We start from the raw sequence: 71,269 nt of genomic DNA, 5'->3' as shown, positions 1-71,269 counted from the left end.
AAATATAGTTCCCTGACATATTTAATACTAATACTAATACTAATGTATTCAACCATGTAACAGGCGTATATGCAGAGTCCACAGATATCCAGTATTATATACATATGTATATATGTACATATGTTTTGAAATATGTGCCCGATCCTCCATATGTGTCTGTATGCCCATATATTAAACGTCCCTTTCTAGTTAAATATTTAAAGATAATACAAGAATATATTGCCTGTTGATTCCATAGAAACAAAGCCACATTTAAAGCCATCTCAGTCTCTAAAATACGGAGCCCCGCTGGTGACATCCTACATAAATAAAAATAATGCCACTTAGTAAGGCGTGGGAATGAGATGGTTAAGTCGTGGCCATGGCTTAGTAGTGGCCACGCATTAGGGTTTCATTCCCGTGCTTCACTAAGTCGTGGCCATGAATTAATAATCTCATTCCCGCACCTTACTAAATCGTGGCCACGCATTATTTTTGTTTATACAGGATGTCACCAGCGGGGCCCCGAGCTAAAACCATTTGCAGCGTCGTCAATTCGAGGCATCCATTTCCGCGAGGTAAAGTAGGGGGACTTTTAACTTGTTAACTCTTCCACCGGAAAAAAGGCGTCGTATTTGGCAGAAAACCACATGTGGTGCAACACCGCAGCGCGTCCCTTTAGGGGTGAAGTGGAAATGGTTTTGAGTTCCTGGAACCTTTTATTTCCAACTTGTGGAAATATAAAAGTATTTGGTTCGATTATTTTATACGAACGTAAACGATTCTTAGAAAGTACGACAAAAGATTCGAAGGCTGGGAGAGAGCGAGAGAGAGAGGGGGGGGGAGACAGAGCAGGGGGGGAGAGAGAGAGAGAGAAAGAGAGATTGATCCATAAAGCGCCCTGATTCTGAATCTGAATCTGAAAAACATTAGTAACCTGCCATCCACTGCGAGGCGAGTGGGGGGAGGGGACTTTTAATTTGTCAGTCAAGCCCTCCAAACGGAAGAAGCGACACTTTTTTGCCAGGGGCCCATTTTCAGCGCTACACCCTGCGCCGCGTCTCCTCCGCGCTTCTTCTCAATCTCCGCCATCTTCGGGCTGACTCGGACATGGCCGATTACAGCAGCGTAGCGCCGCCGACATCCAGCAGCGGAGCAGGAATGAACGACGCGTTTAAAGACGCGCTGCAGCGGGCGAGACAAGTGAGCGACTCGGTTTAAACCCAGAACTTGATCGTTTCTAGGCTTTGGCTGCGGTGCCTGCCCTACAGAGCGGTCGGTTAGCGGGGTTAGCTTAGCACAGCTGCGACAAAGGAAAAAAAAGCTGCGAGGCTGAAGCTTCTTGTTCGAATTCGGCCGTTCCACCTTAAATGGCGCAGCAGCCGCGTTCTGTCACTGGAGGCCTGAGGCGCCAGAATGGAGCTCCCGCGCCATTTAAGGTGGAGCGGCCGAATTCGAAAAAGGGAGCCAACTTGAGCCTCGTGTGAAAGCTAACCGCCTTGACCCCCTTTTCTCGCAGAAAAGCGTAAGTAAGTCGGGGTAATGAAATATTAAACGCTTCCACGTGATTTTGTTCGCTATTTTTTCTCGGCTTAACGTGTGACGGTGGTGTTGGTTGACGTTAATTCACTAACGGAACAGTTCTGAGTTAGCTAGGTGGCTAACGGTAGCTGCGCTCGCTTCGCTGCTGACGAACTTTCGCAACGGCGAGTTTATGTTTCTGGATTCTGTCGTTAAATGAGACGAATATCTTTTATTACCGTCCCAGAAACAGATATAATGATTTATTTCACATTTGCGGTCGGTTATAGTCGATGTGGTACACAAAACTGGTAAACGTCGAAGGGGAGCTCCACCGCTTTTTCAGAATTTCCGAGCAACTCCCGTCCTTGAGGCTTTAACGGTCGTTCAGAGTGGTTTGTTATGAAGTGGTTCGTTTTAGAGACCCATGTCGTTACAAGTGGTGTTGATAGGAACCGGGGGTCACCACGTCCACAACACAGATATAGCCAGTTAATTTATCATCCAAAGCCACCAGTGATCCTACACGGGGCCCCCGAGTTGTTCTGTGTGATGTTGGTGGTAAAAAAGTCATGAGAGGTTTTTTTTTTTTTTTCTGGGTGCCTGTTTTGCCTCACAACACTAAGTACCCCTTGGCCACGGATGGGTTAAAATAAACGGATTAAAGTCCATTTAAGCTAAAACCTCACCAGAAGACGGTGTCTCAGGCGTTAGGCAGTGCATTCATTTAAAACTCATAATTTTAGAGAATAAAAAGAGCTTGCGAGCGTTTTGGTACATAAAGCCATACAAATGTTACGAGCGAGCTGCAGTAAAACACAAACGGTCCTTGGGCAAGACTCCTAACACCGCCTTCACCTACCTGTGTAAAATCATGGATAAGAGCGTCTGCCAAAATGGCGCCAATGTGAAAATGTAATTCATAATGTACACATTTTGTCTGTTTGACTTCCTGTGGGAGCTTTTAGAGGTGGCTGTCTGACGCCTGTCACCACCACGGCGAACCACTCTGACCCTTGAGCATTTCAGACTGAACCACTTTGACCTACGTTCCCTTTTTTTAACCGTGCGTTTTGTCCTATCTGCTCAGCTTGGCGGGTGTAGCTGAAGAAAGTGACCCAGATCTCTCTGTTTTTCAGATAGCAGCGAAAATCGGAGGTGACGGCGTTGCCCCTGCCCCTTCCTCCAATGAGTTCGGATACGGAGGCCAGAAAAGGCCTCTCGAGGACGCTGGTAAGTGTTCAGACTTTCCAAACCCTTTCACGGTCAGTCTGGCCAAACGTTTCTGTTTAGTCTCTGTTGGTAAGTAGAGCTGAGCTTCTGTCTGTGCGAGACTGGGGGCGTCTGCCAGGTGTTTATGTATGATTAAAGCCAGGAAAGCCTGCAGTGGGGTTGTTGAATTCAAAGAAACTTGGGGTACGTTGAGGACAGACATGCTGTGGATGAGATCTCCTCTCGAGCTCTGTTTAGACAGGATTTTAATGAGGAGGGTGGGTAGTGCCCGTTTACCGCAGGACGTCTGTGATGTTTATCGCCCATTCGCAGAGGCTAAGACGTCTCTGTGTACATGACGGAGATGAGTGGCTCAGTTTTTGCGCTGCCTTTAATTGTAAAAAATTAAAATATTTATTTAATTCGTTCTTTCATTTACACAAACGCTGTGAATGCAGTGCGTCTTTAGCTTGGGAAGTCACAAGAGTCAACTTCGTAGCATGAAATCAACCTTTTTTTAACGTTTTGAGTTGTAAATATGAGACAGGACAGTAAAATTACACATCGGCTTGATTTTAGTGGCAGGGAACAAAACTAAATGTTTCTTTGAGTGTGTAAAATCACCAGCGTAAGATTAATATGACCTGAGGTTATTTCTACAGCTCGTTTTATAGAGAGTAAAAAGCATGCAAGTCTTTACCGAAGCGAGAGCTGTCCGTCAGTAAAAATGACCGGCACGGCACATTCGGATGGGACTAAAGTAACGCCGGTACAGTTCAAGTTACTCCACCTCCCCGTGTAAAACGAATCTTGTCTGAATTGGACTCCGGTGTCTTTTACTTCACTCACGGAAAGTTGAGTCTTGTTTTGCAACCGTAGTAAAACTCAGCCGGAAATTCTCCCGAGAAAATGCCCTCGGATTTTTTTCCCGTCATGCTGTCTTACAGATCGCTTAACCCTCGCGTCTGATTGAGCCCCGGTTTTATCTGAGTAATGTTTCTGTGACGTGTAAGATCTCAGCCACTGAAGATGTCTGTTATACCTCAATCTACAGGGTGAGTCAAAAGTCACAGGACATCGTTTTATTTTGTTTTGTTAGATTTTTTTATGCCTCACAAGCCACAAGCCTCCGCGATGCGGTGGTGGAGGTGGTGTTTGTTGCGGATTTTCTCAGCATACCCAATTTGTTTGAGATGACACCAGAGATAAAAGTCGATAATAAAAAAAATAAAAAAAATCTGCTGTGACTTTTGACTCACCCCGTGTGTGTGTGTGTGTGTGTGTGTGTGTGTGTTATGTGTGATGTAGATGTCTTTTTATAGTGTATCAGTTTAGGAAGAGGCCTCATGCTCTTGTTTTGCCTCAGAGCTTATTACTGTTAAATGCTTATCTTAATCTTTTTTTTTTTTTTTCTTCTTTTTCCCGCTCTTACTTTTTAAGAGGGAGCATTTCAGAAAGCAGTGATTCTTTATTAGTACAATATATTTAGGAGCTTCATTTGTTCTGAGACAAAGTTGATTTTTAACTAGGACATTTTTTCCTTTAAGCAAAGTTAACCAGTCATATTGTTGAGAAAGTGTGTTGTGTATTTCAGGTACTATTGGGACGGGATTCGTTTTACATGGGGATGGAGGCGTTCTTTTACCAGAGGAAGTCTGTAAGGGTTATGGATGATTCACATTGGCATAAATGACAGAGATGGGAGCAGCTACAAAACTGCCTTCATTCCAAAAAGTTCCATACACAAAATGTTCGGCTGCTCAAAAGTACAAGCAGTTTAATCATAGTTTTGTTAACCCAACCACCTACCTAGTCATCTTAACTGTGATTAGTATTAGGTTGAGAATTGTCCCTCTACCTTTTTTGGATGTTGGGAATTGTACATTTGAGGTACACAAGTATAGGCTTGATCAGAGAGCACAGCTCAGTGCTTTGAGGTCTTCTGTACTTAAAGCACTCACATATGTGTGTGTGTGTGTATATATGTATGTATGTATGTGTATATATATATATATATATATATATATATATATATATATATATATATATATATATAGTTGGTAGATAGATATGTAGATAGAGAGATATAGATGTATAGATAGATAGAGAGATATAGATGTATAGATAGATAGAGAGATATAGATGTATAGATAGATAGAGAGATATAGATGTATAGATAGATAGAGATATAGATGTATAGATAGATAGAGATATAGATGTATAGATAGATAGAGATATAGATGTATAGATAGATAGAGATATAGATGTATAGATAGATAGAGATATAGATGTATAGATAGAGATATAGATGTATAGATAGAGATAGAGATGTATAGATAGAGATAGAGGTGTATAGAGAGATAGAGGTGTATAGAGAGATAGAGGTGTATAGAGAGATAGAGGTGTATAGAGAGATAGAGGTGTATAGAGAGAGATATAGATGTATAGATATAGATAGATATAGATGCATAGATATATAGATGGATAGATAGATATAGGTGTATAGATATAGGTGTATAGATATAGGTGTATAGATATAGGTGTATAGATATAGGTGTATAGATATAGGTGTAGATGTATAGATGTAGATGTATAGGTAGATATATATAGATATATAGGGATATAGATATATAGTTAGATAGATATAGATATATAGTTAGATAGATATAGATATATAGTTAGATAGATATATTAGAGAGATATAGATAGATATAGATGTAGATGTATAGATGTAGATGTATAGATGTAGATGTATAGATGTAGATGTATAGATGTAGATGTATAGATATATATATATATATATATATATATATATATATATATATATATATATATATATATATAGATAGATATATAGGGATATAGATATATAGTTAGATAGATATAGATATGTAGTTAGATAGATATATAGTTAGATATATTAGAGAGATATAGATAGATATAGATGTATAGATATAGATGTATAGATAGATATAGTTATATAGGTAGATAGATATAGATATATAGGTAGATAGATATAGATATATAGGGATATAGATATATAGTTAGATATATTGGAGATATATATATATATATATATAAAGAGAGAATATGTGTGTGTTTGTATGATGTACCTGAGGTTTGTTTTTATTGGCTGATCTGTTTTGTGCCTCTTTAAGCAGTCCAGGCTGAAACACTCCTCAAAACTCGAGTGTGAGAGGCCGAGGCTAAGCTGCTGTAGGCTGAATAGGGGGATGCATGTAAATGATATTGTTCGCAAAAAAATAAATCAGAAATGGGCTCTTTTGCAGTGTAGTTTCCATATGTGGACTGCATAGCGAATGTTTGAAACTTTATATATTATTTTATAAGTTTATCAGTTGAAGTAAGTTGATTTATATTTGATAAGAATGACTGATGTGACTGATTAGATGACTAAAATGACTGAAGCACAGATAAAACTGACATTACCCACCTCCCCATGTAGAATTAATGCTGTCTAAATAGTGTCGCAGATCAGTCAACCACTAGAAAGCGATTTATTTTTATTCGTTTGTTTAGCGAGTTGAGTCAGAAGTCGTTTGCTGTGCTGGCTCTGCTTACAGAAGCCTAGTGTCTCTAGTGGCCTTTTATTCGCGAACATCTTTTTTGAAAGCTTTGTAGCCGCAGTAGCTCTGCCTTATGCTTGTATAGCATGCGTTGTTATTCTATGCTTCTAAGCATGTGGCCTCTTTAGTGTCATGTTTATAGTGGCTCAGTTTGCAAGAATATCTGATGCCTGAAAGTAGTTTTTTGTGTGTGTGTGCATATAAAAATGATGATAATAATAATAATAATAAATAAAATACATATTTTGTGATGGTCTTGTGTATTTAAACGGTTTGCATTTATATGATCTTAATTTTTTTCTTGCGTTTCACAGACCAGCCAGAAACGAAGAAAGTTGCTCCAAGTGACCGTAAGCCTTTTCTCCATTCATTCATTCATTCATTTATTTATTTATTTATTATGATTGCCTGATTGTCATTATGAACTTGGCTGTTTTGTTTTTTTTTGTCCAGCTTTTGCCGCTGTAAAGGGTGGAATGGGTGGTCTTCCAAGGTATTTGGTTTTGTGTCGAGTATTTTGGTCTAATTGTCCTGTGAAGTTCAGAGACGTTTTAATACACTTCCTTTTTTGGGAACACAAATCTTATGTCCTTTCTTCGTGCAGGCCTACTTCGGAAGAGTTCAAGGTTCCGGATGGCATGGTTGGCTTTAGTAAGTGGATTCTTGACGACTCCAAAAAAATATTTCAGGGCTTGTTCTGCAAAGCTTGACTCCCTTTTTCCTTTCAAATGTCTCCAGTTATCGGTAGAGGAGGAGAGCAGATATCAAGGGTACAGCAAGAATCAGGATGCAAGATACAGATAGCTCCAGGTGAGTGACTGACACCTGCACATTGTGCCCTGTTCACCGTTTTATAAGCTGTTTAAGACTCTAACTAAAACTGTTGTTTTTCTCCACAGATAGCGGTGGTATGCCTGAAAGATCAGTGACGTTAACAGGCTCTCCAGATTCAATCCAGTGAGTCTCTACCCACATTCAGGGCATGGGATGATTGGTTATGTCATGCACCTCAGACTGTGGTGTGCTGACAAGGTTTTTTTTGTGTGTGTGTCTTCGAAAGGACTGCAAAAAGGTTACTGACGGAGATTGTGGAGAAAGGAAGACCCACCCCGTCGTTTCACCATAACGATGGTCCAGGATCGTCAGTTCAGGAAATAATGGTCCCTGCGTCCAAAGCAGGCTTGGTCATTGGCAAGGGAGGAGAAACCATCAAGCAGCTACAGGTGAGACCACAAAAAAGTGTGCATTGTTTTAAGGTCCAGAGTGGATTAAAGTTTTTTCAGTGCAGTCGTTTATAAGATCTGTTGTCTGAATCACAGGAACGTGCTGGGGTCAAGATGGTGATGATTCAAGATGGACCGCAAAACACAGGGGCAGATAAGCCACTCAGGATTTCTGGAGATCCCTTTAAAGTTCAGGTCAGTCCATCGTAGACTGAGCAGGTCATTTACCGGATCAGATGAAAACAGTTTTGACATTGTGAGTCATTTATGTGAGTGAAGTTGGAAAAAAAAATGAACGTCTCTTTCCAGCAAGCCAAAGAGATGGTGATGGAGCTGATCAGAGACCAGGGCTTCAGAGAGCAGAGAGGCGAATATGGATCCAGGATGGGCGGAGGTGATGGCCTGGATGTAAGTCAGAACAGCATAGCTTGAGCTTGTAGCTCTGTTGTCTGATAGAATAACTGTTGTTGAATATTTTATCACTGTTAAGTGTTTAGTCGTTTTATGGTTGCTTGTCTCTTAGGTGCCAGTGCCACGCTTTGCAGTGGGGATTGTGATTGGCAGGAATGGTGAAATGATCAAAAAAATTCAGAACGACACTGGTGTTCGGATTCAGTTCAAACCAGGTGTGTAATAACTGGATTGCAGGTTACAGTTGTCTCCCAGGATGGCAAAAATATCAGACCAGAAAATATTTTTTCCCCCTATTACTCCATTTTCAGCCAAGTCAGAAAGAATTGTATACATGATTTGTCATACTAGAATCTATAATTAATGGTAAAAGTACATGAAAACTTAAATTTGCTGTCTTTACACTTTCTGATTTATTTTTAAAGATGCCTCAAATAATGCATAGTTTTCTATCTGTAATTCTTACCCTGTCTCTGTTTGCCGTCCTGCAATACAGACGATGGCAGCACACCAGAAAGGATAGCTCAGATCATAGGCCCACCTGACCGAGCACAGCACGCAGCTGAGATCATCTCTGACCTGCTGCGGAGTGTTCAAGCCGGAGGTCCTCCAGGACATGGGGGTGGCGGCGGCGGCGGTGGTGGCAGAGGCCGTGGCCGTGGCCAAGGCAACTGGAACATGGGTCCCCCGGGAGGCCTGCAGGAGTTTTCCTTCACAGTCCCCACCATGAAGACAGGCCTCATTATTGGCAAAGGTCAGTTCTGAGATGTTACTGTGGTTGTAAGTCTGTGGAAGTTGCATTTGCCATTGATACTTAATTGCTGTCTGATCTTGTTAGAAGTTTCACTGTGCGCTTAATTAACTTTAACAGGGGGTGAGACAATTAAGGGCATCAGTCAGCAGTCCGGTGCCAGGATAGAGCTACAAAGGAATCCTCCACCCAACGCAGACCCCAATATAAAGATGTTCACGGTTCGTGGAACGCCCCAACAGATCGACTATGCCAGACAGCTGGTTGAGGAGAAGATTGGAGTGAGTGACTCAGTAAAACATTCAGTACACATGATCAACCGTATCATCTTTTGATGAAAATGGTAAAGTTTTCCTTTGTTGGTAATTCTTCAGCTTAAAAATAATAATTTTTGGTTGGTTTTCTGTTTAGGGTCCAGTCAACCCTATGGGTGGACCTCATGGCCCACCTGGTCCCCATGGAGGCCCTTCACCCCATGGCCCTCCTGGTCCACCAGGTCCTCCTGCCCCTATGGGACCCTACAATCCTGGACCTTACAACCAGGGACCTCCTGGACCACAGTAAGAATCCCCCTTTTTCTTTTGGCCCAGCAGTAGGGCTGTACAATACAATATTTATGTTTTATGGAGAATTTTTGAGAGGCCTTCTGTTGTGGAACTGAAAAGCCAAGTCTTTTGACATACATGAGGTAATGCATGGCTTTGGCATTTGCAGTGGTCCTCCTGGGCCTTACCAACCTCAGGGCTGGGGCAACGGGTACCCTCACTGGCAGCAAGGTCAGCCAGATCCCAGTAAGTCCTCCATTCTAATATATATGTGTGTGTAAAATAAAATCAAAATATCATTGTGTTAGTGCCAGTTGTCTTACCGGATCAGCACCCTGCATTGTCATGTTTACACTATGGAAAACTTGACTTTATAGCCTTTTAAAAAAGTATGATGTCTAAAAGTTATTTGGATGGTTTGTTGTATAGATAAAGCAGCAGCTGATGCTAATGCAGCAGCATGGGCAGCCTATTACGCTCAGTATCAACAGCAGCCACAAGCCCCTATGACGCCAACAAATGCCGCTCCAGGCACCACACAGACCAACGGACAAGGTTGGTGTCTCTTAAGTACCATACCTAATGTAGAAGCCTTTTAGACTGAATGTGAGGCGTATTCTGCTCTGTAGCAATAGCCACTCTATAGTTCTTTGCTTTGTGTGCGTGTTCATATTCCTTTCTTCTGCTTTTTTTTTTTTTGAGATTTTTGTTGTCTTTAGACAGGTTTCTCCTTTTCTTTTTTAGTGTTTATGGGGAAAGGGCAGGTTCTGAGACGCCTTAGACCTGTTTGGGTCAAATGCAGACTTTCTGCAGAACGGTTCTCAATCATATTGTACCATTTTTAACAGGTGACCCGCAGGCTCCAGGTCAGACTGGACAGGCAGATTACACCAAGGCCTGGGAGGAATATTACAAGAAATTGGGTATAAATATTTTGCCAAACGTAGCTTCAGATTCTCATCCTTGGGCCCAGCCTAAACAGCAAAAGGGACTTGAATGGCCTCTGAGAGCTGCTCGCCATGCAGAGCCTTGTGTAATTGGCCTTAATTAGTGATGTGCCGTTTGTCAAAGGGGTTTGTTTCGCAGGTTGATTCAAGTCCTGCTGTTTAGACTGTGGAACTGTAGGCAGGTTAGAGTGATGAAGGTAGAAAACAGAGCATATGTGCCAGCACTTCAGTTGAACCTGGCATTTATACATGCTGACAAGCGAGAGATCAGGACGTACATGCTGTAGATTTAGTAGTTAGATCTAAATAGTGTTTTGTCACTTGTATTTCCAGTGCTTTAAAGTGTAAACGAGGTAAAAAAAAGTGTCACAATTCTGTCTCAGGTCAACAAGGACAGCAGCCGCAGGACTACACCAAGGCATGGGAGGAGTACTACAAGAAACAAGGTGGGAGATGTAGAGGCTTTTCTGACTAGACTGTTCTCAGGTAGTGGATGTGGGTGCCCATGTTTGTCTTACGGCCCTCTTTTGTAGAGCTGCTGTAATTATGGCTGCCCTAAAACAAAGCAGTGGGTTTCTGTCCCGCCTCTCGGAGGTAGTGAGGCCGGGGTCGTTCCCCCTCTTACAAACTGTTTTGCAGTAGCGTCTGGTGTTAGGTGTAGTTCAGTCTAGTGCCAAATTATCGGCTTTTTCACAGATAGGTTTCTACTTATGGTCACAAAATAGGTTTGCTTTGGCCCAAGAGTCATTTCAACACTCAGTAGTACTTCCACACCAAACTGCGTGTTCTGAAGCAGGTAAAGCAGTTTGTAACATGCGTGTAGGGGCAGATTGTCTGAAAGCTTGATTAGAGATTATATGGGGTGGCATAGTTCACCTCTGAAAATGTCCGAGTAACAAAGTTGTATAATGACAGGCTCTTCATTTCCCCTGCTGTAAAATATTCATGGTTACCCAGAGACATTATAAAGCATTTTGGCAGAACTTGGAAGAGCAAGGGTTCTCGACTCGCTCTGTGTGATGCTGTAGACAGCATGTGAGACACAGAACAGCGATCAAATAATGTCGTTTCTATTTTTGATTTTAGATGCTCAATCAGACTGCACCCAAATTTAAGGCTAATGTTACTTGTTAATGGGCCGGTGAAATCAAATGTAGGCTGTAGATGTCAAAAGTCAAGAGAATTGCGTCAAGTGATTCCATCCCATTATCCTCAGTCAAAATTGCATGGGGAGGTCCCTTGAGATTCCCAGCATGTGAAGTCTTTCACCTTAGCTGTCAGCATTTTGTACCAGCAAAGGAAAGGAGTGAGCATAAATGTGATTTAATATCGCTTTCATTTTCAGATTAGCGGCTCCGTTTTGGTTTAAAACATGCTTATGATATTTTACGTATGTGTTGCCATTTCTTAACGTCTGCGATGGACATTGCAGGTCAAGCTGCCCCACAGGCGGCCGCGGCAGGTGCCTCTCAGCCCGGAGGCCAGCCGGACTACAGCGCAGCCTGGGCCGAATATTATCGCCAGCAGGCGGCTTACTATGGCCAGAGTGGCTCTCAGCCCATGGGAGCAGCACCGCAGGCCCAGCAGGTATGCTCCCACTGACATTACCCCTCTTTATCTGCCTTATGTTGAGATGTTTTTGAGCCATTCTGAAACTTTTGAGCTTGAACGTCCGAATTTTTTTGTCCTTTCTCCGTAATATTTTCCTCCGCAGCTTCAGCAGGCGTCCAGACAGCAAAGCGACAAGACTTTAACCAAACTCTTCCCTTCCTATACAGGCCTCTTTATCTCTTTATTTTGGGCATGGGGGGTGGTTGGGGGAGCGGAGTCGGTGTTTCTGCTCTTAACATGTTGTGTATTTCTTATGTATTTCTTCTGCACAGGGCCAGTAATGCGAAGTGGACATAAAGTAAATGCTACATTGTCGAAAAAATCCTTTATTAAATGTTTGGATGCAGACGCCTTGATGAAGATCTTAATTTCCTTGGTTTGTGTTTAAACTAGATTGCAAAAAAAAAAAAGAAAAAGAAAAAAAAAAAAAAGAAAAATATGGTTCCGGATTCCAAGATTCCGAGATTTTTTCTATTTTGTTTTCCTCTCTTGTACAAATGAACGGTTTGTTTTTAGTGGGGTAATATTGGTCATTCCAGCTCCTGTATCTCATTATGTAGTTACAGCTAATGTCTATAAATGATAGTCCTCTTTTCCATGTAAATCATCTCAGTTTTAAAATGATATGCCTGTTGTGTTTTTGCAATAAAACAAAATGAAACCTCCTGTGTTGGTAAGTGGGGCAGCAAAAGTGGGGAAGAACTTGTGTAAGAGGTTTTTTTTTTAATTTGATTTGTTTGTTTTTCCCCTTGTTTTTTTTTTTTTCAAATATTAAAATTTTGTTTTGTGGGGTGGGTGGAAAGGGGCTCAACGCAAAGTTTAGACCATTTCTCTGTCCGTACTTACAGACTGAAAAATGACACTTGTCTTTGTTCCTCTGCAGCTGTTTAAACGGCTCTTGGTCTCTTTTTATTTTTATTTCGATTCCTGGTCTTGTTTTTAGATCTGGCAGAAACAATCTTTTGACATTTGCTTGCTAGATGAATGGATCTAGTCCTGTTTTTATATTGCATTTTTTTTTTCCTGGCAATTGCTGTGGTCGTAGGAATAGACAGGTGTATCTGAGGGAAGGTGACTTGCTGTTGGCGAGGTATGACTCATTCGCAATGACTCCTTGCTCAGTGCTAAGGTGATGTTATTTGTATTGTTTCCAAGTGTACTGACTTCAGGTAGCGTGCACTGTTTATAATGTGAGAAACTTTCCCCCTCACAGGCGAGTTTAGGACAGCGGTAAGCAAGTACTTTTTTTTTTTTTTTTTTTTTTTTTTTTTTTTTTAAATGTACTTTTTTTTTATATATATATATATTAAAAACCAACAAAAAAATGTTCCTTTGTAATGTGACCTGTAGACATTTTTAGTTGCTATCTCTTTCTCAGTATGCTCTTGTTTTTTTACAGGGCAGGTGAAATGTGCTCAATTAACAATTATGTATTATAAAATTATGTCCCCCCTCCTCCTTTCCCCAACTTTTAAAGAAAAATGCATATAAAAATCTGCAGGCATTTCTTAATCTCTTACGATTAAAAAGCTTAAATGCTAAGGTGCCCTTTTTTTTTCCGCTCTGCCCGTGTTGGCGGCCCTCCAGCATAGGCCTGTAAGTGGCTCTGTAGGGCTGAGGAGTCTGTGCTGTACCACACCAGTGAAATGAGCCTCCGCTGTAAGTACAAAAACAATGGCCCCATGCTGTCAATGCATTATCCTTGACAAACTTGATGTCCTTATATAGTGCATAAGCCTGAAATGTTTATCCTGAAACTGCCTTTTTGTTGTTTTTGGGTAAGTATGTCTGGGCTGCAATTCAATTTGACATGCAAATTGTTGATGTCTCGATGTTGAGCCTTTGACCTTACCCTGTTCATGAAACCGGACTGTCACTTTTGCCTGTGTTGGTAGAATGACACTTAGCAATATGTCCACTGTTTTAGTCCCTGTAGGATTTGCCGACCACTGCTTAACTCACCTAACTGAATTTTAAGTCAGGGCAGCACATGCAATCCAGTCTGCTTTTCTTTTTAATTTTTTTTGTGTGAAACTTGCATTAGAAAATTTTCAGCTCAGTCCTTAAAAGTGCCATCAGACACTGTTGTTTTGCCAAGTTTTCTTCCATTGCATTCTAATGTGAACCTTACTTTACCAAACCAGTGCTTATTTAGGCAGTTCTCTTGCAAAATGTCTTGTTCAGATGTTGGCTGACTTGCTTAGTATCATTTTTCCAGGCTGTCATAGATCTATGAATCGTTTTGCCATTGCTTAAAGACTTCTTGAAGGCTGTCAAATCGATGCAAATGATTCATTTGACAATGTTGATTGGCACAAATGAGCAGTGCATTGTCTGATTTTGCAGCGTCATCCCACACCTTAGGTTCTGCTGCAATAACACAGGTAAGCTTAACCTAAGAAACCAAGTGTTTTGAACCTGTGAATCAGTCTTGACTTGTATTTTGCCTGACTTTTCTACTCAACCCGACATTGGTGCATTTTTTTGTTAGAATTTCTAGGCACATGTCTTTATGAAATGTTGACATTAGTATTGAAAGCCATAGCCCTTTACAGCGAGACGTAGGATGTTCTGTATTTGAATGATGTGCATGTCACTGGCTGACATGCAGCTTAATGTGATTTTTAATTTTTCTTCCATAAATGCAAAGCATCTAGCATTTTTATATGATTTGAAATGCCGTTCTTGTTCATTCGATGCCAATATGTCCAATGCTTATTCATTCTGATGTTAGTCTGTTGGTTAAACCTGTTCTAGGGTGTTTAGGATGGCTCAATGTCACTGTAGATCATTTTCCCTGCCTTATCAATGCTGCATGCAGTTGGAATATATATACTATATATATATATTTAACCAGGGATCTGTCTTGGCAGTTATTTCACTGATACTGAAGTGTACACATGTATGTATGCTCTCATGTCACTGGTTTAAACCCTGTGCTGTTGCTATTGCCCTTCTGTAGTGCTAATACAAATTGCTGCCTTCATTCTCACTCACAGTGTTGAAGATGCTGCAGGCATAGGTCGTAGAATCAGGTCCTGAGCTAGGTTTGTCCCTAAGGAGGAGTCTGAGTCTGTCCCTCCGCTGAACATAGACCGTTCGAGGGCTCCAGTTATAAGGTAAAGAAAATGTATCCTGAGGAATCTGTGATTGCAAAGTGAATGTTATTCGTGCAGGGCAATTGTTTTTGATGCTATTCTGATGAGCTAGCATTGTCTTAAGATGAGTAACAACATGCTTTTTGAATTGTCGGTTGATGAATGGCCTGTTTGATGAACTATGATGATTTCGTACATGCTTTGCCATTTGCTGATATGGGTCAGGAATCAATGCTAGATGGATGGATCATGACCAGGAACTTTTTTTTTTGTTTGTTTTTTGTTTTGCGTAGCAAATTTTCAGACTTTTGATTGCTTTTTGGCAGTTTAATTGGAGAGTTTCTTTGAATTTTGCTGTCCGTTGCTGCATATGTTTTGGTATGCATGCAATATGCTCTTTCCTTCTGAGCAAATTGTTCACAACAGAATTCGTGGGGGTGTAGAAAAGAAGACTTAATCGGAGGCTATCTGAGAAATGGGGAGCATGCCTTAGAGGTAAACACAGTTAGTTTCATGTACTGTTCAAACTCTCAAATGTACATTTTATTTTTGTTTATTTTGCTGAATATTGTTGGTTTTTTGAGTGAGCGTTGTTGACATGTCCATCAATAAAATTGTAATGATTGGAAGTCTGGCCTCAAATATGTTAATGGGCCTCGTCTTTTGAAATTCATTAGTCATGGTGGGGCTTTAGTAAGCAGATCAACATCCAGTGTCGCTGACCCCTGTGTTGGTTACGGGAAATCCGTTTTCCCTGAGCAGGTTCTAGGAAGGGTTTTAAATGGTCCGTTATCTAACTTTTTGTGGTGTCTTCTACCCCCTTTACATACTGAAATAACCAAAAACAACTCGTCACGCTCTTTTAAGAAGCCCAAAATATTTAACTATTAGTCGTTTCACTATTAACGGTGTCTTGTTTCTACTTGCTGATCACAAAAGAGATGAGAGGCGAGTTTCAGACGTCAAATCCCCTTTACCCCTTTATTTTAAGACTCAAAACTAGCTAGCAACTCACCTTTTTCTTTACTGCGTGCCATCAGAAATGGACCAGAAGATTTATAGCTTCATACTTTTATCTGTCAGGTTTTTGTCCTCTGCTTTGAATTAAAATGTAATAGTCTGTCGCTATTGGGCAGTTCACTGTGCTCCCCAGACCTGCGGAGAAACATGGGATGATATCACAGCGGTTAGTCGGTGTTAAAGGTTTTAGACCACATTTTGCATATGTTGTAGGGTTATGATGCACATGCACTTCACACAACTACAGTAGACTTAAAATATTTTTGAATGAACTGTTTTGCATAAACAAACTACTTAATTGGCTTTTAGTGCTTCACCCAAATGTTCTTTTGTAGACGTGGTTGGTAGTCTTTATGCAACTTTTGCAAAAATCACATTCAACCCAATGAGAAATTCAAACCTATCTATTGTATCAAATACCTACAAGATACTTTTGGCAATAGTGTTTTCACCCATCCACATCATTCAATTCAGGTGTTCCAAATCACTTCCGTGGCCACAGGTGTATAAAGCCGAGCCCCTAGGCCTGCAGACTGCTTCTACAGACATTAGTGAAAGAATGGGTCGCTCTCAGGAGCTCAGTGAACTCCAGCATGGTACCGTGATCGGACGCCACCTGTGCAGCAAGTCCAGTCGTGAAATTTCCTCACTACTAAATATTCCACAGTCAGCTGTCAGTGGTATTATAACACAGTGGAAGCGATTGGGAACGACAGCTCATCTGAAGGCAGACGAGCGAATGCTTGTGGTAATGTAGTGTATTTTGGTTTAGGTGTGAAATTTTGAGCTGGGAGGTTAATGTGGCTGCACCACTAGTTAAAAGGTGGTGTACATTGTTTCAATATCAGGAATACATTTCAGGTCATGTATCCCAGGTATTACACCTTACCTACCAGAGTTTAGCAAAAGGGAAATTTCACGTTTGACCATTTGGGCGTTACAAGATGCAAAAGGTACCAAATGATTATTTTTACATTAAAGACGACGACCTTGGATCAAAACAATATACAAATAACTTCGGCAGGGTTTTATACAAATGCTGCAAATTCTCAGATGTCCTCGAAGGCCAAGTTTGTTACCCTGCAACCCAAGGTAAGACCACTGAAGTGCAGGGCTGATTTAAGGAAGCACAAAACTATTAAGTAGATTTCAGTCAAGTTCAGTGCATTTAGAGACAAAAAGACCATTTAATCCATATTCACCAAAGCAGTTGGAGAGAGCGCTGTAATATTTTTGGGGCGTCTGCTTCTTGTGTAATGAAGTGGTTTTATAAACATAGTATAACAGGTGTAATACGTGTGACTGCCAAGCTTTTTTATATTATCTTGTTATTTATTTAAAGCTGCTACAAAAGAGGGGTTTCTGCTTTCGTATGCTCAGTTTTTTGTTGGACACCCACACCAAAGACGCATCATGAGTAGTGTTTCAAATGGTTGAAGTGCCGGCTGCTCTGAGGAAAGCTCAGCATGACTGACTGTGTTAAGAAATCTTTGGATTCCTTGTATCTCCCCAGTACGAGTCCTCAGGTTAGCCAGCCTTTCGGGAGTCTTCCTGACCAAACATGATCCTCGTGTTTTGTTCCAATTTTCTAATTCGCTAAAGCTTTCTGTACTGACTGTCTTCGTACTCGGCACTTCTCCCTGAATGAAAAGCTGTGTGTAGTTAGTAATAAACCTGAACTAAAGATTTAAAACCCTAAACACAAAACCCACGTTTCAAAGGTAAACTAGTTTTAGTGGTTAAAGCTGTGAGCTTACGTTTCCTTCGAGGTCGTAAGGTCACTGGAGACAGCCTGCTCAACTTAAAAGAAAGACTAGTGTTTTGGAACGGAAAGGAGGCGATTTAAATTGGAAGACTATAAAATGCAAGTTTATTTTTTAGGCCAAGAAAAAAGTGGATTTCAGAAGTTAACTACGCTAAATGGACCGGTTTAGTGTCAGGACCTGTGTTGTTCCTCTGAACAATCAGCCTATTTTCTAGGTTCAGATAAATTTTCTGTATTTTACAGAAGTTTCAAATTGTATTCCTAGAGTAAATCATAGATACATAATGAAATAGATTTACTGAAATTGAAGATTCAAAAAGGTGAAACATCTGACCACTATGGGTCAGGAATGTAAACTACAAAGTCTGGTGTGGAACCACTCATTCGGAGTGGCAGCTGGGTGATGGGAACCAGATGTCTGAAGAATTCCTTTCAAAGCTATATACACTCTTAAAGATGGTTATTCAAGGGTTCTTCAGGTAAGAACAGTTCTCTAAAGAACGAAGAACTCTCACCATGATTCAGGGCCACAGCACATTGTCCATCGATCTGAAGAATCATCATGATGCAGTTAACACTAATCATGCCAAGGGTTCTTTTAAATGTAGGTTTTTTGAAAGAACCGTGTTTTTAAAGTGTGATAATTATCTGAAATGGTTATGAACACACTGCCTAGTACCTTTGACGTTGTTTTACAATAAAGTGTTGGCCTGAAACGGTCTCAGCGTTACATGTAAAAGCTTTTAAAGCGTTCTTACTGGTGGTTTTAGGAAGTAAGTCTTGACTGTTTGCGTTGTATTTTATATTTTATTGTGGCCACCAATGTAGAGAGATCTGAGTTTCTCCACAATGGACCAAAATGGTTATCACTGATGTGTCAACGTTTAAATTGTGCGGAAATTTGGGGATAAGACTATTTATTGACGGAAAATTCATTTTACACGCAGCACTGTTGTCTTGAGGAAACCCACAACGACCAGTTTGGGGTGTCAACCTAAAAGTAAAATCCACTGAAATAAAAATAGTTAAAAAGACTTTTCATAAACACACACGATGCACGATCTGCAAGTAAAAGTGTGTGCAGTGGGAAGAAAGTACAGATACAATCATGTGCTGAGGTAACAAGTGCATATGTGCTCTTAGCTACAGTAGAGAAAGGATGGAAAGGTTTTTATTTAGAAGAATCATAGCGTATACAGTGGTTATGTACGTTTATGTTTAAATGTGAGACGAGCTTGTTTAGGAGGACGATGGCCTGAGTAACGAAGCTGTGACAGAGTTTCCCAACAATAAAACTTGTATGAAAAGAAATTTTTTGATGGAACACTTCGCAGTCGGTCACTGAAGGTTCTTTTTTCGTCCATAAGGTGGCAGTAGAATCACTCTGGGCGTTAAATGAGTTCTACCAAAAACTAAATCTGTTCAAACTAGGCAAAGTTCTTAGCCGTCATCTGGATGTTCTTAGCAGGCCAGACACATCCAGTGAATGTGCACATCAGAAACACCTAAGAACAAACTTTGATTAAAATATAAGGCTCAAGAGCTAGTGAAATCTCAAACAACTCCACTGGAGATGTAAACGACTCTCTACCAATGAAAATTGTGTTCATTACGAACACTGATCAATATTTGAGAGTATCTGAGGCAGTTAATGGTGATGCAGTATGTTTATGTAGCAGGTTTAGCCTCAAGCACTAATAAAACATCACGATGAGGGACAACACCAGCGGAGGAGTGAAAGACTCTTACCAATGGAAATTATTAATCAAAATATGAAGGGTTGGATTAAAATTTAACAAGGAATTTTCTAATAGAAATACTCCAGGAAAAATAACCGGCCATGGATGGTTGTGGCATCACCAGGGATTGTACATGCAAAAGCCAGATGGTACGGCCAATGCTTAGAATGTCAATATGTGCAAGTCCTCTGTACTTTTATTCGCATATACTGATGCTGCTGTAATGTTTTTCCTACTCTGATGTTTTCCACTGTATTAAATATGGACATGTGAAAAGGGGCTATTGAGTGTCGAACAGCACCTCCTGTGAATGTTGGGTGTAACAATGGGCGTCAGCCCGTCAGTCATGTCACCTTTAAAGCTTTCATCTTTGAGAAAGAGAAGAAATCAAGCATCACTTTTGCTTCACATCTGAAAAAAATCCACAGGTGTTTCTGTCAGAAGCAAAAAATACAACCTCTAAGTTCTAAGACTGCACTGGACACATGAAATACTCTCTCGTAATTTTTATATCACTGTTGTTGCAACAGAACCTTGTATCTCCAAAATAGTAACTGTACAGGAAAAAGAAAAAACTTACTTCCAATAGGAAAAAATGGAGACAGCAGCTGCGGAATGAATTATCCTACTGTAAAGCTACGGCCCTCATAGATGTACTGGGGTAAAAGGAAGAGTTCATTTGAAAATACTCATATAAATGCATCAAAATAGCCACATTTACATGCAGCCTGATAATCAGTTAATAATCTATTAGAATAGAATTAGAATATGAATGAATGGGGAGGAAAAGAATACGTCCATGTAAACACCTCAATTGCAATAGTCTAGTCCGATTGAGGCCATTCGGAATACAATTTCTATGCGAATGCATGAGGCGGGTAATCCTGTAAATAGTCCCTTAAATAGAAGAATAATATCCGAGTAAACGCCTGTATCCGATTACATTCCCTATCGGAAAGTTTAAGTCCGTTCTGCATGTGCGTCGCGTCACAGTGAGAGTTTATAACGTTCAACACGGCGGAGCAGAAACTGGTCTGCAGAGGAGACGAAGTTCATGCTTTGAGCCTTAAAAGACGGCAGTGGGACGGACGTCCAGCTTATGCGTCTCAGAGCACGACGTCTTCCTCTCTGCCTTCTTTAATAAGGACATGTGAAGGACGTTTCCTGAGTCTGACATGAATTTAAAGTAAAAACCCAAGCACCGCTCACTGCTGCTCATCTCACTCTGACTGGATTCGTGATGCTCGCTGTCATGGTAACGTCTACACTAAGTGGTTCTTTACGCATGCGCATTGTTTTGGATTGGATTACTTGTGAGCATGTAGACAGAGGTTTGAGTAGAGTGAGCATAAACACCTCAGTCTTCATCTGTAACCAGAATGTGTTTAGTTGGATCTTTGCATGTAAACACAGCCAGTGTAACTTGACCACATGTACCTGAAAGCTGGAGCTCATTACTGCTCAGCTCCGAGCAGCACACTCCTTTCAAACTAATATTCGGTATCATTAAAAATTAAGATGGGAACCATACATTCAATGAGTGTGGATTTTGTTTACGAGTTACCTGGCAACCTTAGACTGCTGTACCGCAGGATCACAGGTTCTTCCAGAGGTCCATCACACATGACGAGGACCCAGGAGTCATCGTTGGACAGATAGACGAGCTGAAATTGGTTGGAACGGATCTGATTTGGTTCAAACGTTGATATGGATGCTGGAGATGAACGGAACTAGTTTGCTAGCACCATCTGCTGAACATCTTTGACTGCAGTCCTGTAAGTAGCCCAGTAGTGGAAGACTGAAGTGTGGGCTGATCTGTTTGAGTTGGCCGTCGAAGAACACACATGGAAATCCATCAGTCAGCTGAACTAGACTGTTATAGGGTTTTAAGATGTCGGTTCTCTTTCTGTAAGCCGTGCGAGTGGCTGCTGTGGTGCTTTTCAAGCTGTAGCTAAGTGAAACCAAACGCTCCCTGTTGAAGGTGAGACAAAACATTAATAATTCATCTAACACTGGACAGTAGCCAAGAGCACGAGAGGCATTTTGTTCATTGTGAGAATTTCAGTGCTGTTTCACACCATCAGCCCCCTAACGTATTTATTCGATATCCCACTTTTTCTTTTGCTTTTCTTCCTAAAAAAAAGAGACATGGACGTTTTGTATGGAGTCTAATATTAAATGTGTTTATATTTTACAGCGTTTGAATTCAGAAGGAATCAAATGTATACACAAGGTAAGGCCACAACATCCTCATATAGTCCAAATAACTACATTCTTCAATGCTTTGAAGAGATGAGGCTTATAGATATCCGCCATCATTTTCATATCCGGTGCTCAGGGGAAGTATAAGCTCTGTCTAAATCAGGATATATAGCGCATAGTGACCTCTGTAGGTGTGAACGTCTACAGACTGAATTACTCTAAATCAAATCGAATCAAATTTATTTGTATAGCGCTGATGTCGTCACAAAGCAGCTTCACAGAATTCCAGTAAAGACAAAGTTTTAACATGAAGGTAAAACCCCCAGGTGAGCAAGCCAGGGGTGACGGTGGCAAGGAAAAACTCTCAGAGCTGAGGAAGAAACCTTGGGAGGAACCAAGGTTCACAAAGGGGGACCCATCCTCCTGGTCAAACTACCTACAAAAGTTATTATACTACTTATATTAATAGTAGTATTAGTGGTAGTAATAGCCAGGAGTCCATGAAAATGTCAGTGTAGGGTGGGCAGCTAGTCCAAGGCAGGTGGCGGGAGCTGGCATGGGCAGCTGGTCTGAAAGGTATCAGCAAATATGAGGGCCTCAGTTAGCTAATACAACCCCAAATCAGAAAAAGTTGGGACGGTCAGGAAATACAAACAAAATGCAAAAGCAATAACTTCTAAAATTTACTCTGACATACATTCCATTGCAGACACCAATACAAGATATTTCATGTGTTGTCCATTCCTGCCACTCAGGCTTGCAACACATTCCAAAAGAAAGTCAGGACAGGGGCAAGTTGGGGCTAGTAATCAGGTAAATGACCATGTAATTTGATACAGATGAAGTGGCATCCAGCAAAGGCTCGTCCTTAAGGAGCAAAGATGGGCCAAGGACCACAAGCTTGACAACAAATGTGTGAGAAAATGATTGAAATATTTAAAAACAAGTGTTCCTCAAAGAACAGTGGCAAGTGATTTGGATATTTCACCCTATACGATGCATAACGTAATTATTAATTTTTCTTATTTGGGGTTGTAGCTTCTAGGTTCGACCACCAGAGAATGAGAGTCACACCCTTAAGAGAAGTATATATGCGAATCTGTCATCAGGATATAAAGTGCATTCAACTGAAGAGATACGATGAAAGAGAATGAATCTGCTAAAGTTCACAGCGCCGTAGTGACTAACGTAAAAACCACCAAAAGTTCTGTAGATTACGTGACGGCATTACCTAGAAGGTTTCACAGCTACTTTCACAGTGGCAGGTTTCGGCTTTCAGCTTTGAATACTGGGAAGTAAACCTAGTTCTTCAGCAGTAGACTCAAAGACTGGACAGATCTTGGCCGTCACAGTCCTCACTTAAGCCATTAACATGAAGGCAGATGTTGGGGGGTCATATTGTGATGTTTTAGGTTTCTAAGATTAATCATAAAAATAGATATTGGACATTGAATTGCTAGTATGACACAGCATAAACATGTTCTTTTAAACGGTAAACACTTAATCAAAACACCTAAACAAAGGCATTAACCACCAGCTTTCCAGGCAGCCACAGGGGCTTATGAGTATGCAAGTGAGCTAGCAACCACGAAGGACTCAAGATCACCACCAATATGGATGAAGTACTGGAGTGCAGTACACCTTGTTTATTGAGAACACATTAGTGAACCATTGATGTGACATGATTTCGACAAGTTCTCCAAGTAAATGCCTTGATTCGTCTAAACACTGAAAAGAGTATTACTCAGAATCCTCAAAGCATGCAACAAAACATTGGGTTTGTTGGTTAGTGGCCCATTTGCATATCCCACTTCTGCAGCATCACTATTGCAAAGGCTGATGTCACGATAATAGTCAACAAATTGTGTAGTAGATGTGGAGATAGAGAAGTCTCTGAATCTGTAATGAGTCTGGTAGCCCTTGACTGAGGAATTAAAATAAGAAGGGCTAAGGCACTGTCCATTGAACAAAACTGAAAGGCTGTGAAAACAGAGCTCTACAGTGCTTCTTTCACACTTATTAATCTCAGTGTTACTGAGCTCTGCTAAAGCCTGAGTGGACTGATAAATCAATGTGATCAGTTATTAATCTCAGCGTTACTGAGCTCTGCTAAAGCCTGAGTAGACTGATAAATCAATGTGATCAGTTATTAATCTCAGCGTTACTGAGCTCTGCTAAAGCCTGAGTAGACTGATAAATCAATGTGATCGGTTATTAATCTCAGCGTTACTAAGCTCTGCTAAAGTCTGAGTAGACTGATAAATCAATGTGATCAGTTATTAATCTCAGCGTTACTGAGCTCTGCTAAAGCCTGAGTAGACTGATAAATCAATGTGATCAGTTATTAATCTCAGCGTTACTGAGCTCTGCTAAAGCCTGAGTAGACTGATAAATCAATGTGATCCGTTATTAATCTCAGTGTTACTGAGCTCTGCTAAAGCCTGAGTAGACTGATAAATCAATGTGATCGGTTATTAATCTCAGTGTTACTGAGCTCTGCTAAAGCCTGAGTAGACTGATAAATCAATGTGGTCAGTTATTAATCTCAGTGTTACTGAGCTCTGCTAAAGCCTGAGTAGACTGATAAATCAATGTGGTCAGTTATTAATCTCAGTGTTACTGAGCTCTGCTAAAGCGTGAGTAGACTGATAAATCAATGTGATCGGTTATTAATCTCAGTGTTACTGAGCTCTGCTAAAGCCTGAGTAGACTGATAAATCAATGTGGTCAGTTATTAATCTCAGTGTTACTGAGCTCTGCTAAAGCCTGAGTAGACTGATAAATCAATGTGATCGGTTATTAATCTCAGTGTTACTGAGCTCTGCTAAAGCCTGAGTAGACTGATAAATCAATGTGATGATCAGTTATTAATCTCAGTGTTACTGAGCTCTGCTAAAGCCTGAGTAGACTGATAAATCAATGTGATCAGTTATTAATCTCAGTGTTACTGAGCTCTGCTAAAGCCTGAGTGGACTGATAAATCAATGTGATCAGTTATTAAACTCAGTGTTACTGAGCTCTCTTAAAGTCTGAGTGGACTGATAAAACAATGTGATCGGTTATTAATCTCAGTGTTACTGAGCTCTGCTAAAGCCTGAGTAGACTGATAAATCAATGTGATCAGTTATTAATCTCAGTGTTACTGAGCTCTGCTAAAGCCTGAGTGGACTGATAAAACAATGTGATCGGTTATTAATCTCAGTGTTACTGAGCTCTGCTAAAGCCTGAGTAGACTGATAAATCAATGTGATCAGTTATTAATCTCAGTGTTACTGAGCTTTTCTGAGGAAAGATCAAATGTTCCCCCAGCCCTACTGTTAAGTTGTCAAAGACGCTGCTCCTAATAGGACAAAACAGTAGGAACAGAAGTTGATATGTAAAACAAAGGTCTAGGAATGCTGCCAATGTGTTAAATCACAGGACACTCTTGTGGGCAGGAGAGAGATGACACAACATCTTAGAACATGGCTAGTGAGGTTAAAGAAGCACGCAAAGAGGTCAGCATTTTTCAGAAGCTGCCAATTACAGTAAATCTCAGAATAAGTCTGAGGTTTAGGGTGACCCAACGTTAGATGATGGTGTTGTAAACACTTGTTTTGAGATTTATTGGCAAATAGCGCTCCGGTTGTGTAATTCCAAAGCCAAAACCGCAGTTTTCATCAGCAAAACGTTAGTGCTTCCTGTGAATTTGTCCAGTGTTGTGGGGTTGTGGGGCCTCTTCTGAGAAGATTTTCAAAATTTGCTGTCATCTTTGGGTGGTTTTAAAACTCAAAAACCTGTTAACCAGCAACATACTGTACTGCGTACATCAGAGATCATTCATTTATCGGCATGAAACTGTTAATCCTGTGTCTGTTTTCCACAGTTTCCCAATAAAACGGGAAGGCTATTCCCTCATGCTACTAAACAGGCATTTTATGAACTGGGGATCATCAGTATTTTAGCATTCTTTCACTGCTCATTCAAAAACAGGAGCCGACCCAAACATGAACAAACAGATTGTTCAGTTCTACGTACACTCACCGGCCACTTTATTAGGTACACCTAGTAAAAGGTTGGACCCCCTTTTTGCCTTCAGGACTGCCTTAATTCTTCGTGGCAGACTTCCAACAAGGTGTTGGAAACGTTCCTCAGAGATTTTGGTTGGTTATTAGAGTTCCTGCTGCCTTTCTATCATCTGGAACCAGTCTGCCCATTCTCCTCTGACCTCTCACATCATCAAGGCATTTTCGTCCACACAACTGACCACTCACTGGATATTTCCTCTTTTTCGGACCGTTCTCTGTGAACCCTAGAGATGGTTGTGCGTGAAAATCCCAGCAGATCAGCAGTTTCTGAAATACTCAGACCAGCCCATCTGGCACCAACAACCACGGCACATTCAAAGTCCCTTAAATCCCCTTTCTTCCCCGTTCTGATGCTCGGTCTGCACTTCAGCAGGTTGTCTTGACCACCTCTACATGCCTAAATGCAGTGAGTTGTGGCCGTGTGATTGGCTGATTAGCTATTTGTGTTAACAAGCAACTGAACCGGTGTACCTAATAAAGTGGCCAGTGAGTGTAGATACAAACCATCCCTGCAGTCATTCTCTGTTTGATTTATAAGGTGGACCTGGTGGACCTCCAGGCAGTGACCCTTTTACAACACCAGTGACGCCTGGTGAGTGATGTTTTGACATATGGCTGTCCTTTTATACTGATCTAGTATTGGTTTTGGTGGTCTCCTGTTGTAAGATGTTGTAAGATTGTGTAGACATGTGATGGCAGTCAGCACCATGGCTATCTTAGCGTCGTGGGAAAATCAACAGCTTTAATTGCGTTTTAGGAAAGCTGCATGTTTTCCAGATGGCCAAACGTAGATTTGTTTGTGTTTCTTTGATTGGAGTGTGGTTTAACTCTCAGCTCACGAGTCTGTAACACATCAATTCTAGCTTCTTTTAAAGACCATAGCCTAGAGGAGGAATATTCAAAGGCCTGGTGGGCTTTTATCAGCTAGTCATAACATCTGCTGTGCTCAAACAGTCAGTAGATCCACTTTCAACACCAAAACAAAATGTTTTAGCTATTTCCTCAACCCTACACAGCTGAAATTCATCAAGAGTCAAGAAGTTGACCTGAAAGCAAAATGTGCCTTTTTTCTACTTTATTAGTTCATGTACCTGGTCAGCTTTAGCACAATTCATCATATATGATTTAAAAGACAAAATTCTTGGTTTCAGCCATTAAGTACAAGCTATTAGTTCATCAGACAGCATATTTGACGAAAAATAAATAGAACTTCAAAAAGTAAATATACTGTTTTTTCAGTATTTATTGTTCCCACTCTTTACCTTAATTACAGCTTCCATTCTTTTCAGGAATCTTTGCCAGTTTTTCAATGAAATCTGCAGGGATATTTTTCCTTACCTTCAAAGTTCAGTCTTGGAAGCTGGTTGATCATTTTCCAAACTAATCAAACACAGTTGAGGTCTGGACTCTGGGGCGGTCAGTCCATTGTTCAGCTTCTTTGTTTGATGTGTCCCTCTCCTTTTCTCAGCGAGGTTCTTCTTGATCAGCTACACGTCCTTTCAGACCCACAGCGCTGAGTGGTCTTCTCACAGTGGAAGGATGGACAGAAACACCTGTGGATGTTTTCAGATCTGAAGCAGCTTGATCTTCTCCTCTCCCTCAGAGATGAAAGCTTTAAGTGCTGTTTATCTGATGGGGGCAGTTTTGGTTTTCCCCACTTAATTTCCGTAGACTTTCCCATTCCTTATACATGTGGATTATCATCACATCTTCCTCTGTGAGTTAATTGGCTGGTTGTAGAGCAGAAGTAATTTCTAGTTAATGGCTGTTTGGATTACAAGTTAAATAAATGAAAGGTGGTCTCTTTATTTCTATACATACTGGATATGGATAATTAAGTGTGGGCTGTAGAGTTGGCAATAGTTGCTATTCTTTGGTCTACTCTAGATATAAAAAATTATTGCTTTAAAGTATTTTTTTAACTAACAGTCTGTGGAAGCCATTAAATGGCAGATACTTCAATGATGGCCAATAGAGGCCTATCTTTACTGATTACTTGGCTTTAAAAGACCCCAGCCTGATGAAGACACACTTTGTTTTTCAACTATCAAGACTATAAAATCAACAGTGTTCCACCCCTTGGAAACTTTGCTGCTCTCCTTAGCAAATCAAAACATCTACACCCACAGGAAACGGGCTGCAACAACAACTGGCCAGTAGTGCATTAGTGAACTGACACTATTGGCTTTCACCTCATGCTCTGTAAACTCATTTGACTTATTTAATCCTTATTTGAATGTGAAGATAAGGAATGGCGCCCCATTAAGACCGGAGCAACAGACTAATCACATCATTTCCTGTAGCTGGTTGCGCCAGATGCAAATTCGAACATAATTTAACAATAAAATTTGCTCTAAAATCTTTTGCACATTGTAAAGTAGATTCCTTTTTATTTTGTGCGTACAACGTACATGAAATGCGTATGAATACTGTTAGGAAGGGCCTGAACTGCCTGAACACTGAGCAACTCGTGATAGTGTTGCAATAGACTTTTGATTTGATTTATGCCTGAAAAATAGTTCACATTACATGCATTACATGTAAAACTCAGAAGACACAAGTAGGTGATGTTAAATAGTAAACAGTTTGGCTATATTTGTGTTGTAGACATGGTGACCCCTGGTTCCTATCACCACCACTGTAAAGACATCTGTGTTTCTCTACAGTAAACACATCGAACCAGTCTTAATGACTTTGTTTACCTCTTAACAATTTAGATTCCCCTGGTAAATGGACAAATTTAGTAGGCTTCATTATTCTTTAATATTATGAATATAGTGTAATTGCTACATGCATATTGACTGTAGAAATGAAATTCTCTCGCGGGTTCTATCTAATGCTGGGCATGTTGCTAATGTTGTCCCACAGTTTATACCACTGGTCTACCTTCAGACCTGCACAGTGTCTATCCTGCACCCCCGCATGGACAACCATTACCACCAGGTGCATTTTCATCAAAATATCTTGTCAGTTTTAGTGCACGTGCAGTTTGCTGTTCCATGCTTACATTCAATTTTTCTTCACCCCAGGTTACGTACCCCCTCAGGGACCTGCAGTGGTGCCGCCACCCCCTTCAGGTGCATTCTAACCTTTCAGTACAACTGCTTTTCCGACTGAGTGGTGCAAAAGCACATACAGGTTCCTCCGGCAGATATTGAAAAGCTGAGCTGAACCTGATATTGTAACAGTTTTATGGCTCTTTCTGTAGCAAGGGTGGTGGAAGGAATTGTTAATACTAAAGCACATTTGCAGTAATCCACATTTGCTTTATTTGACCCTTTTATTTTGCAGAATTGCTCTCTAAGAGCAGTATTACAGTCGAAGTTGTGTGTTATTGTGATGAAGAGACTGTACTCTCCTTTTGTTCGTGCCTGTAACTGAATCACAGCCGTGATGTTATTCGTGATAAAACGCTTCCTCTTGTGCTTGCTTAATTACATAATTACATAGCAAATTTCATAGTTTGTTACACAGCGAATTACGTGTACATCCTGCTGCATCAGGCTTGAGTGTCCAGATCTGACTTTTTTTAATGTTAAAATGTGGGTCTTTTTTCCCTTAAAATTACACACAACTTTAGATTAAAATAATGATAAAACATCTCCCCTTCTGCAGACATACACAAATGTATACTTATAATCTGCACTTTCAAAAGAATGCCTCCACGTATTTTATTAAACTATGAGAGAGAAGTCATTTGTTTCAATCCAGCAGGGTTGGAGAGGGCGGGGTGCGAGGGTCTGGTCAAAAAACAGAACAAAATAGTAAGTAGTAAGTAAGTAGTATTAAGTGGCATTATGTAGCATTGCCTTGCCTTAGATAGCATTAAATACAGTGAGTGAAAGTGAATTTGACACTTTTAGCTTGATGCTAACACAATTCAGGAAATCATAGAGTCCAGGTGCTGGTGGCAATATCCCAGCCTATCCCAGCAGTCTTTGGGCGGAAGGCAGGACACACCCTGGACAGGTCGCCAGTCCATCGCAGGGCACAGACAGACACAGACAGTCACTCACACCTAGGGGTAATTTAGCATGTCCAATTGGCCTGACTGCATGTCTTTGGACTGTGGGAGGAATCCGGAGAACCCACATGAAACCCACGCAGACACGGGGAGAACATGCAAACTCCACACAGAGAAGAACCCGGTCGCCCAGCCGGGGAATTGAACCCAGGCCCTCCTTGCTGTGAGGCGACGGCGCTACCCACCACGCCACCGTGCCGCCCGCATTATTCATTCAAACCTAGATATTTTATTGAAAGGTTGTGTATTTTATTCTGCATTGTGCCTAACAAGACCCCTTAACCGCTGATAAACATCCTTCATTGCAGACCATGGAAATTTCACACCGTATTTATGTCTCAGGTTACGTACCACCTCAGGCGCCTGTGATGATGCCTGTCCCGGAGAGACCACCCGGCTGCCCTCCGGGTCTGGAGTACTTAACACAGGTAGAGGATGGAACAATCCAAAACGTATAAATTAGTGAGCATATTCCTTCCCACTGTCTCTCTTCCTTTGGGGCTCTCTCTCTTTGTCTTTCTCTCTCTCTTTGTCTTTCTCTCTCTTTCTCTCTCTCCCACCTCTTCTTTCACCTCTTTCTCTGCTTCTCTCTCTCTAATTTATTATAATCTCCACATTCCAAAGTAGTTTTAACACTGGCCTCTTTTCTTGTCCATCATTCCTCAAACAGATTGACCAGCTCCTTGTCCATCAGAAAATGGAGCTAATAGAAGGTATGACGCAAATGGGTGATAGAGAATGACATCACACGTTCTTCAGTTCGCACCATGACGACTCAAGTGACGTGCTTTGTTTCATGCCCTAGCCAGCTGATTGAGAGTCTCTCCTCCATTGTCTTTCTCACAGCTATTTTCGGTTGGGAGACCAACAACCAATACATAGTCAAAAATAGCGTAGGACAGCAAGTGTTCCTTGCTGCTGAGGAGACCGACTTTTGCACAAGGATGGTCTGCGGGTCCATGCGCTCTTTCGTCCTCCATCTCCAGGACAACACGGGACGGGTAGTGGTCACTCTCACACGCCCACTGAAATGCAGCAGCTGCTGCTTTCCATGCTGCCTGCAAGAGGTAAGCTGTAGACTCTGAACCTTGGTCTTCTGAAGAGGTTGATTAGGTGCATCAGCTGTACCAGATCAGAGTTCAGACTAAATCCTACAGGAAGGTTCGATCCCCAGAGCTGACGGTACATGACTGAGGTGTCCTTGAGCAAGGCGCCTAACCCCCACCTGCTCCCCGGGTGCTGCGGATAGGGCTGTCCACTGCTCCGGGCAAGTGTTCTCACTGGCCCCTAGTGTGTGTATGTGTGTGTGTTCACTAGTGTGTATGTGGTGCTTCAGTTCACGGATGGGTTAAATGCAGAGGTGAAATGTTTAATAAGGGTCACTTAAACTTAGAATCTCCAGAAGGAGGGTCTAAAGCTTTAATCGGGCATGAATGATTTTGGTCTGAACCCAAAAATAGCCTGAGTACATAAACATCAGCCTTTGGATCTGAACCAGCTCATCCAAGTGCCAAATAAAGCCTGATATTTCTAAGAAAAGTGACATTTAAATTACCACACATTGTACACAGACCAGTCAAAACATTGCGACCAATAAAGTGTATAACACTGACTGTCTCGTAACAACAGTATAGGTCAGTATCTGGGATATGTTACGTAGTAAGCAAGGTCTGAAAATACAGGGGTTCCTGGTGGTCTGAAAACCCCTAATTGACCTATTGGCACCCATGGCTCAAAATCAAAATTCTGGGGAGGTTCCTGAAAACAAACTTACGATGATTTCTGCAGAATCTGCATCAGCTCAGTTCCAACAATTACACGTTATGGTCACTGATTCCAAACATTTCCTGGGAACATGAAACACTAATTTCTGTACATAAAATCTGCATTCATCCAGAATACCCGCATTGCTAAGAGGTTGTTGTGAAAACAAGGCCAAAGATAGGCTATTTGCATGAGCTATGCGATTCAATGTCCTGAACTTTGGCTACATGTGTACCATGTACTTTTTAAAACTTGGATTACTAAGTTTATTCAGGAGCTATAAGACTTCAGTTGTGCAACCGTACAGGGCCTTTATTGTCGTCTTTTGAGCTTAATAATGCACATTTTCAAATGGGAGACAGGTTTGGACTCGAGGAAGGTCAGTCTAGCATAAATAGCACAAATGCTATTTTTATCCTGATTGGGGCGACTGAACTTCACACCACTGAAATGTTCTCCCGCGCCATAAGATGTTCTCGTTTCCAACAGATGGTGTGCGTTATTTTTACTGAAATTAAGGTAGTTAGTTATAGTACTTTGGGACTGTCAGTGGGAGCAGAAAACACATTGGAACTCAGGTGCAGGTCTAATCATGCCACCTCTATTTAATTGTTTATGTCATTTTACTACAATATTAAACTGATGAAGGCTTCCTGCAGCTTGTTAGGTTGCTTTCTGTATTTCAGCTTGAGGTCCAGGCTCCTCCGGGCAGCCCTGTTGGATACGTGATGCAGAACTGGCACCCTTACCTGCCCAAGTTCACCATTAAGAATGAAAGAAGAGAAGCAGTGCTGAAGATTGTGGGACCTTTCTGTGACTGTAACTGCTGTTCTGATGTGAATTTTGAGGTACTGTAAGTACAGTAAATCGAAATCTGGCTACTGTCTCTATTTTTATGTTTTTAACATAATCGGAAAATGTCAGCTCTTCACATGCCAAACAGTAGAGGATAGTGGACCACTGCTGGCCCACTAACAGCATGACTGGCAGCCTCACTGGCTTTTTGTTCAGCATTTTCCAGGTGGCTCACTGGTGGCCCAGCAGTGGCATACAATGCCAACCTTATCGAGCCAAGGAACCAATATATTTTTCCCTATATATTCCGTAAATATGTTATAAATAGAACCATTTCCTTTACTAAAGAACCCTTGAAGAACCATCTTTGTTGTAGGGCAGCTCATAGGCATATATGTTGAGTGTAGGGCAGCTCATAGGCATATATGCTTCTATATTACCTTGAAACCTTTTAAATGGTTCTATATAGCACCAAAAAGGGTTCTTCTATTGCTACAAGCTCATAACAGTAGAAGAACCAGTTTCAAAATGATTCTATATAGAACCATATACAACACTGTCTACATCAGTCTGAAAAACCATTCCACCATGTAAAGAACCAAGCAGGCAAATGGTTCTTTGAGTGTTCATGGTTCTATATAGAACCACTGTCTTTATAAAAGAACCTTTGAAGAGCCATCTTTTTTAAGTGTGTAGGTAATACGACTAAACTCTGTTTGGGTGCTTGTTCATATTCATATGGAATATGAAGTGGAAAATGGCAGCTTGGAGATCCGGAGAACATCTATCCTGCTTTTTCTTTGCTGTGTTGTATTGTATGTGTATTGTAAATTCCTATGCTGGCATCGTTCTACAGTGCGAGTAGCACAGCAGACATTATTTTAATAGCATTAGTGTTACAAGTGTTACTGGCTGTTGCCCAAAACCACAGAGACAGTTTGGCAGAAGCAGCATGTTATTATGGCTGCCTTCAAATCCTCCTCGAAAGTTCCTTCTTACTCTCAGAGGTCAGAGGTACGACTTGATTTAGGTGGTGTTGCTCAGAGACGAGATAGACACGCTGGAATTAATGCCTTTTGTTGTTTTTCTTTCATTAAAGAGTCTATTTATTTTATGCTACTGCAACAAAATGATGAGCAGTGGTTTCTTACGAGGTGAGTAATGTTTTGGCCAGTTAGAACCAAAAACGATGGCTCTTCAAGGGTTCATTAATAAAGAAAGGTTCTAGGTAGCACCATGAATACTCAAATAGCCAGATTGATGGAGACTGTGCTGTACATGGTTTCAAAACCTTTTTGAAAAGCACTAAAAAGGGTTCTGTTATTGTAACAAGCCTGACATTGTAACAGTAGATCCCTTTTCGGTGCTATGTAGAACCCTTTTCAAAAAAGGCTCTGTATAGAATCGTTTACAGCACATTCTCCATCAGTCTGAAGAACCCTTTCACAATGCAGAGAACCCTTTAAATCATAGAAGGGTTCTTTGAATGTTCATGGTTTTACATAGAACCCTTTTTAAAAAAATGTTCTATAAAGAATGATCTGTACATGGTTCTATATGGAACATTTTTGAAAAGCCCTTAAAAGGGTTCTGCTATTGTAACAAGCCTGACATTGTAACAGTAGATCCCTTTTCGGTGCTATGTAGAACCCTTTTCAAAAAAGGCTCTGTATAGAATCGTTTACAGTCTGAAGAACCCTTTCACAATGCAGAGAACCCTTTAATCATGGAATGGTTCTTTGAATGTTCATGGTTTTACATTTTACTAAGTTTTTTTAAAATGTAACAGTATAAATATCAGGATGTGAGTTAGTATCAGTATCGGTACTCAGTATCGGCCGATGCTAAAGGATCAGGTATCGGTATCGGAAGGGAAAAGTGGTATCGGTGCAGCTCTAATTCTTACAGTCATCGCATAAATACGATATTTCCAACACAACTGGAAATCAGTATAAGTGACTCACAAATGTCTCCAATGACAAAATAACTAGCGTACATTAAACTAATGATTATGTTTATGGTTATAGGTGATGTCCCTGGATGAAGCCTCAGTAGTTGGCAGGATAAGCAAACAGTGGACGGGCATGGAGGCAGAGATGTTAACAGACGCAGATAACTTCGGCGTGCGGTTTCCCATGGACCTGGACGTCAAAATCAAGGCCGTTATATTAGGCGCCTGTTTCCTCATTGTACGTTTTCTGTTTGTTAACGTTTTGTTATTAGTTCACGTGTAAACCAGCAGACAGTAATGCTTGTTTTTTGTCTTTTCACAGGACTTTATGTACTTTGAGAGTTCACCAAAGCAAGATTCACATCATTATTAAACGTTTTTCCATTTTATAATATTTGTGTGTGCATCTGCAGGCACTTGTTGACTCATGAAACATGCATTTTCTATATTATACAGTACAAAACTCAGCAATCACCATTTTATTGATTTAATTTACAGGCAGAATAGCCTGTAAGTGCAAGTTATTCATTTTTCAGTGTCAGAAAAAAGGCAGAAAACATTTCACAGGAAATGACTAATTATAATATCAAATTGATCATTGAGTGCATTTACGTGCACGTAATAATGCGATAATTGAAGAAAATCAGATTCTATCCGTAATACGATCAACATGTTTACATGCGCTTGAGTAATCAGATATTGGGGAAACTCCAGGTCTGCATGAGTCAGGCAGTAATCAGATTTCTGCTCTACAACCAGCCAATAAACTCGCAGAGGAAGACGTGATGTAAACGTAATGTAAAACTCAAACTTCATGATGTTGATCTGGAAATTGAAGAATGTTTAAATCCTTCATTTCGTCAAGCATGTGTTTGTTTTCAGAGTCGCTCCAAAAGTGTTATGCTGTGTCTCGCGGTGGTCTGTTTTCACACGCCTTGACTGATTACTGGGCTAAAATCCAGCCTCTTTATCAGATTTCGTAATCAGATTTCTAGACCTTTCTCTGATCTAAGAAAATGGGAATGTGCTGTTTACATGACCAATTGAATAATCAGGTAACTGCAGAAATCCGATTATGATCAGATTATTAAGCGCATGTAAACACACTCAATGTCCACTGTTTTATGTTTTACCTGAGTACATATAAGATAATCCACATGCCTAAGGAATGGGAAAGTCTAAGGAAAGTAAGTGGGGAGAACCAAGAGTTTCCAAAACTGGAGTTCAAAAACTGATTAAAAGCTACAGAGAAAATGGGACTTTTAAAAACCACCTGGAAGACCTGGTAGACTCCAAAACTGCCCCCATCAAATAAACAGCACTTAAAGCTTTCATCTTTGAGAGAGAGGCTTATCATTATATGTATTTTATATGACTTTTTTCCCTAACACTGTAAATTGAATAACTTGTACTTAATGGCTGTTTTGATTAGAGTAAATGAAGGGTGGTCTCTGATTTTGACACACTATTACTGCATTGTAGCCCATCAGTATCATAACGACACAATGAATATGTTTATGTCTGCACTTTAGAACACAAAACTCACTTTTAGGGTTGTTTTTCCTGCTTTCCTCATGTCACATTCATATCATAATACTAAAATATCTTCTCATCTTCTTACACATGCAAATGTATGGATGGAAAGCATGCATTCACTTCTTTTAATGAGCTGGGGGTCAGAAATATTTCATCTAAAATGTACAACTTTTATTTTAATACAGATGTACTTTTCTCTATGACTCATCTCCCAAAGCTGTTCTTATTTCGCAGTACTGCTATTCTAGGAAGGCGAACCCTATGCATACGTCCTCTGTATGATCTCAAGTTCAGCCATCTCTCAGGACTTAATTAGATCTACACTAAACTCTTGGGACATCCCACCAGGGTATGGTCACCATGGCACCCTGCTGCCGCTCAGCCTGCCTGCTTCATCAGTGATCCTGTAGGTGTGACTCCATGTCAAAGAGGCACAGCGACAACGAGCATGTCTCTCAGAAGAAGGAGAGGAGTCATAGACTTTTTCACAGTGGTGGTGATGGGAACCAGACGCCTGAAGACTCTGATGCCTCTAAATGCTCCCTCACTGACAGTTATTACACAAAAAGATTACAGATTTGTTCGTTTCGTGATGATTTTTGGCCAAATCCATTCGTGGTGGAAGGATACAAGTAGGGTGTTGTAGGACAAAATAGTCCCCAAAGGAACCTTAGTTGTTATATTTACCACTATTCTACCATCATCAACATTACATATAAAACGAAGAAGACACATGGTTTTAAATGGGTGGCCACTGTGGCCAGTGCCCTCCCTAACATCTGATTCACTATCCCAATTGCCACCCCAACTTTCTGTCATGTCATTGGCTTTCGCCTCGCTGTGGGGCGGATGGACCAACTCTCCAATCCCAACACCCACCCCCAACCCTTGGTCCCATATTAGTATTGTGAGTATGTCTGGTCTGCCCTGCTCTGCCATTAAGGAACGACTCTCTGACCTCTCTCCAACTCACCTATCACCTTCCCCTCCCCCGTTAACATTGCGAGAACATCTGTAAACATTGCCACCCTGTCGAAACTACTCGCCACCCCAGTAAAATTTTCCAGATTGGCCACTCAGAAGAAACATATTGGTTCACTGGTGGTTTTGGATAGTAAATGAAAAGGCTGTATTTGTGTTGTGGACTCCTGGTTCTTATCACCACCACTGTAAAGACATCCAGTAATTGTGCTGCACAGTAAACTCCTTCCCATCAAACCTCTTTGAATGACTTTGTTTACATCTCAAACATTGAATTACACTGAAATTTTGAAAATAAAGTGGGGAAAAAAATTTTTGGCTGTAGGGTGTAGTTTTGGTTTTAGAATAAAGGTGCAAATGGATCTTCAAAGCAATGCCATAGAAAAAAACACCTTTAGTTGCCATAAAAACCATTTCAAATTTTTGTTATTGTGAGGTGTGAGTCTGAAGAACCTGTTGAAAGTTTAAAGGTCCTCCACGTAATGCAGTTGTTCTATACCCGTTAAAGACGTTTCCTAGAACTGTATGTCCAAGTCAGGATTCATTTAGGAACCTTTACTGTTTAGAGTGCAAGCTAAAATGATTTCACTGGCTGGGCAAGAAGTATATTTAGAAAGAGGCATGAAGAGGTTAATCAGTTTTTCCAGCTCACTTATCATCACTCCTGGTGCGCATTCCCTTATCGCCTAGTGGAACAAGCCGACTTGAGAGCTCGCAATTCTCAGGCCACTCTTTAATGTCCGTATAGGACATTCGGTCTGCGGCATAGCTCTACAAAAAGGGCTTATATTTCATTGGCGAAATAAAAAAACAGTTAACAACATCATGAGCACCTCAGGGCCTCCTGGGTCTTCAGAGAACGTGATTTCTATGAAATCAATTTTTTTTTTTATTTAATAGCATCGTCTTGCTTGTTATATTTAAACTATGCAAGTACTGACATAATACTCTTTGTTCATTGTTACGTCTTGGTTACAAACAAAAGGATTGAAAACAACTAAAAGAATGTGTCCAATCAGATTTTTTCTCTGTGGTATCCAGCTAGATACAGCCAAGCTAGTTCTCCCATTGCTTAGGCCTTCAGGAGCTGAACTGAAGGTCTTACATATTAGAATTACTACCAGCATATTTTGGAACTCATGTTGAGAAGAAACCTCACTTGAAGCCTTCTGGAGGTTCTAGATATGTAACTGACTGTGAATACGAGCCATAATCCAACCGGGTTTTGGTCAGTTGTTGGAAACGGAAAACTGTAAACATTTAAAGTAGATTATATGTTAATGAGTTTTAGCAGTTAAAATGTCTGAGTGGCCAAAAAAAGTCCATGTGCAGCAGTTTTAGCCAACAAAATCAAAGCGCTAGCAGGAATTGTCCAAGATACTTAAACCAGATACTTAAAATGAGAAGGTTTCTAGATAAAAACTGATGTAAGACGATATATGACAAAAATAAAACATTGAAAGAATTGTGGTTGGTAAGCTAACATGCCATTAGATAGCTAGTGTTAGCTAGTTAGGCTAATGTTACCAAACTTGACTACTAGTTAAGTCTAAACTTGTTGCATTTAACCTGCATATATTAACGCAGCTCAGCAGCTCTTTTAACATTGAAATAATGGACAACAATATTAAATTGCAGCTAAGACGGTGGTCCTTTACTCCTTCAAAAAACAGCCTAGTTTTACAAAAATAATTAGAATAATTTAGAATAATCTGCCTGTACTATAAATATTTCAACACGCTGGACTGAGAGGAAATAAAAAACGCCCAAAAGGGTGTGTTTTGTCTTTCTGGGGTGTTAATGTTATTCCATTTGTTTTGGCTTGTAATTGGACAGCATGTTGTTGGAGTTGAGCAGGTTCGATTAAGACAGGCCTCAACTTCAAGTTTCAGCTTCACAAAACCTGTCACAACTACAGACAGTCCTCCACAGGACTCCACTACCCAGGCTCCTCAGCAGAGTCACATGACTTCCGACCCTTCATCACCAGCCTGTCAGCGCTCTCGCTCTCCTGAGCATTGATGTGATTCAGCTGTGCCTTTATTCACATGACCTGTCTAGTTTAACGTGTAAGTCCGGGCTCGTGAACTTACTGAGCGTTTCTTTTTGATTGTTCTCCGATTCGTGTTTCTGATTTCATGCCTGTTATCTTTGGACTCTGCTTTTTGGATTTGGCCTTTGTGTACTGTTGCCTGGCCTGTTAGCTTTACTTGCAAATATTCCCTCATTTTGAATTTGATGCCTGCAACATGTTCCAAAGAAGTTGGGGCAACAAAAGACTGGGAAAGTTGAGGAAGGCTCAAAAACTCCTGTCTGGAACATTCCACAGGTGAGCAGGTTAATTGGAAACAGGTGAGTGTCATGATTGGGTATAAAGGGAGCATCCCTGAAAGGCTCAGTCGTTCACAAACAAGAGTGGGGTGAGGTTCACCACCTTGTGAACAACATCGTTGAGAACAATGTTTCTCAATGTGCAGTTGCAAGGAATTTAGGGATTTCATCATCTGCAGTTCATAATATCATCAAAAGATTCAGAGAATCTGGAGAAATCTCTGCAGGTAAGCGGCAAGGCAGAAAACCAACATTGAATGCCCGTGACCTTCGATCCCTCAGGCGGCACTGCATTAAAAACCCACATCATTCTGTAACGAATATTCCCACATGGGCTCAGGAACACTTCAGAAAACCACTGTCAGTGAACTCAGTTCGTCGCTCCATCTACAAGTGCAAGTTAAAACACTGCCATGCAAAGCGAAGCCAGATATCAACACCACCCAGAAACGCCGCCGGCTTCTCTGGGCCGAGCTCATCTGAGATGGACTGACGCAGAGTGGAAAAGTGTCCTGTGGTCTGACGCGTCCACATTTCAAATTGGTTTTGGAAATCATGGACGTCGTGTCCTCCAGGCCAAAGAGGAAAAGGACTGTCTGGATTGTTATCAGCACAAAGTTCAAAAGCCAGCATCTCTGATGGTGTGGGGTGTGTTAGTGCCCATGGCAGGGGTAACCTGCACAACTGTGAAGGCCCCATTAATGCTGAAAGGTACAACAATTAGTGTCCTCAGTTCCCAAACGCTTATTGAGTGTTAAAAGGAAAGGTGATGAAACACAGTGGGAAACACGCCCCTGTCCCAACTTCTTTGGAATGTGTTGCAGGCATCAAATTCAAAATCAGTGAATATTTGCAAAAAACAATAAAGTTTATCTGTTTAAACATTAAATATCTTGTCTTTGTAGTGTATTCAGTTGAATATAGGTCGAAAAGGATTTGCAAATCATCGTATTCTGTTTTTATTTCTGTTTTACACAACGTCCCAACTTCACTGGAATTGGGGTTGTACAATGAAATTTGTACAAGTACGGCAGGCAACAAATAACAATAAATAAAGAAGTGGCACCAAACCACGCAGGTTACTTGCGGTAAGGAATGAGGCATATAATGAGTAATAAGGCAGCAATAGCACAACAGTATGAACATACAGAATAGCCAGATGTATGTGAATAATGCAGTGTAGTGCTACAATACATGTACAGTTCACCAGAATATGGTACAGTATTCACATGAAATAAGATATATACAATTTACTAGCTAGATAATGCACAGTATCTGCTCCTTCAGTGCAAAAAGGTGCATGTACAATACATACAACATAAACAGGTCAAAAGAGTCAATCCATGTTTGCTTTCAAGCAAATAACCTAGTTTGCGGTGTCCACACTGAATATAGTGTCCACAAAATATACAAATGAGCGAACCACAGAGAAGTTAAGGCAGGTGCCTTTTGCACTAGATAAAATTGTCAGTGCACAGACGGGTTAAACAGCTTTCTAATGAGGCAGCGTGTGTTTATTAGAGTCCAGCGCCTTGCTCTTGGGGACCCGCTTGCCCTCCACAAGTTGTCCAGCACACCTAATCCAGATCATGAAGGGCGTAGATCTGCATCTTGTTAAGGTATCTCTGTATGTTGAGCTGCTAGTGAGCAATGAGGAGTGAATTACAGGGGTGAGGAGATCCAGTGCAGCCATATGGCACAATTTTGATACCTAATCGGGATATTCAAGGGAGCCAACACTCCCTGTCATAAAACGCAAATGATAATCTTTCACATTTAATCTTATACATTAAACTACACTATAGCACATCATACGTTAAATACCACATTATAATATATTGGAAATAATCTTCTTTGTTGTATACTTTAGCTAGTCTCTTCTTTCTATGTAGTGGTGGGATTGGGTCCCCCCAGCTGAAGCTGGTAATTGACTGTCAGGCTGTCAATCCTGAATTTGAGTTTGATAATGAGTTTGATTATCATGTGTTACTTCCTTTTATGAATCAGGAGACTGATTTTCTCATTTTAGCTTCAAACTGACTTTAAAAGCCACAAGAAGTAGAACTCTACGTTCTGTGAACTTTAATATGTTATGAATGCAAAGTCTTTACCTTTAGCTTTGTGCAACTTTAATGCAAAAGTGAAAGTAACAAATTGTTGAGTAATGGGTTATTTATAAATGATCTTTGTTACGAATTCTATGAATGTTTTTTGCATTTTTCTTTTCCTTTAAATTTGATTACGACTCTATAACAAGGCTGCCAAAATTAGACCCACAGGCCAAATTTGGCACTCAAGAAAATCAGATTTGGCCTGAAAGATGCCACAAATGTTTTACAATTTAATGTTTGAATCACTTTTAGTAACTATACATATACAAAATCTAAATATTGCACTCAGCAAGGCACTCATCTTCAAGCTTGACCTCCCTTAGTTTCCTTATCTGTGGGAAAAAAGTAACTTTTTTCGCTCCTTGGCCTACTGCAGATGTTGTACATGGGAAAATTAATCATGGAATTGAACAAGTTGAAAAGGTGCTTCTGAATTGCACATCCCATTAATGGAAAGCATAAGATTAAACATATCAAGAGAGGCAGAAAGTATCAAAAAGGATCTGGCATAACCCTAACCCTAACCCTAACCCTAACCCTATGGAATGGAAGGAAAAAGTCCAAGGAAAATACACAAAAAAAAGTTTCCAAAAACTAAGAAATTAGGACTAACTAGGCAAGACCTGATAGACCTCCAAACGTTTCTCCATCAGATAAACCGTACTTAAGGATTTCCTCTTTTAGATATGATCACCCCGGACCACCCCAGAGTCCAGTGTCCAACTTTATGTTTAATCGTTGATGTTATTTTCTGTTAAATATGTTTTCTGCTTTTTCCTTTTTTATGCTGAAAATGAATTATTTGTACTTTTTGACTTGAAAATCAATGAATAATGTGTGGTCTCTGACTTCACAAGTACTGCAAAAGTACCAGGAATAAACAGTAAGATTTCGCTGTTGTCAGAAGAAAACCTCGTATCTCCATTTTTGACATTTTTCAGTTTTTGACGTTATTTGAAAGTGTTGCCCTTTATATTTTGTGTAAATTTCATGATGAATGGAACCCAACATTACTGGGGAAAAATTCTGGTTCCATTGACTTACATTAAAAGTAAAGTATGTTTTTCCCTTCTCCTATAACGTTACCATTTTGGAGATAAGAGGTTTTCTTCCGACAACAGCGATATGCAAAACAGTAGATTCTTTTTTCTATAAAAACAATGTTATGATCACATAAATACACTAAGGCCATATCTAACTGACAAATACATTGCTTATCTTCCCTCCTCCAGTGGGTGGGGTTTCATCTCTATAGACTGTGTGTGTGTGTGTGTGTTTGTGTGTGTGTGTGTGTGTGTGTGAGTGTAAGTGTGTGAGCGTTGAGGGAAGCAGGAGAGTTCGGCGCTCGGGGGAAGAGATCAACGAGAGTTCGGACGCAGGGAGCGCAAACAGACTTCATCACAAAATCATCCTGCTCGTTCAGTCCTGCAGGTTCCTCTGTAAACTAACCTGAGTTGACTGAGGCAACATCAAGGCTGAAGGGAATCTGGGAAAAAAAACAGCACTGGCATCGCAGTCACAACACAGACCCTACGGTATGTAAATAGTACCATTGATTGGGGGGGGGAGGGGGGGGGGGACAGTGGGCCAATCAGATATTTGGCAGTTTAGTACACAAACTGCTTACTGCTTCACCTTGAGTTCACCTCCACTTCAAAGTCATTATTGCAAGCTCTTTAATCTTGTATGAAGGTTTAACTGCCACTGATTTTTCCAGAAATGAATCCTTGAAAGGCATTCAGACTGCTTTGATGTGAGATGGTAGAAAAACTAACTTCTTTACAGTGGTGGTAGGAACCGGGGGTCGCAGTGTCTACAGCACAAAAACAGCCATTTTATTTACTATCCAGAAGCATCAGTAAAACTAGACATGCTCAGAGTTTTTGTACATAATGCCGATGATGGTTGAATAGGCATAAATCTAAAAAATACATTTCAGTTTTGGGCCACTCGTGCCTCACAGCCTCTCCACTGTGAAGGGATTTTAGAAGTACATTTTAGGCCAAAACCACCAGGCATCAGGCAACATATCGGTTACCATGATTTCATATGAGGGAACTTTTAGAGGCATTTAATGGTTCCGACATCTGGTTCCTATCACCGCCTCTGTCTTGGTACATTTCAATAGAACAGAGTTCAGCATTAAACCACTCTGAATGACATCTTAGCGATTAAATTATGCCGAAATTTAGAAAATTCATCATGTCTTTGTTAATTATATTTGAAGAATACCGGTTGGCAAACACCGTAGCTGAGCATACAGTAATAATAATATATGTAGTACCTTTTATACATTAAATGTGCAGCTCAAACTGCCTCACAATACAAAGTAAAACCAAAAAGGAAGGAAAGAACAAAGGTAATCAAAAATAAAATGAACAAATAATAGATGTCAGAAAAGGGGACCTATTAATAACAATTACAGTTAGAAAGCACAGGGTAAAACTGTTAAAGAATAAACATACAATAAAAATGCAACTAACAATAAAATACAATAAAAACAATAAAACAATAAAAATAAACAGTAATACTCCAGTAAAAATAAAGGAAACAATAAAAAAATAGTGAAACACTAAAGAGCGGTTAAAAAACGGTGACAGAAGGAGTCTGGCGGATGTTTATTGGTAATATGTTCCAGATCTTTGGTGCATAAAAACAAAACGCTGCCTCTCCACTCTTTTCATACACGGAATATGGAGAAGCAGCGCTAGATGATCTTTGGAACATCATCTATCAGGACTCAGTAACGTATGAAAGTGCTAAACCTTTAAAAACTAGTAGTAAAACTTTGTAGTTGATCCTAAAGGAAAACAGGCAGCCAGTGCAGTGAAGCTAATACTGTCTATAGGTCTAATATGCTCTTGTTTTCTAGTCCATGTTAATATTCTTGCAGCTGCATTTTGCAGAACTTGTAGTTTGTTTGTTGCACTTGCAGGAAGTCCTATGAACAAAGCATTTCAGCAGTCAAATAGAGCAATTCCAAAAACTTTGTCCAACATCTGTTTTCCATCATGAAAGGGGGGAAGTGAAATTTAAATATATAGGCTTGAACCTGAGAGAATGTGTATGTTAATAATAATAATAAAAAAAAACATTTAAAAACATTTAACTACATGGTATAAATGATAAGAAGCAGAACATTTCACACCAAAGCCCCTCACTTGTACTCTGTTTAGTACATTTTGTTCTAGATATCACTCCGACTTTTTAGAAGAAAAAGCCATAATATGTGTTGCAGAAATGCCAAAATAACTGAAATGGTGGTGAACATTAAAAATCCGTCTTTTGATTTTTCTTGATTTTTCATTTTGTGACTCTCCGACCCGTGCCGTGATACGGTCAGGAATGTTAGGAATGTCAGAAACAGGAAAAGTGTGTTTTGATAAGATCATGTTGGACAACAGTCTTGAAAATAAGTTCCTCTGACCACTTTATTGAGTTAATATCCACAGGGTTCCCATAGTCTTAGTTTATTGTCACAGTGACCAAGGAGTGAAGAACACAAAGCTTTTGTTAATGTAATGAGATTTGGAGCCTGGCACCTAATCAAAATCTGGGCCTTTTTGGGCCACCAGTGATAAGCCAGTATTAAATTATCCGAGAAAGCTTATGAAGAACAGCAAAATAGTAATCCTAAGCGACCTTACTTTGAGAACTTTTACAGATATGTTCACTATCCAGGAAAATTGAGGAATTTCTGTGTTAGACCAACAACACTAACTTCAGTACTAGTATTATGTTACATGAGGGCAAGCATCGGTTCCCATGCTTATCTCCTGTCGCTGGTGAATGTGCCTGTCCACATATTAACTATGCATAGAGAATTAAACAGGTCAAAGAGTTTGTCTTCCTGAAGTTTATTCATCAGGTTGAGGTGTGTTGTAGTGTTTGAGATACCTGCCAACGAAAAGAGATTTGCTCTTTGCTGCACTTACACTGTATTGTATAAGGTTTTACAGGCTATTGTGTCTCTTTCCTGGTAGTTCACTACTGAGGAATCCAGTTATATTATAGTCATGTATCTGCAGATGTGTGGCAAACAAAAAGAAAAAGGCAATGTAAGGTGTTGGGCTACTATGAGCCACCAGAAAAGCTTCTAGATTCTGAATGTCTGGAACTGTACTAGAGGAATGGAACACCATTCTTCTGAAATATTAGTGTTTTGATGAAGGTGGTGGAGACTGCTGTCTAAAATCTCCCGTAGATGTTCAACTGGGCTGAGATCTGATGACTGCGAAGGCCGTAGCACATGATTTACAACATTTTCATACTCATCAAACCATTCAGTGACGCCTGTGGATCCGGGAAGAGACAACTATGGTCAGGACAGAAACATTTCACCATAGTGTAAACGTGATCTCTGTTGAGGTATGCATTGACCCTTCCCTCTAAGGTGGACCCAAGGGAACATTGGGTCAACACAAACAACAGTCTTGCCTAGCTAGTAGCTAACAACAAGGCAAAAAGAGAGATTTAAGACGAACATCAATAATTAAGAGATGAATGGACTTATTTGCGTTTGGTTTGCAATGAGAAACTGTCAAACACTAAAAAGTCGTGAAGCTGAAGTCAGTTTCTCATTCGAATGTTTGGGTTGCCGAGCCCTCCACTATTGGTGTAGCAGCCAGTTGAGCATTATTTCTGACTGAAGCTCCTGCCATCCATTCCTCAATATGTCAAAATCAAAGTTCTTCTTGTAGAAGAGTGATACTGACATGGTGGTGGAATGTATCGTGTGCTGCACTGGTAAGATCTTTGGTGGACACTTGCAAAGACTAATACAGGACGTTTTGAGGTCATTTCTGCCAAATGAGGAATGCTGCCATGCTCTGAAGCAAACAACTTCCCCCAAGGAAAAAAAATGCTTTCATACACACCATTCCACTAAAGCTCAATCTGTGACCCCTCAGTAAAAAAGGACTAAACAAGACTAGGCAAGCCTTGTTTTTTGGCTCACCAGGCTGCAGGCTTTTGGTAAATAACACAGTGGGCATATACACCTTTTTAAAAGTGAGGGGGACATGTAAGTACATGTTACTAGTACTAGAGGAATGGAACACCATTCTTCTGAAATATTAGTGTTTTGATGAAGGTGGTGGAGACTGCTGTCCAAAATCTCCTGTAGATGTTCAACTGGGCTGAGATCTGATGACTGCAAAGGCCGTAGCACATGATTTACAACATTTTCATACTCATCAAACCATTCAGTGACGCCTGTGGATCCGGTAGACAACTATGATCAGGACAGAAATATTTCACCATAGTGTAAACGTGATCTCTGTTGAGGTATGCATTGACCCTTCCCTCTAAGGTGGACCCAAGGGGACCCAAACCATGGAAGCAAAATGTCTGCCACAGCATAACCTAGCCACTGGAGTCCCTCGCTGTAGCGGTCAAGCATTCAAGCCAGTTTTGTTGCTGTACGTTGCACATGCACTTGCTCACTTGATGTCTTTCCTATAGATCTAAAGGCTGATGTCACTAGTCATTATTGCAGGGATCGGCAACAAGCGAAAAAGCAATGTGAAATAAAGCTCTGATAATCATTCTAACACAATTTTAAAAATAAATGTTCTAAAATGCTGGAGTAAGATGGAGCCTATTTATTCTAATTCACCCTTTAACCCTGAAGGTTGTTGCTCAGACTGCTGTTCACACAGCAACACAAACAACAGTCTTGCCTAGCTAGTAGCTAACAACAAGGCAAAAAGAGAGATTTAAGACGAACATCGATAATTAAGAGACGAATGGACTTATTTGGATTTATATGCACTCCAACTGGTTTCCTGATATGTTTAGTTTGCAACTAGAAACTGTCAAACACTAAAAAGTCGTGAAGCTGAAGTCACTTTCTCATTCGAATTTTTCCATTCCACCTTAAAAGGTGCCACAGTTAATTTTTTGTACATTTAGGGTGGAAGGAGATAATTTGAACAAACAGCCATGTAAAAAAAAAAAAAAACAAAACAAAACAAAAAGACAGACATTTTACAGGAAAAAAGTTTCCTGCCAGAGATGTGAGAAAAGCTGCTATAGCTGTGCTAAAGCTTAAAGCAGAGCAAAGTAAATGTTTTCATTTACATTTTTTAATCTACACTAGTACATCAGCAAATACTGAGACACCTTTACAAACAAGATGGTGAACTGGATGTAAAAATGTTGTGGCTCCCAAGGTGGTTTTGATTTTTGTTGAAAGGACAAAATAACTCTTCTTAATGTTTGGGTTGCCGAGCCCTCCACTATTGGTGTAGCAGCCAGTTGAGCATTATTGCTGACTGAAGCTCCTGCCATCCATTCCCCAATATGTCAAAATCAAAGTTCTTCTTGTAGAAGAAAGTGATACTGACATCGTGGTGGAATGTATCATGTGCTGCACTGGTAAGATCTTTGGTGGACACTTGCAAAGACTAAGACAGGAAGTTTTGAGGTAATTTCTGCCAGATGAGGAATGCTGCCATGCTCTGAAGCAACTTCCCCCAAGGAAAAAAAACGCTTTCATACATACCATTCCACTAAATTAGCTCAACCTGTGGCCCCTCAGTAAAAAAAGATTAAACAAGACTAGGCAAGCCTCGTTTTCCAGCCCACCAGGCTGCAGGCTGTGGGCGTATACGCCTTTTTAAAAGTGAGGGGGACATATAAGTAAATGACACCCTCACACTTGTAGTTCGGTAATACCATGAAAAAGCCTGAAGGAGCATGTGCTTTTTTTCAGTCAAGCCAGTTTTCTGTACGGTGTGTGTACATTTAGAGGCATTAATATACACATCCTACAGGTAAGATAGCCAGCGCACAAAGATAAGGTCCAAAACTAGCCGTTCACAGTTTTTAGCTGGACACACAACCTGCTTAGCTGGCCACTGCATGAGAAAAAAGGCTACTTAAGTGGTCCTTTAAACAAGGAATGCACTATTAATGACCATCCATTGGTGATACCATCTTCACTTACTTCTGCACCACTTAGCTTATTGCCTCTTTGTTTCTTGTTGACATTCATATTCTTCACTTTTACAAATGTGAATATCAGAATAACAGATGTTAGTCCCTGAAAAAGATGTCTAGAAGGCAGCATGTGCTACAATGTGTTCAGTGTTAGTGATGCTTTTAGAGTCAAGTCACCCAGTAAACCCTCCAGCCCAGACCATGACAGATGCTGGCTTTCAAACTTTATGCTGGTAACAATCTGGATGCTCCTTTTCTTCTTTGTCCTGGAGAACTCAATGCCCATTATTTCACAAATTTTTACTGAAGTGGCTATATAGATTTTTTAATTACACAGGGTTTGATGACTCTAATGATGTTTTTGGAGCAAAGCCTCCCTACGCAACTAGCTTTAGTGCTAAGACTTACCGGTCTGCTGATGCATCTGTTGTCTACTACAGTTAAGTCCAGTCAGGCCTGGTGTATTACTTTCTCTATATACCCAGATAAGATAACAGACCCGCGGCAGCTCGGGTGTAGTCTGTCCCTGCGGTAGAATGCCGGTCGCTCCCAGAAAGCACTCCAGTTGCTCTCAAAGCCAACACTGTTGTTCTTACATCAGCCTTGGAGCCAGCAGTGCAGCATGTAGAGCCTGCTGAACATCTCACTTCCTCTCCAGTAGGTAGGCAGCGGTCCCAAGTTGATGACCCTGGCCTTGGTTCTCTTCTTAACGGTGTCTAGAAGTGATCTTAAATGCTCCTTGAAGGCTTCGCTCTGATGGGATGAGATGTCATTAACTCCTGTGTGAATTACTACAGTGCCAACGTTCCCGTGTTTACCCAGAGCCACAGGAAACCACTTGGAAATATCCAACACTCGGGCACCTGGAAAACAACCGACAGCCGACTTACTTCCAGAGCAAGTTACTTTAAGATGTCTCACTATTGAATCTCCAATTATAACAACACTCTCCTGACAGGCGATGAGCTGAAAGCTTCGAACCGGTTACTGGAGGTGAAACACGGCAGGGAAGGAATTGGTGAAAAACTTTATCTTTCCCCGGCCATGCTGGTGTTCCCAGCCTTGCTGCAGCACGGGCGTGAAGATGGGCAATCCTGGTGTTAAACGTGGTAGTAGCACTCCATCCGGTGGAGTAGAGGTTGCCACCGGGCTTGGTCTTGAAACAGCCGTGTAGGTCGCGTCCTGGGCTGCTTCCAAACAGGTTTTCCGCTTGTGGAGCTTGGTCTGCCGCTTTAGGAGAGCCCTGATCTTGTGATCCAACTGCAGCAGCTCCCTGCTCAGCGTCCAGAGCTCACGTTCAGTTCAGCCGCCATTTTGTCAGTGTCCAAACACAGAAATAAGGCTGAGTTAAAACTGAAAACAAAAAACAACGTTGTAAGGGTAATGCAACAAGACACAAAATAAATGTTTAGATAAAGCAGCCAACGAGAAGAAATAATATCAAGATCCATCCATCCATCCATCCATTTCCTAAGCCGCTTCTCCGTCAGGGTCGCGGGGGGATGCTGGAGCCTATATAATATCAAGATAAGAGAGCAAAACATAACAACCAGTAAATGAGCAAACCCAAACGTGTGAAACGTGCGACCTGTTCAGTCGAAAATGGCGTCAGCCTTGCACATGTGTAGAGACCTCCAGGACTCTCTTATCTCGAGATAACAAGACAAATAGTTCATTATTTCAAGATAATGACTTTAAAAGATAATGACTACAAAAACATTGTACTTTTGTGGCAGAGTATCCTGCTAGAGATGTGAGAAAAGTGGCTATAGCTGAGCTCATGCTTAAAGCAGAGCAAAGTATGTCTGCATTTTTGTTTATATTTTTAGCCTATACTAGTACATCAGCACATACTGACACATATTTACAGTCAAGGTGTTAAAACATTACACTAATGAAACACAAAATGGTGGTTTGGCTCTTGTTGAAACAGGTCACAGTGGCTCTTTTTGACACTTGGGTTGGCGACGCCTGGGCTTGGCCTTTCCTGGATGTTTCTTTTATGCCTAAGCATGAATGCATCACCTGTTTAAGATGATTTTTTGAACATGACCCAATGTTCCTAGCCTTTAATTGCCCCTACCCCACCTCTTTTACCGTCCTGCAGGCGTCAGTTTCAGAATAAACCTAGTTGAAAAGATTATATGTCTTGTCTTTGCAATGTTTTTATTCAAATTCAGGTATAAATCACTTTCTTCTGTTTTTATTTGCATTTTATCTACTGTTCCAACTTTTCTGGAATTAGATTTTTATGATGAGTGTCCTGATTTAATTATAGTCATTATAAGGCCTTTAGTTGCTCACACTCTGCTCAACAGCTTCGTTTTTGTGGAAATGTATGGAAAGTAGTCAGCAGTCTCTTGATAGCCTATATGTAAATATATCAGCTCTTTGGTGCTGTAATAAAAGGCCTCTTTCTAAAAACCTTTCCTCCTATGTCTCTCACGCCTACACAGTGGCCTCGCCAACACTGTTAGAGTTTGTTGAGCCAAGCAGCGCTTATGCAAACCTGCACAAATCGGCTCATTTTCCTTCTTCCTGGGAAGCCACGGGAGAAAATGTGCAGGTGTTACAGGCTTGCTAGAAACGAGAGCCATCAGAATGGGAAGTGTTTAAAACATTCAGAAGCACCTTAACCTTGTGTTGAAAGTTGAAATTGATTTGTGTTGAAAGGTATTACCTTCACCTAACCCCTGCCCTCATGTTTACCAAATCAACATTACATACCTGCCAGGTTAGCGTCTGTCACTTAAATGTTTCATCCATACTGTACATGTTTCTTTGTCTTTCATATTAGATCACATTTCAAAGAACCTGTTTTTCTGGTCTTTTGTCCTCTGAAAGGATCCGGTAGTGAAACGCCATGGCATCGAATGGTAAGTGCAATGAAACTTTCTTCAGCAAATATTTAGCAACTCCATTTGTGGCGATAGGAAACACTTAAATGGGAAGAAGTGCGTAGGAACATATAGCTTTGATATAGCTGCCTAAGTACTTTATGGAGTTTATAGTAGATAAGACTCATCCGTGTCTACTTCTTGGTGCTTAGCAACTAAACTGGATTACTTTAATATCAGAGTCTTAAATATAGGACGTAATGAGTATAGGCTGTAATATGGTGCTGTGAAAAAGTATTTGCCCCCTCCTGACCCCATTTTATTGTTGAACATTTGTACACTTAGTTGTTTGTTTCAGATCTTCATACAAAATTGAATGAAAGTGAAGCATGGTGGTGGTAGTGTGATGGTTTAAGGAAGGCAATTACTTTTTCACATGGGTCATGCAGGTGATGAAATTATTTCTGTGCTTCCTCATGGTTCCTTCAGATCTTATTTTATGTTTTGTTTGAGGATGTGAAACCACTTAGAGTTTCAAATATGCAAAAATAGAGGAAACCAAATACTTTTTCACAGCACATTATTGCCTCAGTCTGCAAAAGGTGACAAAATCCACACGAGAGGACCTGACATACTGTGGTCTGCAAATCAAGGCTTCATAGGTTTTTTTGAAAAATTACAATTAATTTTTCACTTATCTCAAAAGTGGCTGATGAGCCAAGACATGTTTAATATCCACATTTTTGCTTTTTCAATTTAGCACTACAGGCTTAATACTGCTAACAATAGACGCCAATTGTCACCCAAATCTTTTTCATAAATACATCAACAAAATTTCTCTCGACCTGATCAAAATGCATCCTGATCTTCATGAAGGTTGCTTGTTAGAGAGATGAAGAGACACAGTAAGGCTTTCTGTCTACTATAAAAATGTGTACATATGGATGCTTGATTACATTCAGAAAATTCCAGAAGATAAATGACCATAAATCAAATATCTGCTTATAAATAAAATAGAAATTGTGAATGTTATCGAGCTTACATATCTAAAGTGAGTCTTCTAAGAACAATGGAAGCTGTAATAAAGGTAAAGAGCAACAAACTGAATACCGAAAGAAAATTCTGAGTATATTTTCTAATTTGTTTCTAGACACTGAAAAGCGAATAACTTGTACTTCATAGCCGTTTTGACTGCAGATCAAATGGTGTTTTCTGACTTTTCTGACACCAATCTAGTTTTGGCTGACTGCGTCTGGGGAAATGGAAGCCTGTGTACATCTGATTTTCACAGAACTCTTGCTTTAATTATTTTTGTAGTGCTGTTATTCTTCATCTTTGTCCAGTCTAACTCATCCCCATACACATTTAATCTCACAGGTAATAGTATTGATCTCCAGCCAACCAAAAACAACGTCCCTCCTGCTCCCAATTACGGTCAAGTTCCAGTTCCACCAGGTACGTGTTACATTACATACACTCTTAAACATGAAGGTGCCCAAAAGGATTCTTTAGTAAAAAAATGGTTCTATAGAGAACCATGAACCCGCAAAGAACCCTTTGCATGATTAAATGGTTATTTGCGTTCTTCATATTGTGCTCTAGCTGGTTTTATATGTAGGACCTTTTTGAAAAGGGTTCTACATAGAACCAAAAAAGTTCTTCATTTGTGATTATGTCAAGCTTGATAAAATAGAACAACAATTTTTGGTGTTATATAGAACCCTTTTCAAAAAGGTTCTATACAGAACCAGTATATTCTACATCAATTTCAAGAACCCTTTCACCATGCAAAGAACCCTTTATTTATGTGAAGGGGTCTTTGAGTGTTCATGGTTCTATATGGAATTTTCTTTTTTAAAGAAACCTTGAAAATCTATCATTTTTAAGTTTGCAGTTTAAGGTTTTTCCTTGAACTTCCAGAAAGATTTGGGAATTTAACTGATGAAAATTAACATACAGAGTGGCACAATGAAGTTCTACTAAATTAATATTAAGAATGAAGTTCTACTAAATTAATATTGAGAATGACGTTCTAATAAAGTAATATTGACAAAGTTCTACTGAATTAATATTGAGAATAAAGTTCTACTAAATGAATATTGAGAATAAAGTTCTACTAAAAGTGACATTCAGAAGGAAGTTCTAATAAAATTAGTATTCAAAATGAAAGACTATAAAAATGTATATCTTAAAAGAATTTCTACTAAAATTATTATATATGAAAATTAAAATAAAATTAAAATCCAAAATGACATTCTACTTAATATTCAGAATAAAGTTCTACTAAATTTAACATCTAAACTGAAGTTCTAATAAAATTAACATCTGGAATGAAGTTCTACTAAAATCATTATTGAGAATGAGGTCCTAATAATATTAATATTCAGAATGAAGCTCTACTAAAATCAACATCTAAATTGAAGCTCTAATCAAATGAATACCCAGAATGAAGTTCTACTAAAATTAATATTCACAATGAAGTTCTAATAAACAATATTTAAAATGAAGCTCTAATAAAATTAATATTCAGAAAGAAGTTCATATAAAATTAACATTCAGAATGAAATTTTAACATTCATTTCTGAAATGAAGTTCTAATGAAATTCACAACCAGAATGCCTTGTATACATAAGTAGATCATTTGACAAGAAGTGGATCAATACATTATTTAATAAATCATTTAATAACTTCTTGATGTTTTGGGAAATATTAAATGAAACAATTTCGAATTACCTTCTTATTACTGTTTTAATCAAATTTATTAAATTCTTAACATGATGACTGATCCCAAACAGTTAAATAATTTACATTTTTCTCAGGTTACGTGCCCCCTCAGGCACCTGTGATGATGCCTGTCCCTCAGAGACCACCTGGCTGTCCCCCTGGACTAGAGTACCTGACCCAGGTGAGCTTCAGTGTTATCAGACCAGCATGAGTCACAGTATGTACCTCTGACAGTGCTGGGATGGAAAATAAAGCCTGGAGATTTAGATCGGTGATGACTAAGCAAATGTCAACACCATCTGTAATGCAGGTTCACCTTAGTCTTTCTCCTAGATTATCTAAGACTCTGAACCTGTAGAAAATATATGAAGCATGTTTAAAGTAAATATGATAGTCATCGCAAGTTGCATAATCATTAACCTTGTGTTTTCTTTGTATGGACCAGATTGACCAGCTCCTCGTCCATCAGAAAATTGAGTTGGCTGAGGGTGAGCATTGTTACATTTGTTGACATTGACCTCATGCATGGAGTGGCTCTAACTCTCTAGCACAAAGGCTTATACCAAAAGTCAGTCCAGTTGATGAAAATGTGCCTGTTTTAGAGAGGAGGCATTGTTATTAATTGATTTAATTTTTAATATTAACAACAGGAACCCTGCTGTCAATACCTAAAATAGTCTGTTATAAACTATGTGCCCACAAATATGTGAACACTGAAGGTCATATGTAGTTGAAATGTTCACATGACATGTTTTGTCATTCTCTAAGTGAAAATGCACTAAGAACAAAAGTATTGGGACACACCTCTTAATCACTGAGTTCAGTGAATTGCCACAGGTGTATATAATCAAGCACGTAGACAACCACAACAACTCAGCCAAGAAGTGTCAGATCATTGCCACAATCTGCTAAACTTGTTTCCACTGATTCATTTCTGCTGCTCTAGATCCCAGTGGTGTTTACACCACTCCAGCCAACACTTGGCATTGCACATAGTGATTGTGTGTGGCTGCTCAGCCATGCTTTCTATGAAAACCCAGTGTATGTAGCTTCTGTCAAACAGTTCTTGTGCTGATGTGACATTTGGCAGTCTGGGTTGAGCTCCTAAACATTCCAGTAACAGTAACAGTTACAGTTGACTGGGGCAGCTTTAGCAGGGCAGGAATGTGATGAACTGACTTGGCCTCTTATGACAATGCCTCACTGAAAACTTCTACTGCCAGAATTTGTCTATGGAGATCGCACAGCTCTTGATTTGATGGATCTATTCTAGTAATGCATGTGGCTGACATAACCAAACCCAGTAATTAGAATGGGTGTCTGCATACTTCTGGCCATGTATTGAGTCTAGAAAAAGGATAACAATAAGTACATAAAGGTTGGACAATTTAGCAAATATATGATAAACACATGTATATCAGTTTGTGCCAAAACAAACATCCTCTTGTTTTACCCACAGTTATTTTAGGCTGGGAGACCAATAATAAGTATTTGGTGAAGAACACACTCGGTCAGCAGGTGTTTTATGTGGCAGAGGAGAACAACTGCTGCAACAGACAGTTCTGTGGACCCATGCGCTCCTTTGTCCTCCATGTGCAGGACAACATGGGTCAGGAGGTCATGACTCTCTTACGGCCTTACAGATGCAGTGCTTGCTGCTGCCCCTGCTGTCTGCAAGAGGTATTGCATGTCCATGTTTGAATGATGTCTTGTAGGTCTGTGATGTGAATGGTTAGGACAGAAAAAAGTAATGTACAGTTTTTCTCCTGATCCCAAATGTGCTCGGGCATCTAAAAGTGCACTGGAGCTACAGGGCTGATCGTTCACAATGGAAATGGAGTAGTGAAGGTCTATTAGCATTTGGATTACCATTGATTAGTATCATACCAACTTCAGGCCTATATCATCCCACACTTGCCCCAAAACAAACATCTCTGACAGTGTATAACATTGTTACTTATGAAAATTGAAGAAAAGTTCATTGCATAGCTAAAAACAGTAGTAGCCCATCTTGAAGCCTGATGTCATGTATGGAATGTGCCGGATATAAGTGCGAGCAAACAAAACAAGGCAGGGAAAGTACAACTACAGACAGTGACGAGTAGACCAGACCAACACTGACTGAAACAAAGGGCTTGATAAAGGTTACAACAAATGGGGAAACACTTGGGAGAGGGAGGAAACAGAGATACTAATGGGGAAGGCAGGGAAAGGCCGGAGCACAAGAACCAAAATAAACACAAGCACATGGCTACAACACGAGAAACAGACAAGGAAAAGGGGAACTGACAGAACCCTCTCCTAACGTGCAGCTCCTGAGGTGCAAATAATAATATCTGACGTGGGAGCCGGGTAGAAGGAGGGACCAGAAAAACATGAAACATGACCAAACAGGAGACAAGATAGGGAGCAGGACACCAGACTGGGAACTTCAATTAAACTGGGCAAGGGACTGAATAACAAACAGGGACAGAGAATGAGAGTAACAGGGACAAGAATAGTGACCGAAACCAAAGCTTTTTTTATTCCAGAAAGGGACACAAAAGTGGTAATGTTAACAGGTGCAAACATTCCAGAAAGAAACGGGAATGGAAACAAAATGTGGGGCAAAACACTGCCTAGACACAGGAGGAAAGTTCTTAGGTTTGGCAGTGGACTGCAAGGGCAGGCTGGCCTGCTGCGAACGTCCTCGGGGGCAGGCGGGCCTGTTGCAAACGTCCTTGGAGGCAGGTGGATCAGGAGAAGAGGTGGATGAAACAGGCATGGGCTGTTCCTGGGGTGCAGAAGCAGCTGGAAGCTCAGCAGCCACAGACCGGTTCCGGTGCTGCTGGACTGGCTGCATACTCACTGCCCTTATGGCCACAGCATTTGCGTTTCCTCAAGAGATTGTCTTCCTTCTGTTCAGACATCACTTGCTCCTAGCTGAGGGCTAGACTAGGGAGGCTTGAGCAGCCATGGCTTGCTGCTGGATCAGAGCTAGAGTCCCTTGGCACCCCCCCAAAATTATCCTACGGTGGGTGGATGGTGGAGATGTGGGCCAAGAGATGTGGCCCTGTCATCACCACCAGCGAGAAACAGCTGAAGCTGGTGAAGCACAACAGTACCCCTCCTGAAGCCTAAGTTCTTTCTCCTTAATGAGGTTCTTTTGTATTTTGAATAAGCTCACTTAATCCATGTTGAATGGTCTGGTCTTCTGTCATGTATGGAATGTGCAGGGAGGCTGGATACAAGTGCAAGCAGACCAAAACAAACTAGGAAAATACAAAGTAACAAACTACAGGGCTTAAACAAAGAAACACAGAGCAAACAAAACACAAGGCAGGGCACGTACAACTACATCAGGCAAAGTGACAAGTAGACCAGACCAACACTGACTGAAACAAAGGGCTTGATAAAGGGGGGAAGAGCGGAGCACAAGAACCAAAATAAACACAAGCACATGGCAGAAAGCACATGGCTACAACACAGGGCAAGAAACAGACACAGGAACAAGGGGAAACTGTGACACCTGAACTAGGTCTGTAAGTTTTTACACATTCTAGTTTCTAGTCTTTTTGAGATTCCTTAACATCTCTACTGGATTTGAGACTTGTGCGATGATTGTGCAGCTGCTGTGATATGAGCTTTCCTTCATTGGCTGTGTTTGCATGCAAAGATATTTACCAATCCGATTGAATAGATTCCAGTCACAGATTAAGACTGAGGTGTTTATGCTCACTCTGCTCACCAATCTGATGGAAAATCTCCATTTTCATGTGCATTACAAGTAATCAGAATCCAAAATTGCGCGCGTATTTAGTGAACCACTTACTGTAGACGTTACCATGACAGTGAGCATCACGTGAGTCCAGTCAGAGCGAGATGAGCAGCAGTGAGCAGTGATTGTGTTTTTAGTTGCTTTAAAATGACGTCAGACTCAGGAAAACGTCCTTCACATGTCCTTATTAAAGAAGGCAGAGAGGAAGACGTCGTGCTCTGAGACACATAAGCTGGACGTCCGTCCCACCGCCGTCTTTTAAAGATCAGAGCATAAATTTCTACTATAAAATTTTCTAATTTTCAGCAGGGCATATAGCATGAGATTTGCCATAAAACTCATTCAAAGCTTTCAAAAGAAGCACAAGCATGTAAAAGTAGAGATGTAGCTCAGTGGAGAGAGAAACTCATTCGTCAACAGTAAAGCGCTAATTGTGTCCTAGCTTAGTGTCCTCATATTTCCTTTCAGGTGTCTCTCTGTGCTTGTTTCTGTGCCTGAACTGATTAAAAATGTTTTTTTTTTTTTTGTAGCTTGAGGTCCAGGCTCCACCGGGCACGCCGATTGGATATGTGGTTCAGAACTGGCACCCTTTCTTACCCAAATTTACAGTTCAGAACGAGAGGAGAGAGGGAGTCCTGAAGATTAAGGGTCCGTTCTGTGCCTGTAATTGTTGTTCGGATGTGAATTTCGAGGTAATGTACTGCAGCAGGAGAGAAGTTTGCACCACTTTGGTCTAATATATGTAAATATATCAATAAATATGTCATTTTCTCACAACGTATGTGGGTTAGGATGGAGAAACATAAAGATGAAAAAGCTGAACCCAACTGGTTTGGCCATGCTCTATGACTAGGTCAGGGGTCGGCAACCCAAACGTAAGGAAGAGCCATTTTGTCCTTTTACCAAATATCAAACCACCTTGGGATCCACAACATTTTACCACTGTAGCTGTAAGTATGTCTCAGCATGTGCTAGTATACTAGTATGGGCTAAAACATATAATAAAAGCTAAAACATAGTATTACTTCCCTCTGCTTCAAGCTTCAGCTCAGCTACAGGCGTTTTTCTCACATCTCCGGCAGGAAACCTTTCCTCAAAATTAAAACAGTTCCTTGTAAAATCTCTCTTAACGTTCAATGTTTTCACAAGGCTGAAGTCACTTCTCATTCACCAGCTTCTTGGTCAAATTTTCCTGTTCCACCTTAATGGTGCCTGAGGTGCTAGAATGCAACTGCTGCACCATTTAAGGTGGAACAAGAAAATCAAAACATGAAGCTGGTATATGCGAAGCGACTTCTGCCCCGCGACTTTAATGTTTGACAGTTTCTTGTTGCAGATTAGGATATTAGGGAACCAGCTGCAATGCTTACAAATGCAAATAAGTACATTCGTCTTCAAATTATCAACGTTTGTCTTAAATCTTTCTCTTTGCCTTTTTGTTAGCTGCTAGCTAGGAATGATTTTTGTCTGCGTTGCTAAGGTGACCAGCAGTCTGGATGCCAGTCCTCAGGGTTAAAAGGTGAAATAGCGTTTTACATTAACCATTTCATGTTAAAACTGTATTGAAAGATCAGCAGAGCTTTATTTTATTGCAAAGGAGGATTATTTTAGGTTTAGGCAGTAAAAGAGCTGCATGGAGCTCTGGAGCCCAGAAGTTGCCGACCCCTGCTCTAGAGTATAACATTCCATCCACTGAGAATATTAAAGACCAGTGGGAGCAGGATTTGGAGTTGCAGATTCAGGATTCTCTCCGGGAAGGTATACACTTGTGCTCAGCTAATTAACGGCACCACTGAAGATCTTGCATAGGCAACAAAAGCTGCCAGATCCTCCCAGATGTGTCTCCCTTGTGTGACAAATGTCAAACTGAGGAGGCAACACTTCTTCACAGTTGCATTCTTTGTGCAAAATTAACGCCTTTTTGGGTGGACGTCTTCCACACACTCTCAGAAATCCTGGACAAAGTGCCGCACCCTGACCACTTTTGGCAGTGCTTGGAGTGTCTGTCCAAGCTCAAAAATGCCAATAGCTGTTATGCTATGCTCTTACAGTAATCCTATGCTCTTAAAGTAAAATCCCAGTCTTTCAGATGTAAACACAGTCATTCAAAGTGGTTTGGTGTGACATGCTATGTTCTAGATGGTCAGAATTGTTTACAGTGGTGGTGATAGGAACCAGACGTCCACCTCTAAAAAACTCCCACAGAAGGTTATAACCTGAAATGGTTATGAATGTTACTGCTGATGCTTTTTTTTATCTAAGGATTAGAGCTAAAATATATATTTTATTAATACATTCATGTTGGACAGATACATGCAGTGCACTGTGAGGCAAAATAGTCTCCAAGGAATTTTTTTTTTTCCGGTTTACAAAAATTTAATCATGATCAACATGACATATAAGACAGGTGTTGGTTCACTAGTCATTTTGGATTGCAAATAAAGTGGCTATGTTTGTGTTGTAGTCATGGCGACCCCTGGTTCCTATCACCACCACTGTAAAGACATCTGTGTCTCTGCAATCAACCATTTCACACCAAACCACTCCGAATGACTCTGTTTACATCTCAAATACTGAGTTATGAAGGAATCTAGAAATACAAAAGTACTTTTGTGACCCAGCATTGTTTTATTGTGTTCTGCTGTATTCTCTAGCTGTCTTGCAATTCAGGTTGTTTCTTGGTTCTCCTCAGATTATGTCTATGGACGAAACCGCAAATGTGGGCAGGATCTGCAAGCAGTGGACAGGCATATTGCGAGAAGCCTTTACTGATGCTGACAACTTTGGCATTAAGTTTCCCATGGACCTGGACGTGAAGATCAAAGCTGCTCTTTTCGGGGCCTGCTTTCTCATCGTAAGCAAAGATAATGTTTGGCACTTTAGCATAAAGCACTAGTAACAGGCAAAAAACTGAACGTACACAGTCTTCCTTGAGATGTCGCTGATCAGCCAGGACGTGTTTTGTGTTTAAATTCTGCTTCTTTAGTTAAACACAGGAGCTACAAGGCTAACGTTGCTAACAAACACTGTTTAATAGTCACCCAAGTCTTTTACGGAAATGCGTCCCCAGAACGTCTCCCAAACCCACTGAAACCACATCCAGGTCTTTATTAAGGTCATACTTGCTTGCTTAGGACAAACTATAAAATGAGACAAAACTGAAGTCTTTTTGATTTTCCGTTAAAGTTGGGGCAAAAATAACGCATCATTATCTGATGTCCTGTTATCATTTTTATAACCAGACTGGCTTCATGAACTCATTTCAGGTGAAAGTCCTCCAGCGTCTCTCTTGGTAAACCAGTCTTTTAATAGAACGTCATTAATTAGTGACGCTGACGTCTATTAAAATGATCAGAAGCACAAAACACTGAAGGTGAACAGTTTCCATCAGGGAGAACCGAGTGGCTCTGAAATCACTTTTTACACACAAGCAAAGTTTCAGTTTCAGATTTATTTACAACTTAGTTCCAAGTTTAAGTTGAATAAAAACTGGCTTTAAACTCAGGATCACAGATGAGCTCCTTTACTATGTTGATCTGTAGCCTCTGTTCATAAACATAAACCAGCCCAAACTCATTTACTATAAAATGAAATGGTGTTTGTAGAAATTCAGAAAAAAGCCGCGTCAGTCTCGACTGCATATGTGGACATATTTCTATATTGAGCTCTATTTACACAAAGTTAGGTTAGTTCATCATTTATGTTGAACAGACTCTCCCAAAGTTTTACGCTGCTGCGCTGACGTTGAACCGTGTGCTGCACTGGGTCGGTATGACCAACAGGTCAAAACCAGCTCTAAACAAAGTGACCGCTGGGCCCTGATTGGTGCTCTGGCTTTGCGCTTCTTTCGTTTTGACATGTTACGTTTTTATACACACAGAAACCAAAAGGAACGACAGATTTCTCAAAATGTAGGAGGAAAAAGTCGGATATTAGACTCTGAAATGTAGTGGAGTGAAAGGAAAAAGTCGCCCAATAATGGAGAAACTTCAGTAAAGATACACGAAGAAATACTTAAGTACAGTAATGAGTTACATTTACTCAGTTAGTGTCCACCACTGACCATCGTTATTTTTTAAACTCTAAACTTGCTCTAATTTTAGCCTTAAACTCAACCCAAAAGCTAAATCCAACCCTCACCCTGGTCTTAGCCCTAACCCTGATCCAAATCCCAACCCTATCCCCACCACTGTTTAGAATCAGCTGAATTTCAACATCCAAATAAAGTGAGATTTTTTATGTACTGTGACATAATTTAGCACAATAACCATAAGCTATCATTACACTGACCACTCAAACTTCAGGCCTAAAACGTTTATTCTCTTTAACTGTCGGCTCTGTATTTTAGGACTTCATGTACTTTGAAAATAACCAGAACAATAAGTGAGTGGAACGTCGCTACCTCTGTAAGTAGCCTGGCCTCAATTTAAACTGTATTTTGAATTTGCAGGACTGTTCGGTTTTCTTGCTTAATTAAGTCGATGTTGTTTGCTTTTCCAGTGTCTTCACTCTGAGGGGAACCCCCATGGCAGGATTTACTGGACCTCCTTGCAGTTTGATACCCACAAAAGACATGAATGGAAATAAATAATATTAAGTTTTTGTATTTTTTCATATAAAAATTCCCTCTATATATATTTCTATATATATGTATTAAATATTTACAGTACACATTAAACACATTAAACATTGTCCATTTTACCTGCTCCACTGACCATATAGTTCCACTTTGTAGTTCCACTGTTACTCACTGTAGTCTAACTCCTTGTTACCCTGTTCTTCAGTGGTCAGGACCCCCATGGACCCTCACAGAGCAGGTACTATTTGGGTGGTGGATCATTCTCAGCACTGCAGTAACACTGAGTGTTAGTGTGTGTTGCGCTGGTCTGAGTGGATCAGACACAGCAGTGCTGCAGAGACACCTCAGTGTCGCTGCAGGACTGAGAACAGTCCACCAACCAAAAATATCCAGCCAACAGCGTCCAGTGGGCAGCGTCCTGTGACCACTGCTGAAGGACTAGAGGACGACCAACACAAACTGTGCAGCAGCAGATGAGCTATCGTCTCTGACTTTACATCTACAAGGTGGACTGACCAGGTAGGAGTGTCTAATAGAGTGGACAGTGAGTGGACAGTGTTTAAAAACTCCAGCAGCACTGCTGTGTCTGATCCACTCGTACCAGCACAACACACACTAACACACCACCGCCACCATATCAGTGTTACTGCAGTGTTGAGAGTGATCCACCACCCAAATAGTACCTGCTCTATGAGGGTCCATGGGGGTCCTGACCACTGAAGAATAGGGTAACAGAGTATTAGAGAAACAGATGGACTACAGTCTGTAACTGTAGAACTACAGAGTGCAGCTATACAGTAAGTGGAGCTGATAAAATGGACAATGAGTGTAGAAACAAGGAGTTAGTTTTAATGTTATGGCTGATATATTGTTACTTTTTCTCACTAACAACATTTTTACATCTATGATTATTTTAAATGATAACCTCTAGATGGCACCAGAGTGCAAGTTGTAACCACCCAGCGGAAAACAATGTTTTTCTTAAGATTGTCTCTGAGAAATAAAGTAGATTTTAATATTGTATTAATGAAGGAGCCCTGAAGTCTCATTCTGATTTCAACAGGACTTAATCATGTCTAGGAGTAACAGATGAGGGCAGTCCAGTTCATCCAAGCCTCATATCTCTGTAAAATAGCAACTGCTAAATTCACCTCCCAGGATCTGAGGTGGAACCGTAATTATTTCTGGTTCTAGCACATTTAAAGCATTGACATGTTATGATTTGTGAACAGAAATGTGAACCACTCCAACATCTGCTGGGATTCTATCTGAATTTGCCTGAATTTGCTAAATATCCCAGCAAGAACCATGTCAGAAGACAAAAAGTCATAATCTGTATAAACACTGTGGACCACCTGTCCTTTAATGGTATCATTTAGTTGAGAAGAAGGTTTAGTTTGTGGACCGGACTATCACTCCAGCACTTTTTGAGGCTTTTAACCAACAGAAAAGTTTTTGAAGAGTTAAAGAGCGTTTTATCACATCATTTTAAAGACCATTTCCACTGGGTTTTCAATATCTCTGCCCAGTAAATGGCAACAAAAAGTAGTCTGGGAATTTACGGTGAAGTGGTCCCAATTTGATACACCAAATTTGATCAGACACAACATTTGTTGATCAAGGTATCCAAAACCCGCTCGCTCTAAAACAAAAAAAACCCTGAAAAAATATTTTTTTTCTGCCTTTTCTCTGTCTATCCACATTTTTAGCAACACATGCTAGATATTCTTTTACAATTGCTAGCTAGATATTAACTGCCTGAGTACTAGATACTGTTACAAAAGGGGTTCCCCAAGAACCTCAAGAGTCAAGGGTCTGGTCCATGCTCACTTTTCTTGCAAGATATGTGGAGAAACAGTGTGAAAAGGCTAGTTTGTGGACAGAGGATAGCTAGGGTAACACAAACTCGGCTAGCTGTAGCTAAAGTGTTAGTCTAGCTCTCCTTTGTCTCCGTTTTCCTATCTGTAGTTTTAATACAAGGCTTTATTTGGCAGCTTCATTTGTTTACATTTAAACGTATGGCATTTGGCAGACGCTCTTATCCAGCGCGACTTACAGTTTGATCGTTTTACACATGTAGGTGAAGGTGGTGTTAGGAGTCTTGCCCAAGGACTCTTATTGCTGTAGTGTAGGGTGCTGACCCAGGTGGGGGACTGAAGGCAGAGGTGTTACCCACTACACTATCCAACCACAGCTTCTTGTTTGAATTTCCCGTTTCACTTTAAATGGTGCAGGAGTTACATGTGTTATAATAACAGCTGCACTGTTTAAGGTGGAATGAGAAAATTCATCAGATTAGATTAAGACAGCTTCATAGTTTTAATGCTATTAGTGTTTTTTCATGATCAAGTTATCAAAATATCCTACCTAGAGGTTTAATGTATGAAGCTACATATAAAGTAGCACAATTTGTCAGAACGCTGGCCCCCACAAGACCAGCCCACTGGAAAAATTCCTGAGCTTCCAAGTCTGCGTTTGGCAAATGGTTAAGACGTGAAGTCTGAGTGTGAAATGTTCTGCTCTAGAGAAATTTGTATGAAATCTAGTATGAAATGTTTGTTTTACAAAAATTTTGAGTTTAATTTTTGAATTCATTCACGGTGGAAAGGTCCATGCAGGGTGTTTTCAGGCAAAAAAATAGTCCCCAAACTTTTTTTCAGATTTATCACTATTTTGGTTCCCGTCACCACCACTGTAAAGAAATCAGAGTCGTTTGATTTTCAAATCACTCTGAATGACTTTGGGGTTGAATTAGGAGAACCCTGCTGAAAAAGTCACATCAGAAACCATTAGGATGGGATTTGGCCTAATGGTTTTCAATAGAGACCACTAGTTACCTGTAGAACACAGTTAGATCCCATTAGGAAACCATCAAATACTTTATATAGAGTGAGCCAATGGTTATTTGTTAAACCTTTACACTGTAAAATCAACCTATCTGAAAAGCCAAAACGCATTTAGGAACCATTAGAAACACAATAGGTTTCGTGAGCTGGGAAATGTTGGGAAATCAATAGAATTCCCCTTTAAGCACATGGATATTGTTAAAACATGTGGTAAAGCATAAGCTTTTACTAGCAAACTAAAGATGAGCGGATTTTCTCCTGGCATAGTACAACATCCAAGCCCACGGATCCTGCTGTGAAGGTCCTGTGTGAGGAAGTCTCTGGGGCGGTGTGGCTGCTGGATGGGTTGGTTTGATCAATAATGGAGGAGTCATCTGCTGATGGAGATGCTGAGAGAGGCAGCGGCGTCTAATGAAAGGCCTGATTGATGCTGCGCTCTGATGCTCCTGTCACAGCAACAGCTCACTTAACCCACATCAGGCCAACAACATGGCTTCTGCAACCCTCTCTACCCGCACATAAACTCCACCTAAAAGTGAAAAAATCACGGTTTCCGGCCCTCTTACTCCAAATGTGCTCGGCCAAGATGTGTTGAGCATCTGAGGTTCGCTTCTCAAGGTTAGCTATGAGGCTAACATAGTGTGGAAACCTGTAGCCGTTGATTAGCACGTCCAAACCGAATCTCTAAATCCTCACACACTGACCTCATGCCTGGTTGAGATGTTAAATAATATCAAATAGGCTTGCTTATGTGTTTTTTACACTGTATGACATATTATTATCTATAAAAATGGACAAAAGTGCAGACAGCATTCGAGCAAGGTAGCTGCTAATATTGTTTATGGCTATGCTAAGTACTTTTGTCCATTTTCAGAGGCAACTGTATGTTGTTTGTGTGGCTTCTAACACTGTATAAGTCTATTTGAGCTTCCCTTAACAAGTCAACAAGACACGAGGCAAGTGTGTGATGATTCAGGCATGCTAATCGGACAAAGCTAGCCAACAGTTAGCATTTCGTGAAGTAGCTTCAACGTGGTAGCTGCTGTTTTCAGCTTTTGTTCAGTACCTTTGTCCAAATTTTGTGGATAACAGTAAGTTATACAGTGTTAGAAGCTACATTTAGTGAGATTGAGATTGCTTAACAACCAGGTATACAAATGGAGATATACAATTTGATATACAATACAATTTGTTCAATGCTAATCCATATGGAAATCTGATATATTGATTATATATATATATATATATATATATATATATATATATATATATATATATATATATATATATGGATTTCAAACGTGTGACATATTTTAGCAGGTATATTTCAATGTATTCAACTTATTTTACTCACATATGGACATATATGTGAAATTTAAACCACATTATTGGTGGAGCAAAACCTTATATCTCTAAAACTTTACAGGAAAATGGAAAAACATACATTATTTTTAATGTAAGTCAATGGAACCAGAGTTTTTTCCAAGTACATTTAGGCCATTTCCTTTGTTCCATTCATTATTAAATTTACATACAATATAAAGGGCAACATGTATTTTCATATATATATATATATATATATATATATATATATATATACACACACACATGTCAGATATTTGATACTTATAACAATGTATTAGCTGTTATATCTGGCATAAGGGCAACATCAACATTGATTTTTTGCCAAATCTCTTTAACCTCACATGACCTATCAGTCATACCTGATAGCACTTGTGCAGCTGTGCACAGCTCATTACTTCTGCTCAGATAAACTGGAATTTCTCATAATTCCACTTACTGTTCAGCATTAACCCGTCATCATGTCCAAACTGCACAGGCAAAGTAGGAACTTGTTGCATTGACCTCATTTGATCAAACTGTCAGGAAAGAACGGCGTCTGACTGCCCCCTGCTGTTTGCTTTCAGATTCAGATTCAGATTCCTTTATTGATCCCAGGGGGAAATTGCAGTTGTTACAGTTGCAGCCATTTATGTAAAAATAAACACTTTACTAATAATTTAAGACAATATAGAGAATTTACAGTATGTACACCAGATTTAAGTACTCAAGAATATAGTAAGGTGGCAGTGATTGTGATAGTAATATGAAACATCAGGTATAAAGCAATTACAATTATTTAAATTATTTAAATTAAGTTATTGTTCTGAGTTATTGCACACACCATTGTTATTATTGCACATATGAACAGTTTGGTATTGAGTTTTGTGAATCTTTCAAAAGCAATGAACTGAAGGTGATGCATATTACAGGCTTTACAGGCCCCCATACCCCCGATACATGTCAGTGTTCCAAATGACATGACAGAAAAAGACAGGAATACAGTTTTTATGAGCTTTTCTCCAAAACAGACTACAAACGATCTACCGTCATTATCATAAACGCCATGCAGCGGCAGCATGAACGCAGACATGGGTTTTCCAGTTCAGTCCTATTTCAGTCTTCACAGTTAAACGGCTTTGTAAATGTTGTGCTATTACATTGTATTTGTTGTTGCTGTGCCTGCATGATGGCACAATGGCTGTTTCAGAAAAGATCAAGCTTAATGTTATTGCATATTTTCCTACGTCCAAATGAATGGCAATTCAACATGTTTTGAATGCATCCAGCAGATTGCGTACTGCGCGTTTTTCCCCTGTGGACAGTTCTGTGTTGATGAACAAAGCACTTGCTGACCACGATCTATGGGTTATTGAGCTGTTTAGAAGTTAGCATTGAGCAGCTCCTAAAGAAACTTTCTTCAGCTCAGTGCTAATATGCATCAACAGGGCATTCTGGTCTTGAAATAGCATATACTATAATATGTTATTTCTCTTGTGGTTTAATATTCTATAGCGCAGCACTGCATGCCTCAGTGTCCTCTCACTACAACACCCAGCATGATAGCAAATATGTCATCTAACTACTGGGAATCCACTCACAACAATAAAGTAATCCACTGGTCTACAGGCTAGTAAATGCAGATGTGATATTCAGCTTCCACGCAGTAACTTCCATTTGCATTAGCCAGCTAGCAGAATATAGAAAGATTTTAAACAGCCCACCTTCAAGGATCTCCCCCAAACAACTTGTAGTTTCCTACAAGTTTTTACAAGTTTCTCCAAAGTTTGAAAAACAGCCCCTGCACATTATCCCTCCTCCACCAAACTGTAATGTTGGCACTTTGCATTCAGGTACGTAGTGTTCTCCTGGCATTCATCAGACTGCCAGATACTGAAGCGTGATTCATCACTCCAGAGAACGTTTCCACTGCTCCAGAGTCCAGTGGTGGCACTTTACACCACTCCAGCCGACGGCATTAGACTTCTGTGCAGCTGCTCAGCCAAGAAAACTCTTTTCATAAAGGTCCTGACGTACAGTTCTTCTGCTGATGTTGCTTCCAGAGGGAGTTTGGAACTCTGTAGTGAGTGATTCAACAGAAGACAGGTATTTTTTTTTATACACAATGCACTTCAGCACTTGGTGGCCCAGCTCTATGTGTTTTTATTGTCTACTGCTTTGTGGCTGAGCTGTTGCTGCTCCTAGGTGCTTCCCTTTCACAAAAAGAACACTGACTATTGGCCAGGGCAGATCTAGCAGAACAGAAATTTACAATGATTACCGTTTTTACAAGCATTTCCACCAAAACAGACCACAAAATCTGTCATTATCATAAATGCCAAGAAGCGTCAGAATGAACTGAGCCATGGGTTTTGTAGTTTCAATGGTCAGGGCAGATCTAACAGAGTACAAATTTCACAAACTGACTTGAGGCAAAGGTGGCATCCCATGACAGTGCCATGATACATTCTACTGCCAATTGTTTGTCTGTGGAGATTGATTGTACACACCTGTTAGCAACGAGTGGGCTGAAACACCTGAACTCAATGAATAGGAGGGGTGTCCGCATACTTCTGGCCACTTTGTGCCCCTTATTTAGTATGCTAACTCCTAGCTGTGGTAGGGTATAATTAAACCAAACCTAGATTTGTGAATTAGCAGCCTGGAGTGAGCAAATGAAGTTTAGCAAAGTGGTAGAGTGAGCTCCAGCATTGCCACCATCTGAAGGCCCCTCTGCTATTCCAGCAGGATAGCAAAGGCCTGCATCGCCAGTAGTTAGTGACTCCTGATTGGGGCTTTACTCAATAATTCATGGAGACTGTCCATAAATATTTGAGTGTGGTTATGTTTGAGTGTCTGCCTTGCGGTGGATGATGGTATACAGGGAGAAGAACAAATGATGAATGCAGTTGTCCAAAATGGCTGTTAGGCAGAGTGCGAGGTCAGCTTTGCTCCTAGTTAGAATGCATTCCCCTGGTGGCTGTTCTCTAGAAGGAGATAGGAGGGAGAAAAAGCCAATTTTAGAGCTGGAATATGGCTGTTTGTGTCACCACGCTTTGCTCTCTTCCGTAAATGCCAGTGTCAGCGTATGACACGAGAGCTATTAATCTCTTTTAGAAGCACATACATACTCACATCACAGGCAAGGACTCAATTAGACACTGCCATAGAACTGACGCGGCAATGAAGGTAAATATCACTGAGGAACAAGAGCGTGAGGAAAATAGAGATGAGATGTCTTTTGGGCTGTCTAGCCGGTTCAGAGCGTTCAGGGGTTGATATGAGGACTAAAGCTGGGAAATATACATAAATTGAAAGATTTATTTGCTTTAAAGTTACGTGATTGTTGGAAATGTTCAGTGAACATTATGTTTTTAAAGGGCCCATATCGTGGAAAAGCACATTTCCTCAATTTTGGGAAGTATAAGAGTCAAAGAGTGATGTGGTATATAAAGATACTCCAGAGTCCATATAAGGAAACTAAGCTGCAAAGTGAATGAGCTGTTTTTGTGATGTCACAAAGCCCACTGTTTTTATATGGATCTGCATATCGCTGTTGTCGGAAGAAAACCTTGCATCTCCATTTTTGACGTTTTTCAGTTTTTGACATAATTTGAATATGCCTCTTGCCCTTTACTTTGTGTGGAAATTTCATGATGAATGGACCAAAAGAAACGGCCCAAAATAACTTGGAAAGACGTCAGGTTCCATTGACTTACATTAAAAGTAAAGAAGGTTTTTTCCTTCTCCTGTAAAGTTACCAATTTGGGAGATACGAGGTTTTGTTCTGACAACAGCGGTAATCCGGCTACCCCAGTTTAGCTCTGTCCATTTGTGCTGAAGTTATGTCTCGGCCTGCACTGCTTTTTGAATGAGGCGCAATACAGGGCAGCCAATCAGAGCGGAGCTCATTTACATTGGAGAAAAACAGCTAACTTTACAGGAGAGGAGAAAGACATTCTAGCTTGTAATGGAAGTTAATGCAACAAGAACTGATTCTGAACCATTTCTTTTGGTCCATTCAACACGCAATTTTAACACAATGCAAAGGGTGACTGGAGTTTACAATTATGCAAAAAAGCTGAAAAATGATCATGTAAAATGTAATTACGTTCATTTTCTGGTACGTAAAACATTATAATGTCTCTAGGAAAAAAAAATTATATACAAGGAAAGTGCAGGATACTGGCCCTTTAGAGTTAACTCCTTAACAATCCAGGCATATTACATACTAAGGCTTATTCTTCAGTAACTACAGGGGCGTCAATGCAAACAAATACCACTATTCTTAGGTTATAAAAGTGCATAATAATACTTTGGCTTAAGCTGTTAAACCTGACAACAAATGTATCTGAGAGAGCATCTTGAGGAACGGGTCAAGCGAAGGAGCTGCAATTTCCTTTGAAATATTTTAGAAATCATTCAAACTGCCCTGGTGAGTTTGAGTCCAGCAGGTGGTGCTAGTGAGCCAATGTGTCATGAGAAGATTTTTCAGATTTTCTGAACAGTTCATCTCTCTGTTGAGGTGTAAAAAGTCATTCAGATTGGGTTTGGCGTGAAGTGGTTCATTGTAGAGACTCAAATTTCTTTACAGTGGTGGTGATAGGAACCAGACGTCAACATGGCTATAACACAAGTGTAGCCATTTTATTCACTATCCAAAACCACCAGTAAACCCACACGTCTTCTGAGTGTCTTTATATGATGTTGATGATGGTAAAATAGTGGTAATAATTTCCTTTGGGACTATTTTCCCTCACAGTTAACCAGCATGTGTCTCTCTGCTGTGATTAGATTAGATAGATCAGATAGATTCGATTATGAAAAAGTAAATTTCAGGGCAAAAACTTCTCTCACAGCTATCATAGAACCATGTTTGAGGCATCAGGCAGTGAATTCATAAGCATTTTATATATTAACTTTCTTTGAGGCATTAAACTCTTCAGACGTCTGGTTCCTATCACCACCACTGTTAACAATTTTGACTCTCTAAGTTTCTCTAAAACGGAGCGTTTCGTGCCAAACCACTCTGAATGACTTCGCCTACATCTTAACCACTTAAATACGCAGAG

At 40.3% G+C, this 71,269-nt stretch overlaps 3 protein-coding genes across 10 annotated transcripts; all 3 read left to right on the top strand.

The window, feature by feature from the left end:
- Positions 1-1,031: 1,031 nt before the first annotated feature.
- On the top strand, positions 1,032-15,514 carry fubp1 (far upstream element (FUSE) binding protein 1). 5 transcript variants are annotated; one of them, XM_017714672.2, is made up of 21 exons: positions 1,032-1,182; positions 2,640-2,733; positions 4,307-4,369; positions 6,614-6,649; positions 6,753-6,792; positions 6,904-6,950; positions 7,038-7,109; positions 7,199-7,256; positions 7,360-7,522; positions 7,619-7,717; positions 7,832-7,930; positions 8,046-8,148; positions 8,430-8,687; positions 8,805-8,965; positions 9,096-9,244; positions 9,399-9,475; positions 9,659-9,784; positions 10,078-10,152; positions 10,560-10,622; positions 11,609-11,763; positions 12,060-15,514. In XM_017714672.2, exons 1-21 carry the CDS (start codon positions 1,090-1,092, stop codon positions 12,066-12,068), a joined length of 2,040 nt encoding a protein of 679 aa, XP_017570161.1. In that variant the 5' UTR covers positions 1,032-1,089; the 3' UTR covers positions 12,069-15,514. The 5 variants fall into 5 exon arrangements, with proteins under 5 accessions (XP_017570161.1, XP_017570160.1, XP_017570162.1 ...); XM_017714671.2 differs by having other exon boundaries at positions 11,609-15,514; XM_017714673.2 differs by lacking the exon at positions 4,307-4,369 and having other exon boundaries at positions 11,609-15,514.
- A 10,708-nt stretch (positions 15,515-26,222) lies between these two features.
- LOC108437507 (phospholipid scramblase 1-like) lies at positions 26,223-34,606 on the top strand. Of its 2 annotated transcripts, XM_017714643.1 has the most exons (9): positions 26,223-26,270; positions 28,547-28,621; positions 28,708-28,755; positions 30,045-30,130; positions 30,373-30,415; positions 30,549-30,769; positions 32,153-32,314; positions 34,289-34,450; positions 34,535-34,606. In XM_017714643.1, exons 4-9 carry the CDS (start codon positions 30,071-30,073, stop codon positions 34,583-34,585), a joined length of 699 nt encoding a protein of 232 aa, XP_017570132.1. In that variant the 5' UTR covers positions 26,223-26,270; positions 28,547-28,621; positions 28,708-28,755; positions 30,045-30,070; the 3' UTR covers positions 34,586-34,606. The 2 variants fall into 2 exon arrangements, with proteins under 2 accessions (XP_017570132.1, XP_017570131.1); XM_017714642.2 differs by lacking the exons at positions 26,223-26,270; positions 28,547-28,621; positions 28,708-28,755 and having other exon boundaries at positions 29,907-30,130.
- A 7,850-nt stretch (positions 34,607-42,456) lies between these two features.
- On the top strand, positions 42,457-62,064 carry LOC108437505 (phospholipid scramblase 1-like). Of its 3 annotated transcripts, none has more exons than XM_017714640.2 (10): positions 42,457-42,706; positions 50,958-50,989; positions 52,328-52,405; positions 53,770-53,855; positions 54,120-54,162; positions 55,134-55,354; positions 57,962-58,123; positions 60,124-60,285; positions 61,780-61,837; positions 61,932-62,064. In XM_017714640.2, exons 2-9 carry the CDS (start codon positions 50,977-50,979, stop codon positions 61,816-61,818), a joined length of 804 nt encoding a protein of 267 aa, XP_017570129.1. In that variant the 5' UTR covers positions 42,457-42,706; positions 50,958-50,976; the 3' UTR covers positions 61,819-61,837; positions 61,932-62,064. The 3 variants fall into 3 exon arrangements, with proteins under 3 accessions (XP_017570129.1, XP_017570128.1, XP_017570130.1); XM_017714639.2 differs by having other exon boundaries at positions 42,458-42,706; positions 50,911-50,989; XM_017714641.1 differs by lacking the exon at positions 42,457-42,706 and adding an exon at positions 43,901-43,919.
- Positions 62,065-71,269: the final 9,205 nt, after the last annotated feature.

Source organism: Pygocentrus nattereri, chromosome 2, assembly GCF_015220715.1.
Source record: "Pygocentrus nattereri isolate fPygNat1 chromosome 2, fPygNat1.pri, whole genome shotgun sequence".
Lineage (NCBI taxonomy): Eukaryota > Metazoa > Chordata > Actinopteri > Characiformes > Serrasalmidae > Pygocentrus > Pygocentrus nattereri.
This window is presented reverse-complemented; position numbering and strand designations above follow the sequence as displayed.

What these genes read in the sequence shown, in the direction of transcription:
- LOC108437507 (XM_017714642.2), top strand. Translation starts at nt 30,014, where the DNA reads ATGGAAATTTCACACCGTATTTATGTCTCAGGTTACGTACCACCTCAG. An exon ending in GTTCTGATGTGAATTTTGAG is followed by an intron (nt 32,315 to 34,288) that starts GTACTGTAAGTA and finishes TTATGGTTATAG; the next exon opens with GTGATGTCCCTGGATGAAGC. An exon ending in TAGGCGCCTGTTTCCTCATT is followed by an intron (nt 34,451 to 34,534) that starts GTACGTTTTCTG and finishes GTCTTTTCACAG; the next exon opens with GACTTTATGTACTTTGAGAG.
- fubp1 (XM_017714671.2), top strand. Translation starts at nt 1,090, where the DNA reads ATGGCCGATTACAGCAGCGTAGCGCCGCCGACATCCAGCAGCGGAGCA. An exon ending in GCAAGGTCAGCCAGATCCCA is followed by an intron (nt 9,476 to 9,658) that starts GTAAGTCCTCCA and finishes TTTGTTGTATAG; the next exon opens with ATAAAGCAGCAGCTGATGCT. An exon ending in CACACAGACCAACGGACAAG is followed by an intron (nt 9,785 to 10,077) that starts GTTGGTGTCTCT and finishes CATTTTTAACAG; the next exon opens with GTGACCCGCAGGCTCCAGGT.
- LOC108437505 (XM_017714640.2), top strand. An exon ending in GACTAGAGTACCTGACCCAG is followed by an intron (nt 53,856 to 54,119) that starts GTGAGCTTCAGT and finishes TGTATGGACCAG; the next exon opens with ATTGACCAGCTCCTCGTCCA. An exon ending in GTTCGGATGTGAATTTCGAG is followed by an intron (nt 58,124 to 60,123) that starts GTAATGTACTGC and finishes GGTTCTCCTCAG; the next exon opens with ATTATGTCTATGGACGAAAC.